Source organism: Perognathus longimembris, chromosome 6 (genome assembly GCF_023159225.1).
Source record: "Perognathus longimembris pacificus isolate PPM17 chromosome 6, ASM2315922v1, whole genome shotgun sequence".
Lineage (NCBI taxonomy): Eukaryota > Metazoa > Chordata > Mammalia > Rodentia > Heteromyidae > Perognathus > Perognathus longimembris.
This window is the reverse complement of record NC_063166.1, coordinates 77,916,648-77,988,355: the sequence shown is the minus strand read 5'-3', so window position 1 is coordinate 77,988,355 and position 71,708 is coordinate 77,916,648. Positions and strand designations below refer to the sequence as shown.

The window sequence follows — 71,708 nt, the reverse complement described above, 5'->3', positions numbered from 1 at the left end:
CTGTCCCTTGCTTCTTTTTTTTTTTTTTTTTGGCCAGTCGTGGGCCTTGGACTCAGGGCCTGAGCACTGTCCCTGGCTTCTTCCCGCTCAAGGCTAGCACTCTGCCACTTGAGCCACAGCGCCGCTTCTGGCCGTTTTCTGTATATGTGGTGCTGGGGAATCGTACCTAGGGCCTCGTGTATCCGAGGCAGGCACTCTTGCCACTAGGCTATATCCCCAGCCCCCCTGGCTTCTTTTTGCTCAAGGCTAGCACTCTGCCACTTGAGCCACGGCGCCATTTCTGGCCATTTTCTATATATTTGGTGCTGTGGAATCGAACCCAGGGCTTCACGTATATCAGGCAAGCGCTCTTGCCACTAGGCCATCTTCCCAGCCCTGAGATTTTTATTTCCTTTGATTTTTCATTAATCCTAAGCTTAAACACTGTCCCTGAGGTGTTTCCACGCGAGGCTAGGACTCTACCACTTACCCAACTGCTTCACTTCTGGCTTTTTTAGGATGGGTAGAAGGTTTTGATTAACTGAAAATAGGAGTCTCACCAACATTCTTGCCCCAGCAGGCTTTAAACTGTGATCCTCAGATCTCCACTTTCTGGTGGAGCTACGATTACTGACTGAGTCCCACATTAATTGTGAATTTTTAGTTCTCCATTTGAAACTCTTCCACAGGCTGTAGGATCTCTGTAACCCAAGTGAGGACCAGCAGCGTGGCAGGCTCCAGGCCACGAGAGGTCACAGACAAGCTGTCCCTGCAGCTGAGGCTTCCACCCATGGCCAGAGGACACAGACAGAACAAGGACCCTGCAGGAACCCAGACTCCAGCCCGGTGCTGCCGGCTCCACTGACAGCAAGGCTGCTTCCTCCTCTAGAGGACAGGGCGGGTGGTAGGAGACCAGGACTCACCATTTTCTGGTTCTTTTTTGGATCTGTGTGGGGTAGGGAAGCTGAGATCAGGGGAGTCCTTTTCTTTAGGCATTCCTCATACTAAGTGTCACTATTTTTTTTTTTTTTGCCACTCCTGGGGCTTGAAATCTGGGCCTGAGCACTGTCACTGAGCTGCTTTTGCTCAAGGCTAGCACTCTACCTCTAGGGCCACAGCACCACTTCCGGCTTTTTCTGTTTATATGGTACTGAGGAATTGAACCCATGGCTTCATGCATGTTAGGCGAGCACTCCACCGCTCAGCCACATTCCCTGGTGTGGGGTCTGTTCTTGAATGCAGAGGTGAGAAGGGACACACACTATCATACGTGCCCAGGGCTCATGCCCATGTCAGAGTGTTAGCTACGGGCAGACCTCCGAGTCTCAGGCCAGTAACCCTAGCTACTGAAAGGACTGAGAGATAAAGGATGGAGTTGAAAATCCAGCCTGAAAAAGAAAGTCTGAAGAAAGTCTCCTTCTCCAATTAACCATGAATCACCAGCCTGGAGGCATGGCTCAAGTGTAGAGCACAAACTTTCAGAAAGCAAGACAGTGAGTATCTATGGACCTGAATTCTAGCACACCTACCCGATTTCCTAAGAACAAAAGTCGCTTATAGGCCGGTTACCACAGACTCATGGCTATCATTCTAGCTACTCAGGAGACTGAGATCTAGGTATTGGGGTCTGAAGCCAGCCTGAGCAGGAAAGTTAAGAGGATTCTTTTCTCTAATTACCTACCAGAAAAGTTCACGTCTGGGGGCTTGAAATCTAGGCCTGGGCGCTCTTTCTGAGCTCTTCAGCTGGAGGCTAGTGCTCTACCTCTTGAGCCATAGCACCACTTTTTTTAATTTTTTTTTATTTTTTATTTATTTATTTATTTTTTTGGCCAGTCCTGGGCCTTGGACCCAGGGCCCGAGCACTGTCCCTGGCTTCTTCCCGCTCAAGGCTAGTACTCCGCCACTTGAGCCACAGCGCCGCTTCTGGCCGTTTTCTGTATATGTGGTGCTGGGGAATCGAACCTAGGGCCTCGTGTATCCGAGGCAGGCACTCTTGCCACTAGGCTATATCCCCAGCCCGCTTTTTTTTTTTTTTTTTTTTTTAAATTTATTAATTGAACACAAATTTTTTGACAAGGTGTTGTGCAAGAAGGGTACAGTTACATAGTAGGGCAGTGTTGGGGTCCATCTTTCTCGCCTTGATGGAAGGGGCTTGATGCCCCTCCCCCAGCCCTGGGGAATGCGGCCCTGCTACCTTCTCTGGATTGGAATGCAGAGAAATGGGTTGGACCAACCCCATGCCAGCCAGCCCGGCTCCTACCAACCCCGCCCTGGTTCGGCACGCTCAGAGTGACGGTAGCCCTTGGGGGTCAGGTGACAGCTCTTAGCCTATTGGAATCCTGGCCAACCCCCTTCCTTCGGAGTCATCTCCCCTTGTCCTTCTCTCAATAAAGTCAGTTCGCTCTAAGAAGCTGGCCCCGTTGCATGTGTTCGTTGCAGGCGATCACACATCTACGGCAGATCCCGTGCGCATCAGGTCGGAGCGACCCCCACATTCCACTTTAACTTACCTGCAGGCTGGGGGTTAGGGGAGAGGACGAAAGGAGGGTGGAAAGAAAGAAGGAAGAGTCCGAGCCGGGAGGGGCAAAAAACCTCAACAGGGCAATGTGTACATTTCTTGTGATATCTTACGCCCTGTTTTTCTATCTGTTCTCTAGGTCAGGTAGACATATATACAATATACAATGTATCAAGAACATATACAGTAGCCACGTGGCCACACCCAAGAAAGTTCGCCTAGGGCTTTAAATGTAATGTCGATATTAGACCATATGTCGACAGTAGTCTTATATGAACGTACATACCTAGCTTTTGAGCTATTGTATTCCCCTGAGAGGTCAATTTTTAAATTTAAAAAAAAATTTTTTTAATTTTATTTTTGGCCAGTCCTGGGGCTTGGACTCAGGGCCTGAGCACTGTCCCTGGCTTCTTTTTGCTCAAGGCTAGCACTCTGCCACTTGAGCCACAGCGCCCCTTCTGGCCATTTTCTGTATATGTGGTGCTGGGGAATGGAACCCAGGGCCTCATGTATATGAGGCAAGCACTCTTGCCACTAGGCCATATCCCCAGCCCCGAAAGGTCAATTTTTGACCTTTATATGTTGAGTAATTGTTTGGTTTTAGTTACTTACTGTTGGGTCGCTGCCCCAATCCTGTGGGGAATACTATTTGACAAGCAGTTTTTGGTTTCACAGACTTGGTCTCTACTGTCTCTCCGTCACCCCATCTTAACAGTCATATATCAGGGAGATCATGCCCCTTTGTTTTCGGTGTTCTAGGTTTGTCTCACTCAACATTATTTGTTCGAGTTCTGACCATTTCCCTGCGAATAACAATATTTCACCATTCCTAATCGCTATGTAGTATTCCATTGTGTATAAGTACCATATTTTTTGGATCCATTCGTCTGTGGAGGGGCATCTGGGTTGTTTCCATATTTTGGCTATTGTGAATTGTGCCGTGATAAACATGGAAGTACAAATGTCTTTTTGATATCTTCGGGTTTGCTGTTTAGGATAGATGCCTAGGAGTGGTATGGCTGGGTCATAGGGTAGGTCTATATTGAGCTTTTTGAGAAACCTCCATATTGTTCTCCAAAGTAGTTGTACTAATTTGCACTCCCACCAACAATGGAGAAGGGTTCCTCTTTCCCCGCACCCCCTCCGGCATTTGTTGTTGCCTGAGTTCAGAGTATAGGTCATTCTAACTGGAGGTTGTTTTTATTTGCATTTCCTTTACTACCAAGGATGTTGAGCATTTCCTCATGTGTTTAATTGCCATTTTTATTTCTTCTCTTGTGAAGTCTCTCTATAGCTCCTTTTCCCATTTCCTAATAGGTTTATTGGGCTTGGAGGGGCTTAGTTTTTTGAGTTCTCTGTAGATGACAGATATCAGGCCTTTGTCTGTTGCTGTGCTGGTAAATATCCTTTTCCATATTGTTGGCTGTCTTTCTGTTTTGGTGGCTATGACCTTAGCTGTGCAGAAACTTTTTAATTTGTAGTAGTCCCATTTGTCAAGTCTTTCCCCTATTTGTTGTGCCCCTGGGACTCTATTCAGGAAGTTCCTTCCTGTGCCTATAAGTTCTAGCATCTTTCCTACTCTGTCCTTCAGTAGTTTCAAGGATTCAGGTCTGATATTGAGGTCCTTGATCCATTTTGAGTTGATCTTGGTCATAGCACGACTTTTGGGAATTTGGTGTGTGGTTCATGGGAGATGAGAGTCTCTAGGACTTTCCTGTCCTGGATGGTTTAGAATTGGGATCCTCATATGTCAGCCTCCTGAGTAGCTAGGATTCCACGTGTGAGCCCTCGGTGCCAGGCTCTAAGTACTCAAGTATTGTTTTCATTCTAACCAAAGCAGGTCAGTCTGTGGATTTAGAAACCACACCTGGCAATGCTGGCCTGCACAGAAGGGTTGAGAAGGAGGAAGAGGAGTTGAGAGCTGGCAAGCACAGCAGCAGTGGCTCTGCCTCCAGACTCAGCGCTAAGCACCCATGCTGACGGCGAGAACTCACTGCATCTGCCCACAGTGGAAGTGCTCTGCTCCCCGAATCCCAGGCCCACAGCGCTGAGGTGCTTACCTGAGCAGCTGATGGCAGCGTCGGGATGGGAGTGTGGCAGTCCTGCTGCAGAGCCTTCCCCGCTGGCTGGGGCTGAGGCTGGAGAAGGGAATTCCGCAGCTCCTGTATTCCACTAAGAATGGGAGACTGGGCCTGAGCCCGGGGGACACTTTTAAAGGGGTTTGGAGATGGGGACGTGACTGTGACTGGGGAGGACGTGTGGAACAAACAAATTTCCACAAATCTCTGTCTGCATGTGGTGAAGAAGGAGGCCTGGGGCTGTTCACTAGCAGAGCGATAGCTGGAGAATCGTGCTGTGGGCAGACTGCAGTCCTGACCCGGGCAGAGAAACTGTGCTGAAACCACAGGGAAAGGCAGGCAGGGGGCAGGAATCCATGGGGCTAGGGTGGGGTGTGGAGGGAGGGCAGGAAGGAGACAGGCCACATGTCCTCAGGGTGGTGACTTGATCTCCCCTCTGGGGTCCAGAGCAGCTGTGGGTGGCAGGAACGCACTGAGAAGAAGATGGGACTTCACCGCGATTCCTCGCATTCCGATGACGACTTTACAGGCCTCGAGCTAGAGCTGAGGCAGAAGCTCAAGAACTCGTAGTAGCTGTAGATGGCACTGGAGAATCTTCCTGATGTTGGTGAATGAGGAAGGGGGTCTAGATGGCAAGCTCGCTACTCAGGACTCTGATGTCAGGAAGGTTCCCATTCTTTGTTCATTCTTTTCTGACAATGGGACTTGAACTCTGTACCTGTTGATTTAGCTCTCTGGCTAGTGCTCTACCAGCTGAGCCACCCCTCCCATGAGAGGAGGATTCCAATTCAGTGAGAGCCCCAGTGGAAAAGCTCCTTAAACTTCATCTCTGAAACAACCAGCTGAACCTGGCAGATGCATAACTCACAGGGAAGAGCACCAGATAAGGAAGAATCTAGACATGCCCATGACCCTGAGTTCAAACCCCATTCTTGTTTGAGACAGAGATAGAGACAAAATTAAAAATTAAGTTGTGGGGCTGGGAATATGGTCTAGGGGTAGAGCACTTCCCTTGTATACATGAAGTCCTAGGTTTGATTCCCCAGCACTACATATATAGAAAATGGCCAGAAGTGGAGCTGTGACTCAAGTGGTAGAGTGGTAGCCTTGAGCAAAAAAAAAGCCAGGGACAGTTCTCAGGCCCTGAATTCAAGGCCCTGGACTGGCAAAAAAATGATGATTGGCTACAAATAAAGTGGAAAGGAGAAATATTGACTGCACACCTGATATGGCTGTGGTCTGTGTATCACCTGGGGACAGGTGACAGGACACACAATCCCTGCCTCTGTGCATAGAGGAAGGAAGTAGAGAGGCAGGCCGGGATGCAGCTGGGTGCTGAGAAGGAAGCCCATGCGCTGCTCACACCCTGGGACCTGAGCCACACCCGGGCTCTGGGGATGGAGACCCTGCGGGTGGATGGACCACAGCCCACAGCACCTGAGCTGGGGCCCGGGCTGGGGAGGCTGAGAGCAGAGGAAGAGGCCGGCTTTGAGATCAGAGAAGGAAGCGAGAGAGGAGACTTCATCGAAATGAGGGGCAGTCTGTGACCCACAGACTCCTGGACTGACTGTGTTCAGAGTGGCAGCATTTTCTCCTGAAATGAGAGTGGTGTGAATTCCTGTGTGCAGTGTGTGTACACTCACCCGACCAGCACACAGAGCCTGTGGCAGGGAATGAGCACACGTGGTTGTGCTCTGATGAAATGATGCTTCTGCTCACCCACCTTGCATGGCCTTGCTCAACCTGACTGCCTCAGAGTGGCTTGATCCTTCTCAATACTTTAAGATGGTAGAAAACAGCCAGGTGCTGGTGGCTCAGCACTGTGATGTCTCTGAGGACTACTATCCGGGGGCAAGAAAGACCCTGAGGCTCTTATCTCCAATTAAACACACTATGAGAAGTGGAGCTATGGCTCAAGTGGTAAAGTAGAGCCTTGAGCACAGAGCTAAAGTACAGAAACCGGGTCCTGAGTTGAAGCAGGACTGGGAAAAGAAAGAAATAAGAAAAAATATAAAAGAAAAAAAGGACAAAACATCTTCGCCTGAAGGATCAGATGCAAGTATAGCCTGTGGATAGGGCTGTAGCTCAGTGGTTGAGCACTGGGTTTGAATCTCAGGACCAGGAGAAAGAAAATCAGTAATTAAGTACTGAGCTGGATTTGGGCCTTGGCTCTTGGGAAGCCTGGAAGGTTCTGGGTGGAGGAGGAGAGCATGGGATTTAGACATGGCATGGTGCCAAGTGACTGAGCTCGCACAGGCTGGCTGTGTTTAGATCGTCAGTCCACAAACTCAGCCTGAGCTCCTGTAGAAGCCACTGATTCTGGAAGGTTCCAGGGTTTATCCATTCCCCAGTTGTGTGTGGGCTCCAAACATGGCAGCAAGACAGACCTGAGAGACAAAAGAGGAACCACCTTCAGTATTCAGAGGGATTGCAATAAGACCAAGCTAGTTGCACCAGCTGCAGAGCGGAGAGTCATATGAGAGAGAGGTCTGGGGAACGGGCTGGTGGGTGCTGCTTTGAGCTGTCAGCTTCCCATTATTTTAATGGGATTTGTACTGTGTGCCGGTGGCAGAATGGCTTGTGCTGCTTGGATTTTCTGTTTTGAAAAATCTAATGAAATACAGGTAATGTCCACTTGCATTTGCTTCAGTATGGCTTCTAGGCCTGTCTCAGGCTCGTGGGTCAGAGCGAGGCTGGGTACCGGGCGCTCAAGCAGCTCAATGAGCCTTGGCTTGGTTCCTCTGAACTCACCGGCTCTCACTTGCTAGGCAGAAGCTCTAACACTGAGCGTCACTTCCAGGACAGCTTTTTGGTAGTTAATTTCTGCTCTAGGCTGCATTTGAACCTCCTATCTCCAGATCTCAACCTCAGACAGTCATAAGCCCCAAAGACAGCCCTGCACACCTCCACAATGTCTGCTGATCACTGACGTACTTCCTGTCCAGGGTATTCTCTCTTCCTAATCTGTCATATTATGGAAGTCTACAGTGGGGTCCTGTGTCTGGCTCTCCTCACGCTTGGACACATCATAAATCAGTGCTTCCTTCAGGTCTGAGCATGGCTCCTGAGTGGACAGGCCCATTGTGTCCATGTGTCCTTGTTTTGACCTCAGTGAACTTTGTGCTTCATGATTCCTGCAAGTAACCAGCAAGAGGCTTGGGAGAGAGGAGGCAGGAGCGAGGCAGCTGGGAGCAAGCTGGATGAGCAGCGAACAGGCCCTGAGTTCAAGCTCTGCTAATGGCACACAAAAAATGAATGAATAAATACATGGATGTTTGGATGGATAGATCAGTAGGTAGATAAGCAGACAGATAGACAGACAGATGGACAAAGAGAGAGAGAGTGAGAGAGGTGATTAGATGGTTGGTTGGATGAATCAATGAATGTGTTGCAAGAAAAATCTTGGTGAGTGAATCAATTGATAGAGTGTCTCCATACCACAGGAGTCTGTGGTCTTCATTTCAAACCCAAATACAATCAGATAGATAGATAGATAGATAGATCAATCGATCGATCGATCGATAGCACCTACAGCATGAGGGTCCACTAGCTGGGAGCCACACTAGAAGGAAAGAACAAGTTCCAGATGCAGACCCAGGACAGGCAGAGGCCTGGTGCGGTGCCCTTGAGTCCTCGGGACGCCGCTGGGCGCTGCTCACTCTCCCTGCTCAGAATTGCTGTCCTACCCACAGACAAGAACAACCACAACTCTGATTGCAAGGCCAAGGGACCAATTTATTCTGCACCAGGGACCAGGGAACACGGACCAAGGCCTGGGAGCCTCAGTCAGCAAGCGAACGCCCCCTTCAAGGAAGCTCCAGGTTACAATCACTTTCACAGATCAGGAACAAGGAATGATCAATGACTACATGGCCCAGATAGACTGGTGTGGGCCCTGGGAAGGCAGGCTGCAGGAGAGGGGAAGTGGTTTGTGGAGATGGCACATAATAATCTCTCTTCTTCCTGCTGCGGTTTCAGTGGTTTTGAAGTTCAAACTCAGGACTTTCTTCTTCCTGGACAGATACCATACCATTAAGCTACCTTCTGATCGCCGACTCCCTAGGCTTCTTGGTAAGATTTGACTACTTGTCATCCTGGCCCCACCACTCCAGTCCAACAAATGGGCGGTATTTCAGCTTACGGTCCTGGGTAGGATTGAAGTCGATAGGAAACCAGCCGCACTTGCAGGGCCCCGTCATCAAAAGACAACTGAAGCTGTGGCAGTCCATGCAAGAGCCCACAATGTGTCTAGGATCATAGCCAGGAACGTTCTTTAACATAGTCTGGTCAATGTTGATAGCAACACAGTAATCTAATTTACTCTTTACGATAAATACATTATATGGATCTCGGAGAAAATGAGGGAAGAATTTAATGGCTAAGTCTGCAGGGTTTTTACCTCTGAAATACAGATACCCTGAGAAGGGCTCTCCTTTTGGTAGTTGTAAAATAGAGTGTGGCCAGTCGAGAGCCTGTAATTTCTGTCCAGTCTCATTGAACCAAAGAATGAGAGATTTGTTCACTGGGGGGAGAGAGAAGTTTGAGTCTTTCCAAACAAAACGAGATGGATCAAAGAGAGAACCATGTGTGTCAGGACTGACAGGATCAGAACCACCGGTGTCCAGACAGGACAGCAGCAGCAGCAGGTGGACCGTCCCCACGGCCACCAGGCTCCCCGGTAGCACCATCATCAGGACAACACAGCAAGGCCAACTCCAACCACGTGAGCAGATTCTGGAAGCTGTGCACCCAGGTCTTCTTCAGGACCTGAGGAGAGAGCAGAACAAGGGGAGACCCAGGTCAGTGCCCTGGGGGCTCAGGGGGTGGATGCAGGCAACAGGGCTGTCCTCGGGGTTTCCTCAAGTCCACGTGGATGCGTCTCCAGGTATGGAGGTTGGGGTGAGTGTAGGAACGTGGGTCCCAGCACACCCCAGCAGCTGTGAGTCCTGTGGACTGAGAAGCAGGTGACGAGGTCCTGGTCCTCGAGGTGGAGGGGTTTGAGGTGGCGTCTCCTCCTGTCCACGCGGTCACTCCTCCTGCTGCCAGAAGAACCTGCAATGTGAGATTTTTATTTCCTTTTTTTTTTTTTTTTTTGCCAGTCGTGGGGCTTGAACTCAGGGCCTGAGCACTGTCCCTGGCTTCTTTTTTTTTTTTTTTTGGCCAGTCGTGGGCCTTGGACTCAGGGCCTGAGCACTGTCCCTGGCTTCTTCCCGCTCAAGGCTAGCACTCTGCCACTTGAGCCACAGCGCCGCTTCTGGCCGTTTTCTGTATATGTGGTGCTGGGGAATCGAACCTAGGGCCTCGTGTATCCGAGGCAGGCACTCTTGCCACTAGGCTATATCCCCAGCCCCCCTGGCTTCTTTTTGCTCAAGGCTAGTACTCTGCCACTTGAGCCACGGCGCCATTTCTGGCCATTTTCTATATATTTGGTGCTGTGGAATCGAACCCAGGGCTTCACGTATATCAGGCAAGCGCTCTTGCCACTAGCCCATCTTCCCAGCCCTGAGATTTTTATTTCCTTTGATTTTTTGTTTATCCTAAGCTTAAACACTGTCCCTGAGGTGTTTCCACGCGAGGCCAGGACTCTACCACTTACCCAACTGCTTCACTTCTGGCTTTTTTAGGATGGGTAGAAGGTTTTGATTAACTGAAAATAGGAGTCTCACCAACGTTCTTGCCCCAGCAGGCTTTAAACTGTGATCCTCAGATCTCCACTTTCTGGTGGAGCTACGATTACTGACTGAGTCCCACATTAATTGTGAATTTTTAGTTCTTCATTTGAAACTCTTCCACAGGCTGTAGGATCTCTGTAACCGAAGTGAGGACCAGCAGCGTGGCAGGCTCCAGGCCACGAGAGGTCACAGACAAGCTGTCCCTGCAGCTGAGGCTTCCACCCATGGCCAGAGGACACAGACAGAACAAGGACCCTGCAGGAACCCAGACTCCAGCCCGGTGCTGCTGGCTCCACTGACAGCAAGGCTGCTTCCTCCTCTCGAGGACGGGGCGGGTGGTAGGAGACCAGGACTCACCATTTTCTGGTTCTTTTTTGGATCTGTGTGGGGTAGGGAAGCTGAGATCAGGGGAGTCCTTTTCTTTAGGCATTCGTCATACTAAGTGTCACTATTTTTTTTTTTTTTTTTGCCACTCCTGGGGCTTGAAATCTGGGCCAGAGCACTGTTACTACGCTGCTTTTGCTCAAGGCTAGCACTCTACCTCTAGGGCCACAGCACCACTTCCGGCTTTTTCTGTTTATATGGTACTGAGGAATTGAACCCACGACTTCATGCATGTTAGGCGAATACTCCACCGCTCAGCCACGTTCCCTGGTGTGGGGTCCGTTCTTGAATGCAGAGGTGAAAAGGGACACACACTATCATACGTGCCCAGGGCTCATGCCCATGGCAGAGTGTTAGCTACGGGCAGACCTCCGAGTCTCAGGCCAGTAACCCTAGCTACTGAAAGGACTGAGAGATAAAGGATGGAGTTGAAAATCCAGCCTGAAAAAGAAAGTCTGAAGAAAGTCTCCTTCTCCAATTAACCATGAATCACCAGCCTGGAGGCATGGCTCAAGTGTAGAGCACAAACTTTCAGAAAGCAAGACAGTGAGTATCTATGGACCTGAATTCTAGCACACCTACCCGATTTCCTAAGAACAAAAGTTACTTACAGGCCGGTTACCGCAGACTCATGGCTATCATTCTAGCTACTCAGGAGACTGAGATCTAGGTCTTGGGGTCTGAAGCCAGCCTGAGCAGGAAAGTTAAGGGGATTCTTTTCTCTAATTACCTACCAGAAAAGTTCAAGTCTGGGGGCTTGAAATCTAGGCCTGGGCGCTCTTTCTGAGCTCTTCAACTGGAGGCTAGTGCTCTACCTCTTGAGCCATAGCACCACTTTTTTTTTTTTATTTATTAATTGAACACAAATTTTTTGACAAGGTGTTGTGCAAGAAGGGTACAGTTACATAGTAGGGCAGGGTGTAAATTTCTTGTGCTATCTTACGCCCTGTTTTTCTATCTGTTCTCTAGGTCAGGTAGACATATATACAATATACAATGTATCAAGATCATATACAGTAGCCACGTGGCCACACCCAAGAAAGTTCGCCTAGAGCTTTAAATGTAATGTCGATATTAGACCATATGTGGACAGTAGTCTTATATGAACGTACATACCTAGCTTTTGAGCTATTGTATTCCCCTGAGAGGTCAATTTAAAAAAAATTTTTTTTTTAAATTTTTTTTTTTGGCCAGTCCTGGGCCTTGGACTCAGGGCCTGAGCACTGTCCCTGGCTTCTTCCCGCTCAAGGCTAGCACTCTGCCACTTGAGCCACAGCGCCACTTCTGGCCATTTTCTGTATATGTGGTGCTGGGGAATGGAACCCAGGGCCTCATGTATATGAGGCAAGCACTCTTGCCACTAGGCCATATCCCCAGCCCCACGAGGTCAATTTTTGACCTTTATATGTTGAGTAATTGTTTGGTTTTAGTTACTTACTGTTGGGTCGCTGCCCCAATCCTGTGGGGAACACTATTTGACAAGCAGTTTTTGGTTTCACAGACCTGGTCTCTACTGTCTCTCCGTCACCCCATCTTAACAGTCATATATCAGGGAGATCATGCCCCTTTGTTTTCGGTGTTCTAGGCTTGTCTCGCTCAACATTATTTGTTCGAGTTCTGACCATTTCCCTGCGAATAACAATATTTCACCATTCCTAATCGCTATGTAGTATTCCATTGTGTATAAGTACCATATTTTTTGGATCCATTCGTCTGTGGACGGGCATCTGGGTTGTTTCCATATTTTGGCTATTGTGAATTGTGCCGTGATAAACATGGAAGTACAAATGTCTTTTTGATATCTTCGGGTTTGCTGTTCCGGATAGATGCCTAGGAGTGGAATGGCTGGGTCATAGGGTAGGTCTATATTGAGCTTTTTGAGAAACCTCCATACTGTTCTCCAAAGTAGTTGTACTAATTTGCACTCCCACCAACAATGGAGAAGGGTTCCTCTTTCCCCGCACCCCCTCCAGCATTTGTTGTTGCCTGAGTTCAGAGTATAGGCCATTCTAACTGGAGGTTGTTTTTATTTGCATTTCCTTTACTACCAAGGATGTTGAGCATTTCCTCATGTGTTTAATTGCCATTTTTATTTCTTCTCTTGTGAAGTCTCTCTATAGCTCCTTTTCCCATTTCCTAATAGGTTTATTGGGCTTGGAGGGGCTTAGTTTTTTGAGTTCTCTGTAGATGACAGATATCAGGCCTTTGTCTGTTGCTGTGCTGGTAAATATCCTTTTCCATATTGTTGGCTGTCTTTCTATTTTGGTGGCTATGACCTTAGCTGTGCAGAACTTTTTAATTTGTAGTAGTCCCATTTGTCAAGTCTTTCCCCTATTTGTTGTGCCCCTGGGACTTTATTCAGGAAGTTCCTTCCTGTGCCTATAAGTTCTAGCATCTTTCCTACTCTGTCCTTCAGTAGTTTCAAGGATTCAGGTCTGATATTGAGGTCCTTGATCCATTTTGAGTTGATCTTGGTCATAGCACCACTTTTGGGATTTTGGTGTGTGGTTCATGGGAGATGAGAGTCTCTAGGACTTTCCTGTCCTGGATGGTTTAGAATTGGGATCCTCATATGTCAGCCTCCTGAGTAGATAGGATTCCACGTGTGAGCCCTCGGTGCCTGGCTCTAAGTACTCAAGTATTGTTTTCATTCTAACCAAAGCCGGTAAGTCTGTGGATTTAGAAACCACACCTGGCAATGTTGGCCTGTAAAGAAGGTTGAGAAGGAGGAAGAGGAGTCGAGAGCTGGCAAGCACAGCAGCAGTGGCTCTGCCTCCAGACTCAGCGCTAAGCACCCACGCTGACGGCGAGAGCTCACTGCATCTGCCCACAGTGGAAGTGCTCTGCTCCACAATTCCCAGGCCCACAGCGCTGAGGTGCTTACCTGAGCAGCTGATGGCAGAGTCGGGATGGGAGTGTGGCAGTCCTGCTGTAGAGCCTTCCCCGCTGGCTGGGGCTGAGGCTGGAGAAGGGAATTCCGCAGCTCCTGTATTCCACTAAGAATGGGAGACTGGGCCTGAGCCCGGGGGACACTTTTAAAGGGGTTTGGAGATGGGGACGTGACTGTGACTGGGAAGAACGTGTGGAACAAACAAATTTCCACAAATCTCTGTCTGCATGTGGTGAAGAAGGTGGCCTAGGGCTGTTCACTAGCAGAGCGATAGCTGGAGAATTGTGCTGTGGGCAGACTGCAGTCCTGACCCGGGCAGAGAAACTGTGCTGAAACCACAGGGAAAGGCAGGCAGGGGGCAGGAATCCATGGGGCTAGGGTGGGGTGAGGAGGGAGGGCAGGAAGGAGACAGGCCACATGTCCTCAGGGTGGTGACTTGATCTCCCCTCTGGGGTCCACAGCAGCTGTGGGTGGCAGGAACGCACTGAGACGAAGATGGGACTTCACCGTGATTCCTCGCATTCCGATGACGACTTTACAGGCCTCGAGCTAGAGCTGAGGCAGAAGCTCAAGAACTCGTAGTAGCTGTAGATGGCACTGGAGAATCTTCCTGATGTTGGTGAATGAGGAAGGGGGTCTAGATGGCAAGCTTGCTACTCAGGACTCTGATGTCAGGAAGGTTCCCATTCTTTGTTCATTCTTGTCTGACAATGGGACTTGAACTCTGTACCTGTTGATTTAGCTCTCTGGCTAGTGCTCTACCAGCTGAGCCACCCCTCCCATGAGAGGAGGATTCCAATTCAGTGAGAGCCCCAGTGGAAAAACTCCTTAAACTTCATCTCTGAAACAACCAGCTGAACCTGGCAGATGCATAACTCACAGGGAAGAGCACCAGATAAGGAAGAATCTAGACATGCCCATGACCCTGAGTTCAAACCCCATTCTTGTTTGAGACAGAGATAGAGACAGAATTAAAAATTAAGTTGTGGGCCTGGGAATATGGCCTAGTTGTAGAGTGCTTCCCTTGTATACATGAAGTCCTAGGTTTGATTCCCCAGCACTACATATATAGAAAATGGCCAGAAGTGGAGCTGTGACTCAAGTGGTAGAGTGCTAGCCTTGAGCAAAAAGAAGCCAGGGACAGTGCTCAGGCCCTGAATTCAAGGCCCTGGATTGGCAAAAAAATGATGATTGGCTAAAAATAAAGTGGAAAGGAGAAATATTGACTGCACACCTGATATGGCTGTGGTCCGTGTATCACCTGGGGACAGGTGACAGGACACACAGTCCCCGCCTTTGTGCACAGAGGGAAGGAAGTAGAGAGGCAGGCCGGGATGCAGCTGGGTGCTGAGAAGGAAGCCCATGCGCTGCTCACACCCTGGGGCCTGAGCCACACCCGGGCTCTGGGGATGGAGACCCTGCGGGTGGATGGACCACAGCCCACAGCACCTGAGCTGGGCCCGGGCTGGGGAGGCTGAGAGCAGAGGAAGAGGCTGGCTTTGAGATCAGAGAAGGAAGCGAGAGAGGAGACTTCATCGAAATGAGGGGCAGTCTGTGACCCACAGACTCCTGGATTGACTGTGTTCAGAGTGGCAGCATTTTCTCCTGAAATGAGAGTGGTGTGAATTCCTGTGTGCAGTGTGTGTACACTCACCCGACCAGCACACAGAGCCTGTGGCAGGGAATGAGCACATGTGGTTGTGCTCTGATGAAATGCTGCTTCTGCTCACCCACCGCGCAGGGCCTTGCTCAACCTGACTGCCTCAGAGTGGCTTGATCTTTCTCAACACCTTTAAGACGGCAGAAAACAGCCAGGTGCTGGTGGCTCAGCACTGTGATGTCTCTGAGGACTACTATCCGGGGCAAGAAAGACCCTGAGGCTCTTATCTCCAATTACACACACTATCAGAAGTGGAGCTATGGCTCAAGTGGTAAAGTGGAGCCTTGAGCACAGAGCTAACGTATATAACCCAGTCCTGAGTTGAAGCAGGACTGGGAACAGAAAGAAATAGGAAAAAATATAAAAGAAAAAAAGGACAAAACATCTTCGCCTGAAGGATCAGATGCAAGCATGGCCTGTGGATAGGGATGTAGCTCAGTGGTTGAGCACTGGGTTTGAATCTCAGGACCAGGAGAAAGAAAATCAGTAATTAAGTACTGAGCTGGATTTGGGCCTTGGCTCTTGGGAAGCCTGGAAGGTTCTGGGTGGAGGAGGAGAGCATGGGATTTAGACATGGCATGGTACCAAGTGACTGAGCTCGCACAGGCTGGCTGTGTTTAGATCGTCAGTCCACAAACTTAGCCTGAGCTCCTGTAGAAGCCACTGATTCTGGAAGGTTCCAGGGTTTATCCATTCCCCAGGTGTGTGTGGGCTCCAAACATGGCAGCAAGACAGACCTGAGAGACAAAAGAGGGACCACCTTCAGTATTCAGTGGGATTGCAATAAGACCAAGCTAGTTGCACCAGCTGCAGAGCGGAGAGTCATATGAGAGAGAGGTCTGGGGAACGGGCTGGTGGGTGCTGCTTTGAGCTGTCAGCTTCCCATTATTTTAATGGGATTTGTACTGGGTGCCGGTGGCAGAATGGCTTGTGCTGCTTGGATTTTCTGTTTTGAAAAATCTAGTGAAATGCAGGTAATGTCCACTTGCATTTGCTTCAGTATGGCTACTAGGCCTGTCTCAGGCTCGTGGGTCAGATCGAGGCTGGGTACCGGGCGCTCAAGCAGCTCAATGAGCCTTGGCTTGGTTCCTCTGAACTCACCGGCTCTCACTTGCTAGGCAGAAGCTCTAACATTGAGCCTCACTTCCAGGACAGCTTTTTGGTAGTTAATTTCTGCTCTAGGCTGCATTTGAACCTCCTATCTCCAGATCTCAACCTCAGACAGTCATAAGCCCTAAAGACAGCCCTGCACACCTCCACAATGTCTGCTGATCACTGACGTACTTTCTGTCCAGGGTATTCTCTCTTCCTAATCTGTCACATTATGGAAGTCTACAGTGGGGTCCTGTGCCTGGCTCTCCTCATGCTTGGACACATCATAAATCAGTGCTTCCTTCAGGGCTGAGCATGGCTCCTGAGTGGACAGGCCCATTGTGTTCATGTGTCCTTGTTTTGACCTCAGTGAACTTTGTGCTTCATGATTCCTGCAAGTAACCAGCAAGAGGCTTGGGAGAGAGGAGGCAGGAGCGAGGCAGCTGGGAGCAAGCTGGATGAGCAGCGAACAGGCCCTGAGTTCAAGCTCTGCTAATGGCACACAAAAAATGAATGAATAAATACATGGATGTTTGGATGGATAGATCAGTAGGTAGATAAGCAGACAGATAGACAGACAGATGGACAAAGAGAGAGAGAGTGAGAGAGGTGATTAGATGGTTGGTTGGATGAATCAATGAATGTGTTGCAAGAAAAATCTTGGTGAGTGAATCAATTGATAGAGTTGTCTCCATACCACGGGAGTCTGTGGTCTTCATTTCAAACCCAAATACAATCAGATAGATAGATAGATAGATAGATAGATAGATAGATAGATAGATAGATAGATAGATAGATCAATCGATCGATCGATCGATAGCACCTACAGCATGAGGGTCCACTAGCTGGGAGCCACACTAGAAGGAAAGAACAAGTTCCAGATGCAGACCCAGGACAGGCAGAGGCCTGGTGCGGTGCCCTTGAGTCCTCGGGACGCCGCTGGGCGCTGCTCACTTTCCCTGCTCAGAATTGCTGTCCTACCCACAGACAAGAACAACCACAACTCTGATTGCAAGGCCAAGGGACCAATTTATTCTGCACCAGGGACCAGGGAACACGGACCAAGGCCTGGGAGCCTCAGTCAGCAAGCGAACGCCCCCTTCAAGGAAGCTCCAGGTTACAATCACTTTCACAGATCAAGAACAAGGAATGATCAATGACTACATGGCCCAGATAGACTGGTGTGGGCCCTGGGAAGGCAGGCTGCAGGAGAGGGGAAGTGGTTTGTGGAGATGGCACATAATAATCTCTCTTCTTCCTGCTGCGGTTTCAGTGGTTTTGAAGTTCAAACTCAGGACTTTCTTCTTCCTGGACAGATACCATACCATTAAGCTACCTTCTGATCGCCGACTCCCTAGGCTTCTTGATAAAAGTGGACTACTTGTCATCCTGGCCCCACCACTCCACTCCAACCAATGGGCGGGATTTCAGCATATAGTCCTGGGTAGGATCGAAGTCGATAGGGACCCAGCCACACTTGCAGGGCCCCGTCATCAAAAGACAACTGAAGCTGTGGCAGTCCATGCAGGAGCCCACAAGGCGTCTAGGATCATAGCCAGGAACGTTCTTTAACATAGTCTGGTCAATGTTGATAGAAACACAGTAATCTAATTTACTCCTTACGATAAATACATCATATGGATCTCGCCGAAAACGAGCGATGAATTTAATGGCTAAATCTGCAGGGATTTTACCTCTGAAATACAGATACCCTGAGAAGGGCTCTCCTTTTGGTAGCTGTAAAATAGAGTGTGGCCAGTCGAGAGCCTGTAATTTCTGTCCAGTCTCATTGAACCAAAGAATGAGAGATTTGTTCACTGGGGGGAGAGAGAAGTTTGAGTCTTTCCAAACAAAACGAGATGGATCAAAGAGAGAACCATGTGTGTCAGGACTGACAGGATCAGAACCACCGGTGTCCAGACAGGACAGCAGCAGCAGCAGGTGGACCGTCCCCACGGCCACCAGGCTCCCCGGTAGCACCATCATCAGGACAACACAGCAAGGCCAACTCCAACCACGTGAGCAGATTCTGGAAGCTGTGCACCCAGGTCTTCTTCAGGACCTGAGGAGAGAGCAGAACAAGGGGAGACCCAGGTCAGTGCCCTGGGGGTTCAGGGGGTGGATGCAGGCAACAGGGCTTTCTCCCGTGTTTCCTCAAGTCCACGTGGATGAGTCTCCAGGTATGGAGGTTGGGGTGAAGGGAGGAGCATGGGCCCAGCGCACCCCAGCAGCTGTGTGTCCTGTGGACTGTGAAGCAGGTGACGAGGTGTTGGTCCCCGAGGTGGAAGGGTTTGAGGTGGCGTCTCCACCTGTCCACGCGGTCACCTCCACCTGCTGCCAGAGGAACCTGCAATGTGAGATTTTTCGTTAGTCCTAAGCTTAAACACATGACTCGAGCGCTGTCCCTGAGGTGTTTCCACGCGAGGCTAGGACTCTACCACTTACCCAACTGCTTCGCTTCTGGCTTTTTTAGGATGGGTAGACGGTTTTGATTAACTGAAAATAGGAGTCTCACCAACGTTCTCACCCCAGAAGGCTTTAAACTGTGATCCTCAGATCTCCACTTTCTGGTGGAGCTACGATTACTGACTGAGTCCCACATTAATTGTGAATTTTTAGTTCTTCATTTGAAACTCTTCCACAGGCTGTAGGATCTCTGTAACCTAAGTGAGGACCAGCAGCGTGGCAGGTTGCGAGGCCATGAGAGGTCACAGACAAGCTGTCCCTGCAGCTGAGGCTTCCACCCATGGCCAGAGGACACAGACAGAACAAGGACCCTGCAGGAGCCCAGACTCCAGCCCTGTGCTGCCGGCTCCACTCACAGCAAGGCTGCTTCCTCCTCTCAAGGACGGAGCGGGTGGCAGGAAACCAGGACACAGGGACTCCTAGTTCTTGTTGGAGTCTGTGTGGAGGCTGAGGTCAGTGAGGCCTTTTCATTGAGGCCTTCCTCATGGTCCATGGCTGGGGCCACTTCTTGAATGCAGAGGTGATGGGCTGGTCACTTCTCTGCACATTTATGGCTCTGCAGCTGAGCCCGAGCTGTGTACAGGCCCCAGAGACTCAGGCCTGTACACCAAGCATGGAAATGGCTATGAGCTCAAGTATGGAGTGGAAAAGGCAGAGCCAGCCTGAATAGAAAGTCTGGGAGACTCCATCTCCAATTAACTAAGAACACACCAGATCAGAAGTGTGGAGCATCACATTTGAAAAAGGAAGACTCTGAGAATGTAAGTCCCTGAATTCTAGCACACCTATGACTGTCACCAAATAAAAATGGCTAAGTATTGTGTTATTGTTGTTATCAGAGCCTAGGCAGGACAATCTGTGGTTTTGTAAACCCAAGCTGGCTACACTGGCCTGCCAAGAAGGGTTCTGAGAGACGAATAAGAGTAGAAGCTGGCAAGCACAGGAGCAGTGGCTCTGCCTCCAGACTCAGCGCTGAGCACCCACGCTGACTGCGAGAGCTTACTGCATCTGCCCACAGTGGAAGTGCTCTGCTCCCCGAATCCCAGGCCCACAGCGCTGAGGTGCTTACCTGAGCAGCTGATGGCAGCGTCGGGATGGGAGTGTGGCAGTCCTGCTGCAGAGCCTTCCCCGCTGGCTGGGGCTGAGGCTGGAGAAGGGAATTCCGCAGCTCCTTTGGTCCACTGAGAATGGGACACTGGGCCTGAGACCAGGGGACATTTTTAAAGGGCTTTGGAGATGGGAACCTGACTGTGACCTGGGCAAGAGGTGTGGAACAAACAGAAATTTCCACAGATCCATGTCTGCAGGTGGGGAAGAAGGCAGCCTGGGGCTGTTCCCCAGCAGAGAGATCGTGCTGTGGGCAGACTACATTCCTGACCCGGGCAGGGACACTGTGCTGAAACCACGGAGAAAGGCAGGCCAGGGGAAGAGTCCATGGGGGATGGGGTGGGGTGAGGGGGGGAGGAGGGAGAGGAGGAAGGAGACAGGCCACGTTTCCTCAGGTGGGGACTTGAAGGCTGTCCAGGGCAGCTGAGTGTGGCGGAAACGCAGGGAGACGAGGCTGGGGCTTCAACGCATTATCTCTCATTCACACGATGACTTTACAGCCTTCCAGTTAGTACTGAAAGAAGCTCCAGAACTGAGCACAGGCCCCGGGCTTTGCTGGAGAATCTTCTTGATGTAAGATGGCAGCAGACTGATCAGGAAGGGGGTCCAGCTTCTAAGCTCACTCCTCGTGAGGCTCATGTGAGGAAAATTACAATTCCTTTTTTTTTCATTGTGGACAGGAACTAGTACTCAGACTCAGTACCTAATGCTTTAGCTCACTGGCTAGCACTCTACTACGTGAGCCATGCCTCTTACCCCAGGATTACAATTCAATGAGAGCCCTCCTGGAAAAGTTTGTTCAACCTGAGCTGGATTTATACCTCTGTGTAGTTGTCCGCTAAGTAAAGAAGCTGAGCTTGCTCAGGGGCCTGAGTTCAAGATAGAGGACAAATAAAAAAATAAAATAAAATGGGAGGTACCCATTACAGAACTATTTACTATGGAACTAGTATGGCTGTGGTCCATGTGGCACCTGGGGACAGGTGAGGAGGGTCCACAGTCCCCGCCTTTGTGCCCAGATAGAAGGAAGTAAAGAGAGGCAGGCTGGGATGCTGCTGGGTCCCTGGGACCTGAGCCTCATCAAGGCTCTGGGGATGGAGACCCTGCGGGTGGATGGACCACAGGCCATGGGACTTGAGCTGGGGCCCGGGCTGGGGAGGCTGAGAGCAGAGGAGGGAAGCCAGGTTTGGGAATTAGAGGGAGGGAGGGAGAAAGGGGCACCATCAGAAATGATGGGCAGCATGTTCAACATCCCTGGTAGTAAAGGAAATGCAAATAAAAACAACCCTGAGATACCACCTCACTCCAGTTAGAATGGCCTATACTCTGAACTCAGGCAACAACAAATGCCGGAGGGGGTGCGGGGAAAGAGGAACCCTTCTCCATTGTTGGTGGGAGTGCAAATTAGTACAACCACTTTGGAGATCAGTATGGAGGTTTCTCAAAAAGCTCAATATAGACCTACCCTATGACCCAGCCATTCCACTCCTAGGCATCTATCCTAAACAGCAAACCCGAAGATATCAAAAAGACATTTGTACTTCCATGTTTATCACGGCACAATTCACAATAGCCAAAATATGGAAACAACCCAGATGCCCCTCCACAGATGAGTGGATTAAAAAAATATCTTACCTATACACAATGGAATACTATATAGCGATTAGGAATGGTGAAATATTGTTATTCGCAGGGAAATGGTCAGAACTCGAACAAATAATGTTGAGTGAGACAAACCTAGAACACAGAAAACAAAGGGGCATGATCTCCCTGATATATGACTGTTAAGATGGGGTGACGGAGAGACAGTAGAGGCCAGGTCTGTGAAACCAAAAACTGCTTGTCAAATAGTATTCCCCACAGGATTGGGGCACTGACCCAACAGTATGTAACTAAAACCAAACAACTACTCAACATATAAAGGTAAAAAATTGACCTCTCAGTGGAATACAATGGCTCAAAAGCTATGTATGTACGTTCATATAAGACTACTGTCGACATATTGTCTATTGTAGACATTACATTTAAAGCCCTAGGCAAATTTTCTTGGGCCTGGCCACGTGGCTACTGTATATGTTCTTGATACATTGTATATTGTATATATGTCTAACTGACCTAGAGAAGGGAAAGAAAAACAGGGTGTAAGATATCACAAGAAATGTACACACTGCTCTACTATGTAACTGTACCCTTTTTGCACAACACCTTATCAAAAAATTTCTGTTTAATTAATAAATAAATTAAAAAAAAAAGAAATGAGGGGCAGCACCAGTGACCCACAGACAGCTACGCAGGCTGTGTACAGAGTGGCAGCTCTTCTAATGAATTCAGCATGGCAGCATCTATTTCTGTGACATGCCAGGTGACTGAGCACCCACAACCTGGCCATGTTTAGGTCGTCATTCCTCAAACGCACCCAGAGCTCCTGCAGAAGCCACAGGTTCTGGAGGGTTCCAGGTTCATCCACTCCCCGGCTGCGTGTGGGCTCCGAACATGGCAGCAAGACAGAACCAATACACAAGAGTGATCAACTTCAAGGCTGAAAGGGATTGCAGCAGGACAAAGCTACCTAGACAAGCTTCAGGGGGGAGGGGTGGAGAAGGAGCAGCTGGGCGGTGGGGGGGGGCTGCTTTAGGCAGATAGCTGACCACGGTTTGGCTGGGATTTTTTTGTATTGGGAGCAGGTGGCAAAATGGGTTGTGCTGTTATGTTTTCTAATTTTGAAGTTCTAATGAAATGCAAGTGATGGAAGTCAGTATTTTTTGCTCCAGTATGGCTTCCAGGCCCATCTCAGGCTCCTGAGCCGGAGTGAAGCTGGGGTCACCATGCACTCATGCAGCTTAATGACCCTTGTTTCAGTTCCTCTTTGCAGGACTGGAATTCAATCCCAGGGCCTCTCACTTGCTAGGCAGCTGCTCTACCACAGAGCCGTACTTCCAGGACAGCTTTTTGGTAGTTAATTTCTGCTTTAGGCTGCCTTTGCACCTTGGTTCTCCAGATCTCAACTGTCCCACAGGTATAAGCCCTAAAGACAGCCCTGCGCAACATTCCCCCTTCCCAGTATCTGCTGATCACTGGTGAACTTCCTGTCCTGTGAATTTTCTCCCTCTAATCTGTTGCATCATGGGAGCCCATGGTGGGGTCCTGCGCCTGGCTCTCCTCATGCTTCGACACGTCATAAATCAGTGCTTCCTCCAGGACTGAGCATGGCTCCTGAGTGGACAGCCGCATTGTGTTCATGTGCCCTTGTTTTGACCTCAGTGCCCTTTGTGCTTCTTGATTCTTGCAAGTAACCAGCAAGAGGCTTGGGAGAGAGGAGGCAGGAGCAAGGCAGCTGGGCGCAAGCTGGAGGAGCAGTGGACAGGCTCTGAGTTCAAGCTCTGTTAATGGCACAAACAATGAATGGATAAGTAAAACAATACATGGATAGGTAGGTAGGTAGGTAGGGGGATAGGTGAGTATATAGATGGTTGGATGAATCAATGAATGTGTTGCAAAAAAAAAAAAAAGGCAGGACTCAATTGATAGAGGGTCTGCATTCCAAGTAACTCTGTGGTCTTCATTTCAAACCCAAATGTAACCAGAGAGACAGACAGAGAGAGAAAGAGAGACAGAGACAGAGACAGAGACAGAGAGAAAGAGAGACAGAGAGAGACAGAGAGGCAGAGAGAGAGACAGAGAGACAGAGACAGAGAGACAGAAAACCAGGAGTGAGCACTTACAGCTTTCTAGGAGCCATGTTAGGATTGAACACATTCTAGATTAATACCCGGGACAGGAGGGTGGAGGCCTGGAGCTGTGCCCTCCCAGCTTCGGGTCACTGCCTGCCTGTGCTCATTCTCTGTGCTCAGAATTGCTGTGCTACCCACGGACAAGAACAGCCACAACTCTGCCGGCAAGGCCAAAGGACCACTTTATTCTGCACCAGGGCCCAGGGCCTGGAAGCCTCAGTCAGCGAGCGAGCATCCCCTTCAAGGAAGGTACAGGTTACAATCACTTTCACAGACAAAGAACAAGGAATGATCAATGACTACATGGCCGAGATAGGCTGGTGTGGGTCCTGGGAAGGCAGGCTGTAGGAGAGGGGAAGTGATTTGTGGAGAGGTCACATGTTAATCTCTCTTCTTCCTGTTGGGGTTTGGAGTGGTTCAGAGTTCGAACTCAGGATTATATTCTTCCTTGACAGACACCCTACCAATAAGCTACCTTCTGATCGCCGACTCCCTGGGCTTCTTGATAAGATTTGACTACCTTTCATCCTAACCCCACCACTCCACTCCAACAAATGGGCAGTTGCGCAGCTTATGGTCCTGGGTGGGATCAAAGTCGATAGGGACCCAGCCGCATTTGCAGGGCTTCCTCAACCCAGAACACCTGGAGCTGCGACAGTCCATGCAGGAGGCCACAAGCCGCGTAGGATCATAGCCAGGAACGTTCTCTAACATAGTCTGGTCAATGTTGATAGCAACACAGTAATCTAACTTATTCTTTACATAAAATATGCCATATGGATTTGGCTGAAAATGAGAGACAATTTTAGCAGCTAAGATTGCGGGGTGTTTATGTCTCACATACAGAAACCCTGAGAAGGGCTCTCCTTTTGGCAGACGTATGAAAGAGTGTGGCCAGTCGAGAGCCTGTAATTTCTGTTCAGTCTTATTGAACCAAAGAATGAGAGATTTGTTCACTGTGGAGAGGGTGACGTGTGAGTCTTTCCAAGTAAAACTGGTTGGATGAAAGAGAGGGTGATGTATGGCAGGCCTGACAGGAACACAGCTGCTGGTGTCCAGACAGAACAGCAGCAGCAGCACGTGGACCGTCCCCATGGTCACCAGGCTTCCCGTTAGTGCCATCATCAGGATGATACAGCAAGGCCAACTCCAACCACGTGGCAGATTCCAGAAGGTGTGCAGCCAGGTCTTCTGCAGGTCCTGAGGAGGGAACCAGAGGCTAAGGGATCAGGGTCGGTGCCCTGGGACTCAGGGTGTCCATGGATGCTGACAGGGAGGTACCCCAATTTCCTCAAGGCCACATGGTTGGACCCCTACACATGGAGGTTGGGATGAGGGGAGGAATGTGGGATCAGCGCACCCGAGCAGCTGTGTGTCCTGTGGAATGAGAAGATGACAAGGTCCTGGTCCCCGAGGTGGAAGGGTTTGAGGCGTCTCCTCCTGTCCACGCAATCACCTCCACGTGCTGTTAGAGGAACAAGCAGACAATTTGAGATTTTTATTTTCTTTTTCTTTTTACTTAACCCTAGGCTTAGACACATGACTTGAGCTCTGTCCCTGAGGTTTTTCAGTCGAGGCTAGCGATCCACCACTTGACACATAGTTCTACTTCTGGATTTTTTGGGGGGTAGGGGGAGTAAAAAGGGTTGTGATTAACTGCCTGGGCAAGCTTTGAACTGTGATCCTTAGATAAGCGCCTACTGAGTAGCCAGAATTACTGACCTGAGCAACTGGCCCCCACATCAGCTTTGATTATTCAGTTCTCCATTCCAAGCACTTCCACAGGGTAAAGAGTCCCAGAAATCCAGGTGAGGAACAGCACTGTGGCAAACTCTGAGACCACGGGGAGGTCACAGACAAGCTATCCCTGCAGCTGAGGCTTCCACTCATGGCTAGAGGACACAGACAGAACAAGGACCCTGCAGGAGCCCAGACTCCAGCCCTGCGGTGCCGGCTCGACTGACAGCAAGGCTGCTTCCTCCTCTAGAGGACTGAGCGGGTGGCAGGAAACCAGGACAGAGGGGCTCCTGGCTCTTGATGGAGTCTGTGTAGGGGCTGAGGTCAGGGGAGTCCTTTTCTGTAGATGTTCCACACACTATGTGCTGGGTTACCCCTTGGATGCAGAGGTGACAGGGTCCAGATACTGTCCCTGTGGGCACGGGTTGCATGGCAGTGGTCATCTATGAGCAGGTCTGGGAAGCACCAGCCTATAAGGTAGCTATGACATGGCTGACATCTCAGTAATGGAGTTGAATAGCCAACCTGCATAGCAATCCTGGGGGGACTTTATCTCCAATCAAGCATGAATATAATATCCTGGAGGTGTGGCTCAAGTAGTAGAGCACCAAGTGTGAGGAAGCAAGAGAACAATAAATCGAGTATCAGATTTCTACACACCAGAATTTCACAAAAGATGCCTGTAAGTATTAAATTATTATTGTTATTGGAGCCAAGGCAGAATTATCTGTGAATTTAGAGAATAGATCTGGTACCATATAAGGAAGGGCTGAGAAGGAAGAAGAAGAATTGAGAGCTGGCAAGCACAGCAGCAGTAGCTCTGCCTCCAGACTCAGTGCTGAGCACCCATGCTGACTGCGAGAGCTCACTGCATCTGCCCACAGTGGAAGTGCTCTGCTCCCCAAATCCAGGCCCACAGAGCTGAGGTGCTTACCTGAGCAGGTGATGGCAGAATCAGGATGGGAGTGTGGCAGTCCTGCTGCAGAGCCTTCCCCGCTGGCTGGGGCTGAGGCTGGAGGAGGGAATTCCACAGCTCCTGTGGTCCACTGAGAATGGGACACTGGATGTGAGACCAGGGGACCCTTATAAAGTGTGTTGGAGATGAGGACGTGACTGTGACTGGGGACAATGTGTGGAACAAACAAATTTCCACAGATTCTGTGTCTTCAGGTGGGGAGAAGGTGGCCTGGGGCTGTTCCCCAGCAGAGAGATAGCTGGAGAATTGTGCTGTGGGCAGACTACAGTCCTGAGCAGGGCAGGGAATTGATGCTGAAACCACAGAGAAAGGCAGGCAAGAGGAACCAGTCCATGGAGCTGTGGTGGGGTGAGGAGGGAGGGCAGGAAGGAGACAGGCCACACGTCCTCAGGGTGGTGACTTGATGTCCCCTCTGGGGTCCACAGCAGCTGTGGGTGGCAGGATCACAGTGAGGGGAAGACGGTGCTTCATTGAGATTCCTCACATTCCAATGACGACTTTACAGACTTGAAGCTAGAGCTGAGGCAGATGATGAAGAATTCACCGTAAGCATTGGCTAGTGCTACAGAATCTTCTAGATGTAAGAAGGAAGCAGATGGATGAGGAAGGAGTCCAGCCTCCAAGATTCCTACTCAGGAGGTTCCTGTCAGGAAGGTTGCAATTCTTTTTTGGGGGTGTGGGGGGCTGAGATTGGGGCTTGACTCAATACCTGATGTTTTAGCTTATTGGCTAGCTCTCTACCACCTGAGCCTCGCCTCACACCCCAGGATTATGGTTCAGTGTGAGCCCCAGTGAATAAGTTTGTTAAACTTCATCAACTAAACCTGAGAGTGATTTATACCTCGGGGGTAGCCAGTCAAGTAAGGAATCCAATCATGCACAGGGGCCTGAGTTCCAAAGGGAGTATTGTCACAACAAACAAAAGAAACCTTAAAGGAACAGAAAAATAAAAGGCAGAAGCAGCCATAGAAAAATTTTTATTGTGCAACTACTATGGCTGTGGTCTCTGTACCACCTGGGGACAGGTGATAGGACACACGTCCCGCCTTTGTGCACAGATGGAAGGAAGTAGAGAGGCAAGCCGGGATGCTTCAGGGTGCTGAGAAGGAAGCCCATGGCACTGCTATGACCTTATGACTTGAGTCACATCCCGGCTCTGGGGATTGAGACCCTGCGGGTGGATGGACCACAGCCCACAGCACCTGAGCTGGGGCTCAGGCTGGGGAGGCTGAGAGCAGAGGAGGGAGACCAGCTGTGGGGTCAGAGGCAGGGAGAGAGGGAGGAGGCTTCATCAGAAATGAGGGGCAGAGTCAGTGATGCACAGACACCTGGTAGGCTGGGTACAGAGTGGCAGGATTTCCTAATGAGATGAGCAAGGCACCCACTAGTTCTATGACAAGTCCCATGGCAGATACCTGGGTGGTGGTCACCATGTGTGGTGTCTGCCCAGGAATGTGACAGGCCATGCTGACTGTGGCAGATGAAGGAGCATGGTGGCCACGCTCTGGCAAGAGGCTGTTTCTGCTCACACACCTCTCAATGCCGTGCTCAACACCACTGCCTTACATAGCCTTGTCGTGTCTTTCAACCCCTTTAAGATGGGTGAAAATAGCCCCATCTGGTGTCTCATGCCTGTCATCTGTCTAGGGATCATTATCCTGGGGAAAGTAAGTACATGAGAGCCTAGCACCAATTAACCACAACATGCCCGAGGCCAGGCTATGGCTCAAATGGTAGAGTGCAAAATCTCAGCAACAGCTCGCAGGCCCAGAGCCCAAGCCTCCAGTGTGGAAAAACACAAAGAATAAGTGAACAGAAAAGATGGGACAAAATACTTTTGGCTCGGGGCTGGGGATATGGCCTAGTGGCAAGAGTGCCTGCCTCATATACATGAGGCCCTGGGTTCGATTCCCCAGCACCACATATACAGAAAATGGCCAGAAGTGGCGCTGTGGCTCAAGTGGCAGAGTGCTAGCCTTGAGCAAAAAGAAGCCAGGGACAGTGCTCAGGCCCTGAGTCCAAGCCCCAGGACTGGCAAAAAAAAAAAAAAAAAAATACTTTTGGCTTAAGGTCCTGATCCAAGTCTGGGTTGTTGGTAGGAATGTAGCTCAGTGGCAGAACACTGGGCTCCAAATGAGTGTCAACACACACACACACACACACACAACAACAACAACAACAACAACAACAACAAGAAAACAATTAAGTGGCAAGCATTGAGCTGGATTTGGGCCTCAGCATCAGGAAATCCTGGAAGGTTCTGGGTGGAGGAGGAGAGCATGGGATTTGGGCAGACATGGCTTGGTGTCAGATGACTAAGCACACACATCCCGGCCATGTGTAGATTGTCATTCCACAAACTCAGCCTGAGCTCCTCCAGAAGCCACTGGTTCTGGTGGGTTCCAGTGTTCATCCATCTCCACTGTGTGTGGGCCCCAACATGGCAGCAAGAGAGACCGGAGCGAGACACAATAGTGATCAACTTAAAGGTGCAACAAAGGCTGGGGGTGGGGGGTGGGGGAGGGGACCCTGGTCCGCCTGTGAGCGCTGCTTCAGGTATCACCTGACAACACTTTCACTGGAATCTGTACTAGCTGCATGTAGCATAATGTACCATGCAGTTTCCTTTTCGGTTTTGGAGTTCTAATGATATACTGACAGCAAGGCTGCTTCGTTCTCTAGAGTACGGAGCAGGTGGCAGGAAACCAGGACACACGGTCTCCTGGCTCTTGTTGGAGTCTGTGGGGTGGGGGCTGAGAGCAGAGAGTTCTTTTCTTTGAAGCCTTCCCTATGGTTAGTGGCTGTGAACACATCAGGAAAGCAGAGATGATAGAGGCCAGTCACTGCCCTGAAGATTCAGGGCTCCCTGGCAGAGCTTTACATATGCCCAGGCTCCAGAGACTCAGGCCTGTAAACCAAGCTACTCAAATAGCTGAGAGCTCAAGCCTGAATACAGTCCATCTCCAATTAACCAAGAACAAATTAGATGGGAGATGTGCAATACCACATTAGAAAAAACAAGAGTCTGAGAATTTAAGTCCATGAATTCTAGCACAGCTATGAAAGGCCATAAATAAAAATTACTATGTATTGTATTATTGTTCATGAAGCGAGCATTTTAACACTAGGCCATATTCCCAGCCCCAGCATTGTATTACTGTTGTCATTAGAGCCTAGGCAGGACAATCTGTGGTTTTGTAAACCCAATCTGGCAACGCTGGCCTGCAAAGAAGGGTTCAGAGAGATGAATAAGAGCAGAATCTGGAAAGCACAGCAGCAGTAGCTGTGCTTCCAGACTCAGTGTTAAGCACTCATGCTGTCTGTGAGAGCTCACTGCATCTGCCCCCAGTGGAAGTGCTCTGCTCCCCAAATCCCAAGCCCACAGAGCTGAGGTGCTTACCTGAGCAGCTGATGGCAGAGTCAGGATGGGAGTGTGGCAGTCCTGCTTCAGAACCTTCTGGACTGGCTGGGGCTGATACTGGAGAAGGGCATTCTCCAGCTCCTGTGGTCCACTAGGAATGGGACCCTAGGCCTCTTTTAAAGAAAGTTGGAGATGGGGACGTGACTGGGGATGACGTGTGGAACAAACAGAAGTTTCCACAGATCTGTGGATTTCTGCAGGTGGGGAGATGGAGGCCTGGGGCTTTTCCCTAGCTCAGAGATAGCTGGAGAATCATGCTGTGGGCAGACTGCAGTCCTGACCCAGGCAGGGAAACTGTGCTGAAACCACAGAGAAAGGCAGGCAAGGGGAAGAGAATCCATGGGGCTGGGGTGGGGTGAGGAGGGAAGGAAAGAAAGAAGGAGACACGTGTCCTCAGGTGGGGACTGGATGGCCCATTTGGGGTCCACAGCAACTGTGTGTGGCAGGAACGCTTGAGGAGAGTATGGTGCTTCACCAAGTTTCCTCAAGTTCACAAGATGACTCTACAGGATTTGTGCTAGTGCTAAGAAAGAAGCCTAAGAGTTCATAGAAGTCACTGGGCACTGGTGGCCCACACCTGTAATCCCAGCTACTTAGAAGGCTGAGTATTGAGGATCACCATTCCAAGACTGCCTGGGCAGAAAATCCCATCGAGACTCTTATCTGCAATTAACCACTCAAGATCTGGAACTGGAGCTGGAGCTCAAAGTGGCAGCACATTTGCTTGAGAATATTACTCAATGTCAGGGAGAGAGCTTGCGTTCAAGTACCACAACTGACTAAACAAAAAAAGAAATCAGAGTTTTATTCTGGGTGAGTGGTGCTGTAGAACCTTCTTGTTTGTTTGTTTTGTGTTTTTTCCAGTCCTGGGGCTTGAACTCAGAGCCTGAGCACTGTCCCTGGCTTCTTTTTGCTTAAGGCTAGCACTCTACCACTTGAGCCACAGCTCCAGTTCTGGCTTTTTCTATATATGTGGTGCAGAGGAATTGAAGCCAGGGATTCATGTACATGAGGCAAGCACTCTGCCACAAGGCCATAGTCCCAACCCCTGTAGAAACTTCTTGATGTAAGAAGACAAGAAGAGACTGATGAGAAGGGGTTTTAGGTCTTTAAACTTTCTACTCAGTAGGCTGATGTCAGGCTGATGTCAATTTTCTTTATTTTGGACAGAGCGGGACTGGAATTCAGTACCAGATGCTTTAGCTTATTGGCTAGTCCTCTACCAATTGAGCGATGCCTCCCACTCCAGGAAGATTAGCATTCATTAGGAGCCTTAGTGGAAAAGCTTGTTAAATTTCATTTGCAAATTAACCTGCTTAACCTGACATGTATACATAAATCAGAGGGTAGAGTTCCAGCTAAGTAAGGAATTTGGCTGCTGGAGCTAGTGGCTCATGCCTGTAATCTTTCCTACACAGGAGGCTGAGATCTCAGTATGAATATTCAAAGCCACTCCCGGCTAGAAAGTCCATGAGATTCTTATATTCAATTAATAATCAGAAAATAGGACTGCTTTGGGCAGTGAATTAGAGAAGGAGAAGGCATCCCCTCTACTTTTCTGTCTTAGGCTACCTTTGAACCTCCATTCTCCACATCTCAACCTGAGTATTGAGATTGATAGACATTATCCCTAAAGTCAGCCCTGCCCACCCTTCCCCCTCCCCAGTGTCTGCTGCTCACTGGTGAACTTCCTGTCCTGTGAGTTTTCTCTGCCTAATCTGTTACATGCTGGGAGCCCATGGTGGGGTTCTGTGCCTGGCTTTCCTAATGCTTAGACACATCACAATTCAGTGCTTCCTCCAAGGCGGAGCAGCACACCTGAGTCAACAGCCACATTGTGTTCATACATTATTCTGTGCATGACCTTAGTGCCCGTCAAAACTCTTCCAACTTGAGTTAATCATCAGAAAAACAAATAATCAAATAGCAAAGCTGGCCAAGATATATCTTGTGTGGCAGAGCACCTGCCTAATAATTGAGTAGCCCTTACTTGAAGCCCCAGAATCACCAAAGACAGAGACAGAGACAGAGAGAGCGAGCGAGGGAGAGAGAGCGAGAGAGAGACACAGAGAGAGAGAGAACACACATTTTTCCAGAGCACTTGGCTGTCTGGTAGAGAGCTTGCCTTGCTTGCCTATAAGACTCTGTTCATAGCACTACAAAAACCTAGAGGGTTTGGGGGCCCTTGAAGGTACACTGCTGTAACCCTAGCTACTCTGGAGGCTGAGATCTAAGTATTGTGGTTCAAAGCCAGCCTGGGCATATACATTTGTGAAACTCTTAGTTCCAAATAATACCAAAACCAGTTTGAAGTAGAGCTGTGATTCAAGTAATAGACAGCTTGTCTTCAGCATAAACCCTCAGGGACAACCCAGGACCAGCACTAATAATAATCATGATAATGACATGATGATGGTGGTGGTGATGATGACGACGATAATGACAATGACGACGATGATGATGACGATGACGACAACGATGATGATGATGATGATGATGATGATGATGATGATGGCCCCAGAAAAAGAGAGAGGAAACAAGGAAGAAGGTCAAGGAATAAAAACAAAAAAACCAAACCTGGAAAGACAGAACGTGGCTTCTTTGCAAACTGAGGAATCTTAGGTGGGGCCACAGGAAACCTTCAGATGAGGGTATCAGTGAAGGGACTCTGAGAAAATGACCTTAACTGAGGCCCACAGAGAAGAATGCTGGGATAGGGGAGACAGAGCCCCACCTGGGACCTGGTGAGCATGCGCCTCACTTGCTGTGACTCACAAAGTCTTGGGGTCTGCCTGCCCTGCCCTTCCACACCCCCACACCACCCTTCTGGCAGCCATGAAGCCAGCAGCAGGGAGAGCTGGGCAGAGCTGCCAAGGCCAGCCAGCAGGGGGCGCCCTCACCTTGGATGCAGGCAGAGGCCATGGTGGCCCAGGGAGGCCTGGGAGCCTCTGGGTTCTCTCTCCATTTCTCTCTCTCTCCTCTGGCCACACTGGGGATGGAGCAGGGGTCTCCCGTCCTCTGGGCCTCCCCCAGCACTTGTGGAGAGACGAGAGCTCATCAGTAAGGCTACCAAGTGACCCCAAATCCTCTGATGACCTCTGAAGTGGAGACCACCTCCATTTAGACACCCTAGCAGATGCTTTTTGGAGAGAAGCTCATTCCCAATCATGGTTTGTGGGTTCAACACCAGTAAGGTACAGGAAAAGTAAGGTTGTGTGTGTGTGAGGAGCAAGCAGGGACTGAGCCGAGTCAAGTACCAAGTTCAATCCCCTTACCTGGCGGGAGATGAAGACGCCACTTCTCTGACATTCCCCTAATAGTTCTCTCCTTGGGAAGCCTGCCTTCCTGTCCCCACTCCAGTCTCCTTTCTTCCTTGGGAGAGACAAGTCAGACATCAGGCTGCAGCTCACCCTCCCCATTTCACAGTGGCAATGGAAAAGCATAGGAAGCCAGACCTGGCTTTAGCTTCCAGTCGCAGAGCACAGCCAGGAGAGCAGAGGCCGGCAGAGTGTGCCAGGCCTGAGACGCCGTGGGCTGTGCTCGCCCACTCCACTCCATGCAATATTTTCTCTCTCTCTCTCTCTCTCTCTCTCTCTCTCTCTTTGTCTACCTACCTACTTGTGTATGTGTGTATGTATGTATGTATGTGTATGTATGTATGCATCGATCTATCTATCTACCTATGTATCTATCTATATTTGTGTGTATGTGTATATGGTATATGTATGTATGTACCTACTTTTTATTCGTGTATTGAAGTGTTTTAGGGCCTGGATTCTATCCCTGAGCTTTCATACTCAAGGTGGCCCTCCACCACTTTAGCCACAGCTCCAGTTCTGGCTTTTTGGAGAAAAAAATCATCTCATGAGCATTCCTGCCTGGGCTTGCTTTGAACCAGAATCCTCAGATCTCAGCTTCTTCAGTAGCTAGGATTGCAGGCATAGCTCCCAAGCCCCAGTATTTGCAAAGAATGTCTGTGCTACCTCCTGAGCAGAAGAACAAATCTGTTTGCAAGAGAAAAGGACCAGTTTATTCTGCACCTGGGACCAAGCTCCAAGGCTTTGGAGACAAAGTCAGCAAATGAGCACCCACTTCAGGAAAGGGAGAAGGTTACAATAACGTTCAGAGACAAAGAGAAGGAACCATGAGTGGATGGATACATTGCATAGGCAGTGGATAGGGGAAAGAAAAGTGGAGAGGTAAGGCAGGGGCCAGGCCACCCAACTGCACCTGATTCTCCATGGCAGGGTCTATTTGGGGTCATTTCGTTTCCTGTCATCAACATCTGACCACCTGACTCCAACAAACCGGCGTAGTATTTTATCACGGTTCTTGGTGAGGTTTTTGCTAAGAACAAGCCAGCCACATCTGCAGGCCCGTGTCAGCTCATGACAGCTCGAGCTGTTGCACTGAAGGCAGGATGGAATATGGCCTTTACCAGGAAATTTCTCTAACATAGTATCAGGAACGTCAATAGCAATACAGAGATCTCTCTTATTGTAGTTTAACACTATATTAGGTGTAGTCAACTGAATATGAGGGAGGAGTTTAAGAGCTAAGTTATTAACGTTTTTATCAGTAGAATACAGAAACCCTGAGAAGGGCTCTCCTTTTGGCAGACGTATAAAAGAGTGTGGCCAGTCAAGAGCCTGTAATTTCTGTTCAGCTGCATTGAACCTGAGAATGAGAGATCTGTTCACTGGGGGATACGTGAAGCTTGCATCTTTCCAAGTGAAATGAGATGGATAAAAGAGAGAATGGTGCGTGGCAGGCCGGACATGATTAGAGCCACCGGTGTCCAGACAGGACAGAAGCAGCAGCAGGTGGACCATCCCCACAGTCACCAGGCTCCCCATTGGTGCCATCATCAGGACAGCACAGCAAGGCCAACTCCAACCACGTGGCTGATTCTAGAGCTTCACAACCAGGTTTTCTGCAAGTGCTTGAGGAGAGGGCAAGGGGGAGGTGGGGTTGGTGCCCTCAGGCCTCAGGGGTGGATGTAGCTAACAGGGATGTTGCCTGATTTTATCAGGTCCATGTGGAGGTTGGGGTGAGAGGAGGAATGTGGGTCCCAGCCCACTCCAGCAGCTGTGTGTCCTATGGATCGAGAAGCAGGTGACAAGGTCCTGGTCCCCAAGGTGGAAGGGTTTGAGGTCGCGTCTCCTCCGGTCCACGCGGCCACCCCCACTTGCCGTGAGAGGAATCTGCAGACAATTTGGGACATTTAGTTCTCATTTCCAGATTTTTGCACATGAAACAAGGTCCCTGTAACACCAGTGAGGGAAAATCCCATGGCAGGTACCAGGCCATGGAGCGATAACAGACAAGCTGTCCCTGCAGCTGAGGCTTCCACCCATGGCCAGAGGACACAGACAGAACAAGGACCCTGTAGGAGCCCAGACTCCAGCCCTGTGCCGCCTGCTCCACTGACAGCAAGGCTGCTTCCTCCTCTAGAGGAGGGAGCGGGTAGCACAAAACCAGGACACAGGGGTTCTTGGCACTTGGTGGAGTCTGTGTAGGGGCTGAAATCAGAGAAGTCCTTTATCTAGATGTTCCACACACTATGAACTACATCACCCATTGGATGCAGAGATGACAGGGTCCAGACACTGTCCCCATGGACATGGGTTGCATGGCAGTGGTCAACTATGAGCAGGCCCGGGGGGGCACTAGCCTATAAAGCTAGCTATGACATGGCTGACAGCTCAGTAATGGAGTTGAGTAGCCAACCTGCATAGAAATTCTGGGGGACTTTACCGCCAATCAAGCATGAATATAACATCCTGCAGGTGTGGCTCAAGCAGTAGAGCACCAAGTGTGAGAAAGCAAGAGAACAATAAATCAAGTATCGGATTTCTACCACACATACAAGAATTTCACAAAAAGATGACTGTATTAATTTGTTATTGTTACAGTAGCCAAGGCAAAACGATCTGTGAATTTAGATAAGTGCTCTTCTCCCCGAAGCCCAGGCCCACAGCGCTGAGGTGCTTACCTGAGCAGTTGATGGCAGAGTCAGGATGGGAGTGTGGCAGTCCTGCTGCAGAGCCTTCCCCGCTGGCTGGGGCTGAGGCTGGAGAAGGGAATTCCACAGCTCCTGTGGTCCACTGAGAATGGGACACTGGGCCTGAGACCAGGGGACACTTTTAAAGGGCTTCGGTGTTACGGACATGACTGTGACGACATGTGGAACAAACAAATTTCCACAGATTCTGTGTCTTCAGGTGGGGAGAAGGTGGCCTGAGGCTGTTCCCCAGCAGAGAGATAGCTGGAGAATTGTGCTGTGGGCAGACTACAGTCCAGAGTAGGTTAGGGAAAGGATGCTGAAACCACAGAGAAAGGCAGGCAAGAGGAACCAGTCCATGGAGCTGTGGTGGGGTGAGGAGGGAGGGCAGGAAGGAGACAGGCCACACATCCTCAGGGTGGTGACTTGATGTCCCCTCTGGGGTCCACAGCAGCTGTGGGTGGCAGAATCACAGTGAGGGGAAGACGGTGCTTCATCGAGATTCCTCACATTCCAATGACGACTTTACAGACTTTAAGCTAGAGCTGAGGCAGAAGATGAATTCACAGTAGGCCTTAGGTGGTGTTGCAGAATCTTCCAGGTGTAAGAAGACAGCAGATGGATGAGGAAGGGGGTCCAGCCTCCAAGCTTCCTACTCTGGAGGTTCTTGTCAGGAAGGTTGCAATTCTTTTTAGGGGATGTAGGGGACTGAGGTTGGGGCTTGAACTCAATATCTGATGTTTTAGCTTATTGGCTAGCTCTCTACCACCTGAGCCTCATCTCACACCCCAGGATTATGGTTCAGTGTGAGCCCCAGTGGATAAGTTTGTTAAACTTCATCAACTAAACATGAGAGTGATTTATATCTCGGGGGTAGAAAGCCAGTCAAGTAAGGAAGCTCATCCTGCACAGGGGCTTGAGTTCCAAAGGGAGTATTGTCACAACAAACAAAAGAAACCATTAAAGGAACAGAAAAATAAAATAAAAGCCAGAAGCAGCCATACAAGAAATATTTATTGTGCAACTACTATGGCTGTGGTCCATGTACCACCTGGGGACAGGTAATAGGACACACGGTCCCCGCCACTGTGCATAGATGGAAGGAAGTAGAGAGGCAGGCTGGGATGCAGCTGGGTGCTGAGATGGAAACCCATGTGCTGCTCATACCCTATGACTTGAATCAATCCAGGCTCTGGGAATGGAGACACAGCGGGTGGATGGACCACAGCCCACAGTACCTGAGATGGGGCTCGGGCTGGGGAGGCTGAGAGCAGAGGAGAGAGGCTAGCTGTGGGGTCAGAGGCAGGGAGAGAGGGAGGAGGCTTTATGAGAAATGAGGGGCAGAGTCAGTGATGCACAGACACCTGGCAGGCTGGGTGCAGAGTGGCTGGATTTCCTAATGAGATGAACAAGGCAGCCTCTAATTCTATGACAAGTCCCATGGCAGATACCTGGGTGGTGGTCACCATGTGTGGTGTCTGCCCAGGAATGTGACAGGCCATGCTGACTGTGGCAGATGAAGGAGCACGGTGGCCATGCTCTGGCAAGAGGCTGTTTCTGCTCACACACCTCTCAATGCCTTGCTCAACGCCACTGTATTACATAGCCTTGTTGTGTCAACTCCTTTAAGATGGGTGAAAACAGCCCCATGCTGGTGGCTCATGCCTGTCATCTGTCTGGGGATCATTATCCTGGGGAAAGTAAGTACATGAGACTCCTAGCACCAATTAACCACAACATTCCCTAAGCAGGGCTATGGCTCAAATGGTAGAGTGGAAAAGCTCAGCAACAGCTCCCAGGCCCAGAGTCCAAGCCTCCAGAGTGGAAAAACACAAAGAATAAACGAACAGAAAAGATGGGACAAAATACTTTTGGCTTAAGGTCCTGATCCAAGTCTGGACTGGTGGTAGGGATGTAGCTCAGTGGCTGAGCACTGGGCTCCAAATGAATCTCAACCCTCCCTCTTCTCCCCCACAAAACTAGAAACCAATTCAAGTGGCAAGCACTGATCTGGATTTGGGCCTCAGCACCAGGAAATCCTGGAAGGTTCGGGGTGGAGGAGGAGAGCATGGGATTTATACATGGCATGGTGCCAGGTGACTGAGCACACACAACCTGGCCATGTGTAGATTATCATTCTACAAACTCAACCAGAGCTCCTCCAGAAGCCACTGGTTCTGGTGGGTTCCAGTGTTCATCCATCTCCACTGTGTGTGGGCCCCAACAAGGCAGCAAGAGAGACCGGAGAGAGATACAATAGTGATCAACTTCAAGGTTCAGTAAAGGCTGGGGGAGGGGGCCCTGGTCCGCCTGTGAGCGCTGCTTCAGGTATCACCTGACAACACTTTCACTGGAATCTGTACTAGCCGCATGTAGCATAATGTACCATGCTGTTTCCTTTTTTGTTTTGGTGTTCTAATGAAATACTGACAGCAAGGCTGCTTCATCCTCTAGAGGATGGAGTGGGTGGCAGGAAACCAGGACACACAGTGTCCTGGCTCTTGTTGGAGTTTGTGGGGTGGGGGCTGAGAGCAGAGAGTTCTTTCCTTTGAGGCCTTCCCCATGCTTAGTGGTTGTGAACACATCAGGACAGCAGAGATGATAGAGGCCAGTCACTGCCCTGAAGATTCAGGGCTCCCTGGCAGAGCTTTACATAAGCCCAGGAACCAGGGACTCAGGCCTGTAAACCAAACTACTAAAATAGCTGAGAGCTCAAGCAAGGTGGTGGAAATCCAAAAGAAAGCTTGAATAGACTCCATCTCCAAATAACCAAGAACAAACTAGATGGGAGATTTGCAATACTACATTAGAAAAAGAAAGACTGACAATTTAAGTCCATGAATTCTAGCACACGTATGAGAGGCTGTAAATAAAAATCACTAAGTATTGTATTATTGTTCATGAAAGGAGCATTTTACCACTAGGCTGTATTCCCAGCCCCAGCATTATATTATTGTTGTCATTAGAGTCTAGGCAGGGAAATCTGTGGTTTTGTAAACCCAATCTGGCAACGCTGGTCTGCAATGAAGGTTTCAGAGAGACAAATAAGATTAGAATCTGGAAAGCACAAATTTAAGCACCCATGCTGACTGTGAGAGCTCACTGCATATGCCCACAGTGGAAGTGCTCTGCTCCCCGAATCCCAAGCCCACAGAGCTGAGGTGCTTACCTGAGCAGCTGATGGCAGAGTCAGGATGGGAATGTGGCAGTCCTGCTTCAGAACCTTCTGGACTGGCTGGGACTGATACTGGAGAAGGGTATTTTCCAGCTCCTGTGGTCCACTAGGAATGGGACCCTAGGCCTCTTTTAAAGGGAATTGGAGATCGGGACGTGTCGGGGGATGATGTGTGGAACAAACAGAAGTTTCCACAGATCTGTGGATATCTGCAGGTGGGGAGATGGTGGCCTGGGGCTTTTCCCTAGCTCAGAGATAGCTGGAGAATCATGCTGTGGGCAGACTGCAGTCCTGACCCAGGCAGGGAAACTGTGCTGAAACCACAGAGAAAGGCAGGCAAGGGGAAGAGAATCCATGGGGCTGGGGTGGGGTGAGGAGGGAAGGAAAGAAGTAAGGAGACACGTGTCCTCAGGTGGGGACTGGATGGCCCATTTGGGGTCCACCAGCAGCTGTGGGTGGCCGGAACACTTGAGGAGAGTATGGTGCTTCACCAAGTTTCCTCAAGTTCACAAGATGACTCTACAGGATTTGTGCTAGTGCTAAGAAAGAAGCCTAAGAGTTCATAGAAGTCACTGGGCACTGGTGGCCCACACCTGTAATCCCAGCTACTTAGAAGGCTGAGTATTGAGGATCACCATTTCAAGACTGCCTGGGCAGAAAATCCCATCGAGACTCTTATCTGCAATTAACCACTCAAGATCTGGAACTGGAGCTGGAGCTCAAAGTGGCAGCACATTTGCTTGAGAATATTACTCAATGTCAGGGAGAGAGCTTGCGTTCAAGTACCACAACTGACTAAACAAAAAAAGAAATCAGAGTTTTATTCTGGGTGAGTGGTGCTGTAGAACCTTCTTGTTTGTTTGTTTTGTGTTTTTTCCAGTCCTGGGGCTTGAACTCAGAGCCTGAGCACTGTCCCTGGCTTCTTTTTGCTTAAGGCTAGCACTCTACCACTTGAGCCACAGCTCCAGTTCTGGCTTTTTCTATATATGTGGTGCAGAGGAATTGAAGCCAGGGATTCATGTACATGAGGCAAGCACTCTGCCACAAGGCCATAGTCCCAACCCCTGTAGAAACTTCTTGATGTAAGAAGACAGGAAGAGACTGATGAGGAGGGGTTTTAGGCCTTTAAAGTTTCTACTCAGTAGGCTGATGTCAGGCTGATGTCAATTCTCTTTATTTTGGACAGAGTGGGACTGGAATTCAGTACCAGATGCTTTAGCTTATTGGCTAGTCCTCTACCAATTGAGCGATGCCTCCCACTCCAGGAAGATTACCATTCATTTGGAGACTTAGTGGAAAAGCTTGTTAAATTTCATTTGCAAATTAACCCGGTCAACATGACCTGTATATGTAAGTCAGAGGGTAGAGCTCCAGCTAAGTAAGGAATTTGGCTGTTGGAGCTGGTGGCTCATGCCTGTAATCTTTCCTACACAGGAGGCTGAGATATCAGTATGGAAATTCAAAGCTACTCCTGGCAGGAAATTCCAAGAGACTCTTATATCCAATTAATCATCAGAAATTAGGACGGCTTTGGGCAGTGAATTAGAGAAGGAGAAGGCATCCCCTCTACTTTTCTGTCTTAGGCTACCTTTGAACCTCCGTTCTCCACATCTCAACCTGAGTATTGAGATTGATAGACATTAGCCCTAAAGACAGCCCTGTACACCCTTCCTCCTCCCCAGTGTTTGCTGCTCACTGGTGAACTTCCTGTCCTGTGAATTTTCTCTCCGTAATGTGTCACATTGTGGGAGCCTATGATGGAGTCCCGTGCCTGGCTCTCCTAATGCTTAGACACATCACAAGTCAGTGCTTCCTCCAGGGCAGAGCAGCACACCTGAGTCGACAGCCCCATTGTGTTCATACATTCTTCTGTGCATGACCTTAGTGCCCTTCAAAACTCTTCCAACTTGAATTAATCATCAGAAAAACAAAAAATCAAATAGCAAAACTGGCCAAGATATATCTTGTGTGGCAGAGCACCTACCTAATAATTGAGTAGCCCTTACCTGAAGCCCCAGAAACACCAAAGACGAGAGAGAGAGAGAGAGAGAGAGAGAGAGAGAGAGAGAGAGAGAGAGAGAGAGAGAGAGAGAGCACATTTTCCCAGAGCACTTGGCTGTCTGGTAGAGAGCTTGCCTTGCCTGCCTATAAGACTCTGTTCATAGCACTACAAAAACCTAGAGAGTTTGGGGCCCTTGAAGGTGCACTGCTGTAACCCTAGCTACTCTGGAGGCTGATATCTAAGTATTGTGGTTGAAAGCCAGCCTGGGCCTATACATTTGTGAATCTCTTAGTTCCAAATAATACCAAAACCAGCTTGAAGTAGAGCTTTGATTCAAGTAGTAGACAGCTTGTCTTCAGCATAAACCCTCAGGGACAACCCAGGACCAGCACTAATAATAATCATGATAATGGCATGATGATGGTGGTGGTGATGATGATGATGATGATGATGATGGCGACGACGACAACCATGATGATGATTATGACGATAGACCCAGAAATATAGAGTGAAAACCAGGAAGAAGGACAAAACAAACAACAAAAACAACCCCCCCCAAACAAACAAACAAAAAACAAACCTAGAAAGAGAGAGAACATGGCTTCTTTGCAAACTGAAGAATCTTAGGTGGAGCCACAAGAACCCTTCAGATGAGGGTATCAGTGAAGGGACTCTGAGAAAATGACCTTAACTTAGAAATGGGCTCAGCTGCGCCCATGGAAGGCCCACAGAGAAGGATGCTGGGATAGGGGAGACAGAGCCCCACCTGGGACCTGGTGAGCATGTGCCTCACTTGCTGTGACTCACAAAGTCTTGGTGTCTTCCTGCCCTGCCCCTCTCCACCCCCACACCACCCTTCTGGCAGCCATGAAGCCAGCAGCAGGGAGAACTGGGAAGAGATGCCAGGACCAGCCTGCAGGGGGCGCCCTCACGTTGGATACAGGCAGAGGCCATGGTGGCCCAGGGAGGCCTGGGAGCCTCTGGATTATCTCTCTATCTCTCTCCTGGCCCACTGTGGATGGAGCAGGTGCCTCCCGTCCTCTGGGCCTCTCCCAGCACTTGTGGGGAGACGAGAGCTCATCAGCAAGGCTACCAAGTGACCCCAAATCCTCTGATGACCTCTGAAGTGGAGACCACCTTGCTTCATACACCCTAGCAGATGCTTTTTGGGGAGAGGTTCATTCCCAATCAGGGTTTGTGGGTTCAACACCAGTAAGATACAGGAAAAGTAGGGGTGTGTGTGTGTGTGTGAGGAGCAAGCAGGGGCTAAACCGAGTCAAGTACCAAGTTCAATCCCCTTACATGGCGGGAGATGAAGACGCCACTTCTCTGACATTCCCCTAATAGTTCTCTCCTTGGGAAGCCTGCCTTCCTGTCCCCACTCCAGTCTCCTTTCTTCCTTGGGAGAGAAACGTCAGACATCAGGCTTCAGCTCACCCTCCCCATTTCACAGTGGCAATGGAAAAGCATAGGAACCCAGACCTGGCTTTAGCTTCCAGTCGCAGAGCACAGCCAGGAGAGCAGAGGCCGGCAGAGTGTGCCAGGCCTGAGACGCCATGTGCTGTGCTCACCCACTCCACGCAATATTTGTTCTCTCTCTCTCTCTCTGTCTACCTACCTACTTGTGTATGTGTGTATGTATGTATGTATGTATGTATGTGTATGTATGTATGCATCTCTCTATCTACCAATGTATATATTTGTGTGTATGTGTATATGGTATATGTACGTACGTACCTACTTTTTATTCGTGTATTGAAGTGTTTTAGGGCCTGGATTCTATGCCTGAGCTTTCATACTCAAGGTGGCCCTCCACCACTTTAGCCACAGGTCTACTTCTGGCTTTTTGGAGAAAAAAACCTCTCATGAGCATTCCTGCCTGGGCTTGCTTTGAACCAGAATCCTCAGATCTCAGCCTCTTCTGTAGCTAGGATTGCAGGCATAAGTTCCCAAGCCCCAGTGTTTGTGAGGAATGTCTGTGCTACCTCCTGACCAGAAGAACAACTCTGTTTGCAAGAGAAAAGGACCAGTTTATTCTGCACCTGGGACCAAGCTCCAAGGCTTTGGAGACAAAGTTAGCAAACGAGTGCCCCCTTTAGGAAAGGGAGCAGGTTACAATAACATTCAGAGACAAAGAGAAGGAACCATGAGTGGATGGATACATTGCATAGGCACTGGTATAGGGGCCAGGAGACAGGAGTGGTAAGGTAGGGGCCAGGCCACTAGGCTGCACCTGATCCTCCATGGCAGGGTCTATTTGGGGTCATTTCGTTTCCTGTCATCAACATCTGACCACCTGACTCCAACAAACCGGTGTAGTATTTTATCATGGTTCTTGGTGAGAAGAAGCCAGCCACATCTGCAGGCCCGTGTCAGTTCATGACAACTCGAGCTGTTGCACTGAAGGCAGGATGGAATACGGCCTTTACCAGGAAAGTCCTCTAACATAGTATCAGGAACATCAATAGCAATACAGATATCTGTCTTATTGGAGTTTGACACTATATTAGGTGTAGTCAACTGAGTATGAGGGAGGAGTTTAAGAGCTAAGTTATCAAAGTTTTTATCAGTAGAATACAGAAACCCTGAGAAGGGCTCTCCTTTTGGCAGACGTATAAAAGAGTGTGGCCAGTCAAGAGCCTGTAATTTCTGTTCAGCTGCATTGAACCTGAGAATGAGAGATCTGTTCACTGGGGGATACGTGAAGCTTGCATCTTTCCAAGTGAAATGAGATGGATAAAAGAGAGAATGGTGCGTGGCAGGCCGGACACGATTAGAGCCACCGGTGTCCAGACAGGACAGAAGCAGCAGCAGGTGGACCATCCCCATGGTCACCAGGCTCCCCATTGGCGCCATCATCAGGACAGCACAGCAAGGCCAACTCCAACCACGTGGCAGATTCTAGAGCTGCACAGCTAAGTCTTCTGCATGTACTGAGGAGAGAGGAGAACAAGGGGAAAGTGTGGTTGATGCCCGAGGGACTCAGGGGTCAATGCAGTTAACAGGGCTGTCCCCTGGTTTTCTCCAGTCCATGTGGATTTGTCTCTAGGTGTGGACGTCAGGAGGAGGGGAGGAACGTGGGTCCCAGCGCACCCCAGCAGCTGTGTGTCCTGTGGACTGAGTAGCAGGTGACATGGTCCTGGTCCCCAAGGTGGAAGGGTTTGGGGCGTCTCTTCCTGTCTAGGCGGTCACCTCCACTTACCGTAAGAGGAATTTGCAGACAATTTGCGACATTTAGTTCTCATTTCCCGATTCTTGCATATGTAACAAGGTCCCTTTAACCCCGGTGAGGGCCAGCAGAGTGGCAGGCTCTGAGACCACAGGGAGGTCACAGACAAGCTGTCGCTGCAGCTGAGGATTCCATCCATGGCCAGAGGACACAGACAGAACAAGGACCCTGCAGGAGCCCAGAATCCAGCCCTGTGCTTTGAGCTCCACTGACAGCAAGGCTGCTTCCTCCTCTAGAGGACGGATCTGGTGGCAGGAATCCAGTACACAGGGGTTCCTGGCTCTTGGTGGAGTCTGTGTAGGGGCTGAGGTCAGGGGTGTCCTTTTCTTTAGATGTTCCACACACTGTGTTCTGGGTCACCACTTGGATGCAGAGGTGACAGGGTCCAGACACTGTCCCTATGGGCATGGGTTGCATGGCAGTGGTCAACTATGAGCAGGCCCGAGAGGCACCAGCCTATATAGCTAGCTATGAAATGGCTGACAGCTCAGTAATGGAGTTGAATAGCCAACCTGCATAGAAATTCTTGGGAATTTATCTCTAATCAAGCATGAATATAACATCCTGGAGGTGTGGCTCAAGCAGTAGAGCACCAAGTGTGAGAAAGCAAGAGAACAATCAATCAAGTATCGGATTTCTACACACCAGAATTCACAAAAAGATGTCTGTAAGTATTAAATTATTATTGTTATTAAAGCCAAGGCAGAACTATCTGTGAATTTAGAGAATAGATCTGATACCATATAAGGAAATGTTGAGAAGGAGGAAGAGGAGTTGAGAGCTGACAAGCACAGCAGCAGTACTCTGCTTTCAGACTCAGTGCTAAGCACCCACGCTGAGTGCAAGAGCTCACTGCGTCTCCACACAGTGGAAGTGCTCTGCTTCCCGAATCCAGGCCTGTTGGCGATTTAGTTTGGCCTTAAGGGGGGAAGGGCGACAGAGCTCCCAAGACGCTGCCCTTCCCCTAGCCCTGGGGCAGTGTGGGATGGAGCCCCTCCTACTTTCCGGCCTCAACCGGAAGAGAAGCAAGCGGTTCTCGCCTCTCGGCTCGGCCATGCGTCTAATGGCGGAGGCTTGGCCCTTGGGGGATTGTGGTCCCTGCCTATAGAGGAAGTTTCATGACATCCCCTGATAAGCATCCCCGTTTAGCCATCAGCTAGTCACCCCAAGTCCCTCTCCTTCCCACCTTTGTCACCATAAGAAATTTTTCTGCCCTCCCTCTGGACGGGTGAGACTGATGGACCATCGAATCGTCAACCCGATGTCTCTTTCTGCCGCCGTTCCTGACACGTGAGGGGACCGGGGCGGGGGTCTCGGCATTTCTCCTCAGCTTAGCGAAGTCCGCAAAGATACGCTTTACTCCTTCCACGGGTGGGAGGGGTAGAGCCGAGTTTCTTTCACAATTTGGGAGATAGGGGGAAGGAGGTCCCCAGCCCCCAACATCTAGTGCCCGAATGCGGGGTGGGCAAAGGAACGCATGGCCGGGAATTTCAGGGTTCAGTGACCCCACAGATTGTGGTGAGTAAGTGGGTTTTCAGAGGAGAAAGTGCCCACCCTGAGGGGGGGCAAACACATAGAGAGGGAACAGGGATGGGCTCGCGGGGCCTCGCGAGTCCCGGGACACAGTGCCGGAAAGAGTTGTCCCGCCATGGCGGCTTCACACCAGGCGGGGTTGAGCGGAGGCGAGCGTCCCGCAGAGACGCAGCAGGGGAGCGCTGGGGATGGCGGTGGCACTGGCGGCTGGGGAGCCCGGAGCGGATGCCACCATCTTGCCTGGGAGCCCCCACCCTCCTGGCTTTTCCAGGTCCCGATCTGTGAACGGGTGGCGGGCACACGAGTGTTTGGGCTCCGCGTGGCCACAGGCCGGGGGCTTCACTCGGGTTCACGAGCGGCGGCGAGCGCCTGCGAGCGCCTGACTCTGGGGACATGGAGGCAGCGGCAGTTGCATTCTTGGGGTGCCCGGGGCGGTTTGCCCTGCGCTGGCCCCCTCCTCTTTTCCAATTCTGAGACCTGCTGCAGCCTGGCGGCTGTGAGCGGTGCAGTTTTGACTGGAAAGTGCTTTATGTTGGCTCCCTCCCCCCGCCTCTGAGGCCTGGGAAGGCTGGATAATCTGCTTTAAAGGAGACAAAAGGGTTGTTGGTTTTTTGTCAATGTTCGCTAGTCGGAGATTTGTTAACTCTGAGTTTGCGGGATAAATCCTAAACTTGGTTAACAGATGAACTAGATTCCAAATTTTTCCACCGCAGCTGGGCGGGGACTCAAGAGACTGGCTGACCTCCAGAGATTTTGCCACAGCTGGGCGGGGCTGGCGCCTACCTGTGAAGGAACCCCCCCCCCCCCCCCCCCCCCCCCGCTTCCCTGCACGTTTTCTCTCTGTGTCAAGCTTACAGCTGCAGGCGGGGTTAAAACAAGGAATAGCCTCAAATTATAAACTAAAACGGAGTATTACAAAGGGAAACAAAGAGTTTAATACAGCAATAAGTAATTTGGTTGGATTTCCTATAATTACCAGTTCAATGATACAAAAATTGGAGGAGTTTTTCTGGATGGATGGAAAGTTTGCTTATCTGGTGTGATTTGAAAAAATTGTCATGTTGGGAGTCACAGATTTGTCTTGGGATTCGGTGACTAGGAGAGGTTTCTTTTGTTTTTTATCAACCACGTGGTTCTATTATGGGCAAAATAATACCATTTGCCACTGGAATTCCAGAAAACTTAAATGACCAATCAAAAAAGCAATTTTAAGGGGCTGGGGATATGGCCTAGTGGCAAGAGAGCTTGCCTCCTATACATGAGGCCCTGGGTTCGATTCCCCAGCACCACATATACAGAAAACGGCCAGAAGTGGCGCTGTGGCTCAAGTGGCAGAGTGCTAGCCTTGAGCAAAAAGGAAGCCAGGGACAGTGCTCAGGCCTTGAGTCCAAGGCCCAGGACTGGCCAAAAAAAAAAAAAAAAAAAAAGCAATTTTAAGAGCGCTCAGGGTTCATATGTGTGTCTGTGTGTCTGTATGTCTGTCTGGTAAAACTTAAAAGCAGAACAAAAATAGGTTTTCAACCCAAACGGGTCGTGTTCGGGTGCAAGCAAATATGTCTATGAAAAACTCCAAAAAGGTTCAAATATACAGCAGGTGGTGTAAGTACAATGATATAAAACCAGTGTTTTTTTTTTTATATTCAGTGTGTTAAAAGTCAAGTGTACATCTAGTCCTGACAATTCTTTGGCATAAATTAAGATTTTACCTTCCCATTTTTCTCTCCTGTGTTCTCATAAACTCTCAAGATCAAGAAATAGGAATCATTTCATACAAATGTGACTATTAACCTAAATTTTCCTAACCCCAAATTAAACATTTTGATTCCTAGGATGCAGGTCCAACGCGTGTGCTAGCTGTCTGTTCCCAAGCTGCCTGGTTTCACTACTAACGAAACCTTGGTCTCTCTCTCTCTCTCTTGCCTTGGAAACTGCTCAAACAATTTATGAGCCTTGTGAGGATTTGAATAGTCCTATCGTAACAGTTACTCCAGGTTAAAAACGTCCTAGTTATGGTGGTGGCCACAGAGATAGCCATGTGGATTTTGTGATTAAGAAAATCCTTTTACCCTGCTTAAACCAGAAGGGCATCAGCCTACAAAAGCCAGAAATGTTGGGGGATTTTAAATACCAACCAGTCTGTGTAGAAATTTTGCAGGCAACCCAAAACGAGATGTGACAGTCTATCCAGAGATGCCACTGCAGCCTTGCCCAGATCTCTCCATCGCATGGCATGGAACCTGCCAATTTGGGATGAAAGACGCAGCCACTGCTAAAACTGAAAATTCCACACTGCTTTAACCCTTTGCCCCCAGTAATCATTTATCTGTGTTCTCTCTCACCTGCCAGTAAGATGAAATGGCGTGATTCAGATTGGTGGTACATAGATCTCATGTTCTCTAAGTGTTACAGCAAAACCTTAACAAGCAGTTTTTGGTCAGCTCTCAAGAAGTTACAAATGGATTATCTCTGTTGTTTTCCTTGCTGCTCAGTTGGAGATAAAAAGGGCTTGTATGACGAAGACTTCCTGGGTACAGTTCAAAGCCAGCCCGGGCAAAAGAAAAAATCTCTTTAAATCTCCACCTCCCAGTTAACCAGCAAAGAGCCAGATTGAGAGCTTGGCTCAAGAGAACCAGGTAAATGTTGAAAGCGGCACCGTGGCTCAAGTGGTAGAGCACTAGTCTTGAACAGAAGTGCTCAGGGACAGTGCTCAGGCCCTGAGTTCAAAACCCGTAAATGTGGATAGGAGCATGCCATCCCAGCAACAAGCGCTGGAATTCCTGGGACTTAGCCAGTCCAGGAGATGGGAATGTGGAGTGGAGTGAGAGGAGAATGGTGTTGTATCCTAAACGGAGCTGTCTTGTCTCGCCCTTTTAAAACGGATCAGAGCTGGGAAATCGAAAGAAATAATACCTGTCCATTTTCCTTTTTTCTGCCAGTTGTGTGTATATATATATATATGTATATATGTATATATGTATATATGTACATGTACACGTATATATATGTATATGTGTATATATACATATATATGTATATGCATACATATATATGTATATGTAAACATGTATATATTGCCTCTGACTGGCTATGCCAAATCGGTTTTCTATCACTAAACACTTCTTTCAGTCATTTCTCCTTACCTGTTCATTTTACAATGGGATTTATGCTCCAAATGGAACTTTCCTGGCTTATGCCCAGGCTATATTCTACGCCATTCATGTTAACTAGCCCTATAAACTTATCAATCTTTTGCCTGACCTTTTCAAAAGTCTCTTTTAACAGAATAACATCTCTTGCTGAGATCACCACCTGGGAACTTGCCATTCATAGCCGTCACCCTAACACAGACCTGAACCCTGGAGGCCCCAGCCCTGGAAACTTCTGGGTATGCCCATGATGCAGGAGTTGTCCAGAGGAGACCATGGAACCCTCTGGCCCTAGGGACCATTCTCATGGTAATGATGGGAACTTTTGCCAGCCACACTGGACGGTGCCAGGCTGATCAGGGGCCCTTGATTACATCCACCCCTTTCAGCAGGAAGTAGCTACAGAAGAAAAGACCTTCACCCATACCCCCTGCCTGGTGCCCGCCGGTGTAATAATTTAAAAAAAACAAAAGGAGGGGGTAGCCCCCAGGATTAATTAAGGATAGTTATGCTTATATTAAATATCTTAAACAATTTTAAATAATCCCAAATCAGTGTGGGATGGAACATTGTATGTGCCTTTCAAGATTGGAAAACTAAACCTAGAGCACTTGCTCTGGAGAAATGTCTTGTTGCTTTCTCTAGGAAAACAAGGACAATACTGGATTTCTTCTGCTCTTCCAAGAGAATATAGAAAGCTTTCCTGCACACAACGTTGATAGCGACGTTTTCTTTCCCTGTCTGCCTTCTAGACTCTTCTTGAGCGTCTCTCATGGCGCGATTTTTTGCCATGGCAATATTGCGCACGGCTTTGCACAGGGACTGAAATAGGAAATTTCACTGTTTCTCCCTTGCCTTTCACCCTGCTGTTAGGGAGTCCCATTAGAGGGAAATAGGAGCTGAGGGTTTTGACACTCAACCTCAATGTTTCATGATAAAAATGTTTTTTATTTATTTATTTATTTTTTGGCCAGTCCTGGGGCTTGGACTCAGGGCCTGAGCACTGTCCCTGGCTTCTTTTTTTGCTCAAGGCTAGCACTCTGCCACTTGAGCCACAGCGCCACTTCTGGCCATTTTCTGTATATGTGGTGCTGGGGAATCGAACCCAGGGCCTCATGTATATGAGGCAGGCGCTCTTGCCACTAGGCCATATCCCCAGCCCCATGATAAAAATGTTTTAAAAGTAAGCGCAAAGGTTTAGCACCTTCGCTTCAATGTTTATAAAGAAAAAGGAATGTTTTACTAACCACTTGTGTTTAAGTTATCAGCTACTGTGAACTACCAGAGATGCCAAAGCTTCAACCTCACTGCCAAAAGAGAGATGATGCCTGCATTATCTTGAGTGGCATGGAAACAGACTAAAGACTCCAACTTTTCTGGACTTGTTCTGCCTTATGCCTACATATGTGCTGTCCGTTTACAGCATCCCCTGCTCATTTAAAAAACAAAAAGAGGCAGATGTTGGGAATTTAGTTTGGCCTTAAGGGGGGAAGGGCGACAGAGCTCCCAAGATGCTGCCCTTCCCCTAGCCCTGGGGCAGTGTGGGAGGGAGCCCCTCCCACCTTCCCGGCCTCAACCAGAAGAGAAGAAAGCGGTCCCCGCCTCTCAGCTCGACCATGTGTATAATGGTGGAGGCCTGGCCCTTGGGGGATAGTGGTCCCCGCCCATAGAGGAAGTTTCATAACATCACCTGATGGGCAGCCCAGCTCAGCCAATCAGCTAGTCACCCCAAGTCCCTCTCCTTTCCGCCTTTGTCACCGTAATAACTTCTTCTGCCCTCCCTCTGGACGGGTGAGACTGATGGACCATTGAATCGTCTCCCCGAAGTCTCTTTCTGCCACCGTTCCTGACAAGTGAGGGGACCGGGGAGGGGGGTCTCAGCTTTTCTCCCCAGCTCAGCGAAGTCCGCAAAGATACGCTTTACTCCTTCCACGGGCGGGAGGGGTAGAGCCGACTTTCTTTCACAATTTGGGATCAGGCATCCCCCTGGGAGATAGGGGGAAGAGGGTCCCGAGCCCCCAACACAGGCCCACAGAGCTGAGGTGCATACCTGAGCAGCTGATGGCAGAGTCAGGATGAGAGTGTGGCAGTCCTGCTTCAGAGCCTTCCCCGCTGGCTGGGGCTGAGGCTGGAGACGGGAATTCCGCAGCTTCTGTGGTCCACTGAGAATGGGACACTGGGCCTGAGACCAGGGGACACTTTTAAAGGGATTTGGAGTTGTGGACGTGACTGTGACTGGGGACAAAGTGTGGAACAAACAAATTTCTACAGATCCATGTCTGCAATTGGGGGAGAAACAGCCTGGAGCTGTTCCCTAGAAGAGAGATTGCTGGAGAATTGTGCTGTGGGCAGACTACAGTCCTGAGTGGGGCAAGGAAATGATGCTGAAACCACAGAGAAAGGCAGGTAAGGGGAAGAGGGAGAAAGAAGGAGGAAGGGGAAGGAGGGAGGGCTGGAAGGAGACACACCACACATCCTCAGGGTGGTGACTTGCTGTCCCCTCTGGGGTTCACAGCAGCTGTAGGTGGCAGGATTACAGTGAAGGGAAGACGGTGCTTCATCGAGATTCTGCCAATCAATTCCAATGATGACTTTACAGACTTCGAGCTAGAGCTGAGGCAGCAGATGAAGAATTCACTGTAGGCCTTGGGTGGTGCTGCAGAATCTTCTAGATGTAAGAAAGCAGAAAATGGATGAGGAAGGGGGTTCAGCCTCCAAGCTTCCTACTCCAGAGCTTCCTGTCTGGAAGGTTGCAATTCTTTTTTGGAGAAGTGTGGGGCTGAGATTGGGACTTGAACTCAGTACCTGATTCTTTAGCTTATAGGCTAGCATCTACCACCTGAGACTCGCCTCACATCCCAGGTTTATGGTTCACTGTGCTCCCTAGTGGATAAGTTTGTTAAACTTCATCAGCTAAACCTGAGAGTGATTTATACCTCAGGGGTAGAAAGCCAATATAGTAAGGAAGCTAATCCTGCACAGGGGCCTGTGTTCCAAAGAGAGTACTCTCACAACAAACAAACAAACAAACAAAACCATTAAAGGAACAGAAAAAATAAAATAAAAGGCAGAATCAGCCATACAAGAAATATTTATTGTGCAACTACAATGGCTGTGCTCTGAGTGCCACCTGGGGACAGGTGACAGGACACATAGACACATAGTCCCTGCCTCTGTGCACAGAAGTAAGGAAGTAGAGCGGCAGGCCGGGATGTAGCTAGGTGTTGAGAAGGAAGCTCATGGTGTTGCCCAGACTCTATGACTTGAGTCACATCTGGACCCTTGGGATGGAGACCCTGCAGGTGGATGGACCACAACCCACAGCACCTGAGCTGGGCTCGGGCTGGGGAGGCTGAGAGCAGAGGAGGGAGGCCGGCTGTTGGGTCAGACGCAGGGAGAGAGGGAGGAGGCTTCATCAGAAATGAGGGGCAGAGTCAGTGACGCACAGACACCTGGCAGGCTGTGTGCAGAGTGGCAGGATTTCCTTATGAGATGAGCAAGGCAGCCACTAGTTCTATGACAAGTCCCATGGCAGATAACTGAGTGGTGATCACCGTGTGTGGTGTCTGCCCAGGAATGTGACAGGCCATGCTGACTGTGGCACATGAATGCGCACCTGTGGCCATGCTCTGGTGAGAGGCTGTTTCTGCTCACCCACCTCTCAATGCCTTACTCAATGCCACTGCCTTACATAGTCTTGTCGTGTCTTTCAACCCCTTTAAGATGGGTGAAAACAACCCCATGCTGGTGGCTCATGCCTATCATCTGTCTGGGGATCATTATCCTGGGGCAAGTAAGTACGTGAGACTCCTAGCACCAATTAACCACAACATGCCTGAAGCCGGGCTATGGCTCAATTGGTAGAGTGCAAACGCTCAGCAACAGCTCGCAAGCCCAGAGCCCAAGCCCCAGGAATGGAAAAACACAAAGAATAAACAAAAAAAGATGGGACAAAGTACTTTTGGCTTAAGGTCCTGATGAAGGTCAGGCCTGGTGGTAGGGATGTAGCTCAGTGGCAGAGCACTGGGCTCCAAATGAAATTCAACCCTCCCCTCTCTCCCCCACAAAACTAGAAACCAATTCAAGGGGCAAGCATTGATCTGGATTTGGGCCTCAGCACCAGGAAATCCTGGAAGGTTCTGGGTGGAGGAGTAGAGCATGGGATTTAGACATGGCCTGGTGCCAGGTGACTGAGCACACACAACCTGGCCATGTGTAGATTGTCATTCCACAAACTCATCCAGAGCTCCTCCAGAAGCCACTGGTTCTGGTGGGTTCCAGTGTTCATCCATCTCCACTGTGTGTGGGCCCCAACAAGGCAGCAAGAGAGACCGGAGAGGGATACAATAGTGATCAACTTAAAGGTGCAACAAAGGCTGGGGGGGGGGGACCCTGGGCCGCCTGTGAGCGCTGCTTCAGGTATCACCTGACAACACTTTCACTGGAATCTGTACTAGCCGCATGTAGCATAATGTACCATGCTGTTTCCTTTTCTGTTTTGGTGTTCTAATGATATACTGACAGCAAGGCTGCTTCGTCCTCTAGAGGATGGAGCTGGTGGAAGGAAACCAGGACACACGGTCTCCTGGCTCTTGTTGGAGTCTGTGGGGTGGGGGCTGAGAGCAGAGAGTTCTTTCCTTTGAGGCCTTCCCCATGCTTAGTGGCTGTGATCACATCTAGAAAGCAGAGATGATAGAGGCCAGTCACTGCCCTGAAGATTCAGGGCTCCCTGGCAGAGCTTTACATATGCCCAGGCTCCAGAGACTCAGGCCTGTAAACCAAGCTACCCTAATGGCTGGGAGCTCAAGCAAGGTGATGGAAAGCCAAAAGACAGCCTGAATAGACTCCATCTCCAATTAACCAAGAACAAACTAGATGGGAGATGTGCAATACTACATTAGAAAAAGGAAGACTGAGAATTTAAGTCCATAAATTTTAGCACACATAGGAGAGGCTGTAAATAAAAATCACTAAGTATTGTATTATTGTTCATGAATTGAGCACTTTACCACTAGGCCATGTTCTCAGCCCCAGCATTATATTATTGTTGTCATTAGAGCCTAGGCAGGACAATCTGTGGTTTTGTAAACCCAATGTGGGTTTGTAAACCCAATAGGGCCCAATATGCTGGCCTGCAGAGCTTCGTTCAGAAGGAGGAAGGGAGTTGAGAGCTGGCAAGCACAGCAGCAGTAGCTCGCTTCCAGACTCAGTGCTAAGCACCCACACTGACTGTGAGAGCTCACTGCATCTGCCCACAGTGGAAGTGCTCTGCTCCCCGAATCCTAGGCCCACAGAGCTGAGGTGCTTACCTGAGCAGCTGATGGCAGAATCAGGTAGGTTGTGTTGGCAGTCCTGCTTCAGAGCCTTCCCAGCTGGCTGGGTCTGAGGCTGGAGAAGGGAATTCCCCAGCTCCCGTGGTCCACTAGGAATGGGACACTGGGCCTGAGACCCTGGAACTCTTTTAAAGGGCGTTAGAGATTGGGACGTGACTGAGACTGTGACTGGGGATGACGTGTGGAACAAACAGAAGTTTCCTCAGATCTGTGGATTTCTGCAGGTGGGGAGATCGTGGCCTGGGGCTGTTCCCTAGCACAGAGATAGCTGGAGAATCAGGAAGTGGGCATGGCTGCCCTACCCAGGCAGGGAAACTGTACTGAAACCACAGAGAAAGGCAGGCAAGGGGAAGAGAATCCATGGGGCCGGGTGGGGTAAGGAGAGAAGACAGGAAGGAAACATGCCACATGTCCTCAGGTGGGGACTTGATGGCCAATATGGGGTTCACAGCATCCGTGGGTGGCGGGAACACTTGAAGGGAGGATGGTGTTTCGCCAAGTTTCCTCAAGTTCACAGGATGACTCTACAGGATTGGAGTTAGTGCTAAGAAAGAAGCTCCAGAATTCATAGAGGTCACTGGGCACTGGTGGCCCACACCTGTAATCCCAGCTACTTAGAAGGATGAGAACTGAGGATCACCATTCCAAGACTGCCTGGGCAGAAAATCCCATTGAGACTCTTTTTTTTTTGGCCAGTCCTAGGCCGTGAACTCAGAGCCTGAGCACTGTCCCTGGCTTCTTTTTTTGCTCAAGGCTAGCACTCTGCCACTTGAGCCACAGCGCCACTTCTGGCCATTTTCTGTATATGTGGTGCTGAGGAATCAAACCCAGGGCCTCATGTATAGGAGGCAAGCACTCTTGCCACTAGGCCATATTCCCAGCCCCCAGCCCATCGAGACTCTTATCTGCAATTAACCACTCATGATCTGGAACTGAAGCTGGAGCTCAAAGTGGTAGCACATTTGCCTTGAGAATATTTCTCAATGACAGGGAGAGATCCTGCGTTCAAGTCCCACAACTGACTAAACAACAACGACAATAAAATCAGTTTTATTCTTGGTGAGTTGTGCTGTAGAACCTTCTTTTTTTTTTTTTTTTTTTTTTTTTTTTTTGCTTTTTGCCAGTCCTGGGGCTGGAACTCAGGGCCTAGCACTGTCCCCTGGCTTCTTTTTGCTGAAGGCTAGCACTCTATCACTTGAGCCACAGGACCACTTCTGGCTTTTTCTTTATATGTGGTGCTGAGGAATTGAAGCCAGGGCTTCATGTATATGAGGTAAACACTCGGCCATAAGGCCATAGTCCCAGCCCCTGTAGAAAGTTCTTGATGTCAGAAGACGGCAATAGATTGATGAGGAAGGGGTTCTAGGCCTTTAGACTTGCTACTTAGGAGGCTGATGTTAGGCAGACTTCAATTCTCTTTATTTTGGATAGATTGGGACTGGAATTCAGTATCAGATCCTTTAGCTTATTGGCTAGTCCTTGACCAATTGAACAATGCCTCCCACTCCAGGAAGATTACCATTCATTAGGATCCTTTGTGGAAAAGCTTGTTAAGTTTCATTTGAAAATTAACCTGCTTAACCTGACCTGTATATGTAAGTCAGAGGGTAGAGCTCCAGCTAACTATGGAATTTGGCTGCCTGAGCTAGTGGCTCATTCCTGTAGTCTTTCCTACAAGGAGGCTGAGATCTCAGTATGGAAATTCAAAGCTACTCGCGGCAGGAAAGTCCATGAGACTTTTTTTTTTTTTACGGTTCAATTTATTTTATTATTTATATATATGTTTTTTATTAATTAAAAATTTTTGACACAGTTTTGTGCAAAAGGGGTACAGTTACATAATAGGGCACTGTGTACCTTTCTTGTGATATCTTACACCCTGTTTTTCTTTCCCTTCCCTAGATCAGGTAGACATATATACAATACCCAGTGTACAAGAAACATATACAGGGGCTGGGGATATAGCCTAGTGGCAAGAGTGCCTGCCTCGGATACACGAGGCCCTAGGTTCGATTCCCCAGCACCACATATACAGAAAAAAACGGCCAGAAGCGGCGCTGTGGCTCACGTGGCAGAGTGCTAGACTTGAGCGGGAAGAAGCCAGGGACAGTGCTCAGGCCCTGAGTCCAAGGCCCAGGACTGGCCAAAAAAAAAAAAAAAAAAAAAAAAAGAAACATATACAGTAGCCACATGGCCTACGCCAAAGGAAATTCACCTTGGACTTTAAATGTAACGTCAACAATAGAGTTTGCTTATCTTTGTCTTATATGAACATATATACATAGCTTTTGAGCTATTGTGATCCACAGAGAGGTCTATTTTGACCTTTATATGTTGAGTAGTTGTTTGGTTTTAGTTACATAATGTAGGGCCTCTGACCCAAACCTGTGGGAAATACCATTTGACAAGCAGTTTTTGGTTTCCCAGGCCTGGTCTCTACTGTCTCTCCATCCCCCCACCTTGACAGTTATATATCAAGGAGATCATGCCCCTTTGTTTTCTGTGTTCTAGGCTTGTCTCGCACAACGTTATTTGTTCAAGTTCTGACCATTTCCCTGTGAATACCAATATTTCACCATTCCTAATCGCTATGTAGTATTCCATTGTGTATAGGTACCATATTTTTTGGATCCATTCATCGGTGGAGGGGCATCTGGGTTGTTTCCATATTTTGGCTATTGTGAATTGTGCAGCGATAAACATGGATGTACAGATGTCTTTTTGATATCTTGAGGCCTGTTGTTCAGGATAGATGCCTAGGAGTGGTATGGCTGGGTCACAGGGTAGGTCTATGTTGAGCTTTTTGAGGAACCTCCATACTATTCTCAAAAGTGGTTGTACTAATTTGCACTCCCACCAACAATGGAGAAGGGTTCCTCTTTCTCCGCACCCCCTCCAGCATTTGTTGTTGCCTGAGTTCAGAGTATAGGCCATTCTAACTGGAGTGAGGTGGTATCTCAGGGTTGTTTTTATTTGCATTTCCTTTGCATTGCCAGGGATGTTGAACATTTCCTCATATGTTTCTTTGCCATATTTATCTCTTCTCCTGTGAAGTCTTTCTTTAGCTCCTTTGCCCATTTCCTAATTGGTTTACTGGGCTTGGAGGGAGTTAGTTTTTTGAGTTCTATGTAGGTGACAGATATTAGGCCTTTGTCTGTTGCTGTGCTGGTGAAGCTCCTTTCCCATATGGTTGGCTGTCTTTCTAGTTTGGTGGCTATGTCTTTAGCTGTGCAGGAACTCTTTATTTTGTAGTAGTCCCATTTGTCGAGACTCTTCCCTATCTGTTGTACCCCTGGGACTCCATTCAGGAAGTTTCTTCCTGTGCATATAAGTTCTAGTGTCTCTCCTACTCTGTCCTTCAGTAGTTTCAAAGATTCAGGTTTGATATTGAGGTCTTTGACCCATTTTGAGTTGATCTTGGTGCATGGTGATAGGCTTGGGTCTATTTTGAGTTTTCTGCATATGGCTGCCCAGTTCTCCCAGCACCAGTAGTTGAAGAGGCTATGTTTATTCCATTGTATGTCTTTAGCTCCTTTGTCAAATATCAGCTGACTGTAAGAGTGCGGTTTTATTTCTGGATCTTCAATTGTGATCCATTGGTCTTCCGGTCTGTTTTCATATCAATACCAGGCTGTTTTTGTTATGATGGCCCTATAGTAGAGCTTGAAGTCTGGTATTGTGATACCTTCTGCACTGCTTTTTTTTGCCTAGAATTGCTTTGGCTATTCTATGTCTTTTGCTGTTCTATATGAATTTATGGATTGCTTTCTCTATTTCAGTGAAGAATGTAACTGGGATTTTGATAGGGATTGCATTGAATTTGTATAACAATTGGGGCAATATGGCCATTTTCACTATATTGATTTTGCCTACCCATGAGCATGGGAGGTCTTTCCATCTCCTTGTGTCCTCTTTGATTTCCCTTTTTAGATTTTTATAGTTCTCATTAAATAGGTCCTTCACATCTTTAGTTAGGTTGATCCCTAGGTAATTTATTCTTTTTTAGCTACTGTAAATGGTATTATTTTCATAATTTCCTTTTCTGCTTGTACATTGCTGGTGTACAGAAAAGTTGCTAACTTTTGAGGGTTGATTTTGTATCCTGTTATTTTGCCAAAATGGTATATTAGGTGTAGGAGTTTGGGGACTGAGTTTTTTGGGTCCTTCAGATATAAGATCATGTCGTCTGTGAATAGGGATAGTTTGATTTCCTCTTTGCCGATGTGGATCCCTTTGATGTCTTCTCTTGCCTTATTGCTATGGCTAGGGATTCCAGCACTATGCTGAAAAGAAGTGGGGAGAGTGGGCCTCCTTGTCTTGTTCCTGAGTTTAGGAGGAATGATTTTAGTTTCTCTCCATTTAATACTATATTAGCAGTAGGTCTGTTGTATATGGCTTTTATTATTTTAAAGAATGTTCCATCTATTCCTGTTTCTCCAGAGCTTTTAATAAGTATGGATGTTGTATTTTGTCAAAGGCTTTTTGGGCATCGACTGAGATAACAATGTGATTCTTGACTTCAGTTCTGTTTATGTGATGAATTACCTTAATAGATTTATGGATGTTGAAACACCCTTGTGTCTGTGGGATGAAGCCTACTTGGTCATGATGTATAATTTTCTTGATCAGTTTCTGGATCCTGTTAGCTAATATTTTATTGAGGAGCTTTGCGTCTGTGTTCATTAGTGATATTGGTCTGTTGGGTCTTTATCTGGTTTGGGGATGAGTATAATATTAGCTTCATAGAATGAGTTTGGGATTTCTCCCTCTGTTTCTATTTTGCAGAAGAGTTTGAGGAGTGCTGATATTAGCTCCTCACTAAAGGTTTTATAGAATTCATTGGTGATTCCATCTGGGCCTGGGTTTTTGTTTATTGGGAGGCTCTTGATTACCCCCGGTATCTCGCTGTAAGTTATTGGTTTATGTAGTTGATTTATTTCTTCTTGATTCAGTTTGGGCAGTTTATACTTCTCTAAGAATTGATCCATTTCTTTAAAATTACTGTTTTTTAGTGAGTAGAGGTACTGGAAATAGTTCCTTATGGTTGTTTGAATATCGTGTGTACTTGGTGTAATTTTTCCGGTGGAGTTCCTGATTTTACGTATATGAGACTCTTCTCTTCTTTTTTTTTTGTAAGTCTTGCAAGGGGTCTGTAATTTTATTTATTTTCTCAAAGAACCAGCTTTTAGTTTTATTTATTTGTTGAATGGTCTTTCTATTTTCAATCAGATTTATCTCTTCTTTAATCTTTGTTATCTCTCTTCCTTGTCATTTTAGATTTGATTATTTCTTGTTTCTCCAGATGTTTTAGTTTCCTTGTGCGGTTTTGCACCTGCTCTGCTTTCATTCTTTCAATGTGAGTGCTGAGGGCAATGATCTTGCCCCTCAGTTCTTCCTTAGCTGTCTGTATCCCTTAGGTTTCTTTGCGACGTATTTTCTTTGTTGTGGCTTATTAATTCATTAATTTCATCCTTAATTTGTTCTGTGATGCACGTGTTAGATAACAGTGAGGGGTTTAGCTTCCAAGTATTTGTATAGCCTCTGTGGTATCCTTTGTTATTGAGGGTTACCTTGATTCCGCTATCAGATATAATACATGGGATCACATCAATACTCTTGTATTTGCTGAGGTTCTTTGTGTGGACTATAACATGATCTATTTTGAAGCATGTTCCGGGGGCTGCTGAGAAGAATGTGTATTTGGTCTCTGTAGGGTGAAAGACTCTGTACAGATCTGTTAGATCTATTTGGGATATGATGTTACTTAGGTCTTCGGCTCCCTTGCTAATCCTCTGTGTGTTGGATCTGTCTCTTGGAGAGAGTGGAGTGTTAAAGTCTCCCACTATGATTGTGTTTGGGTCTATCTTGTTCTGTAGTTCTGTGAGAATTTGTTTGACATATGTAGGGCCTCTTTTGTTAGGTGAGTATAAATTTATCACCATGATGTCTTGATTCTGGATTTTTCCTTGTATTAAAATGTAGTGCCCTTCTTTTCCTTTTTCAGTTGATTTTAATGAGAAGTCCAGCTTGTCTGAAATCAGGATGGCTACTCCTGCCATTTTGGTAGGTGCATTTGCTTGGAAGATCTTGCTCCATCCTTTCATTCAGAGCCTGTTTTTGTCCCTTGCTGTAAGATGGGTCTCTTGAAGACAACAGACAGCAACTTTTTGTTTATGGATCCACTCTGTCAGTCTGCTCCTCTTTATCTGAGAGTTTATACCGTTTATATTCAAAGAGATCATGGATAAGTGTGGGGTTTTTTTTCCCTTCCATTTTCCTTTTAGGCTGTTTTACCTCTCCCTTCATTCTTGTCTTTATTGTGCTGCTCTTTCTGTTGGGATCTGGCTATTGTAGTTTCTTTCTGTTTCTGTCTGGGGGTCCTGTACATTTCCTGTTGGGTGGGGTTCCCCTCTTAGAATTCGCTGTAAGGCTGGTTTTTTATTCACATAATCCTTTAGATCCTCTTTGCTATGGAAAGATCTGGTTTTTTCCTCAAAGGTGAATTCTAGTTTTGCTGGATATCTAATTCTGAGTTGGCAATTGGCCTGTAGGACTTGGATTGTATTCTTCCACGCTCTTTGTGCGTTGTAGGTTTGTGTGTAGAGGTCTGCTGTGATTTTGATCCCTTTTCCATTGTAATATAGCTCTTTCTTAGTTTTTTTTTTTTTTTTTGCCAGTCCTAGGCCGTGAATTCAGAGCCTGAACACTGTCCCTGGCTTCTTTTTTGCTCAAGGCTAGCACTCTTCCACTTGAGCCACAGCGCCACTTCTGGCCATTTTCTGTATATGTGGTGCTGCAGAATCGAACCCAGGGCCTCATGTATAGGAGGCAAGCACTCTTGCCACTAGGCTATATTCCCAGCCCCCTCTTTCTTCGTTTTGACTGCATTCAAAATTTGGTCTTTATTCTTGAGATCTGAATTCTTGATTATTATGTGCCTGGGTGAGGATTTTCTAGGGTCTGGTCTGCCAGGTGTCCTATAGGCTTCGGTTACTTGAGTGAGATCCCTTTTGAGATTGGGGGTGTTTTCTGCAATAACTCTTTTTAAAATATGTTGCAGCCCTCTGCTCTTGCATTTTGCTCCTTCATCTATTCCAATTATGCACAGATTATATCTCTTGTCTTTGTCCACTAGCTCCTGGATTAGTCTACCCTGGAGTTTAACTGTTTCTTGGAGTGTGGTAATTTTCTGGTCCTTATCAGCTGCATTGTCGTCCAAAAGAGAGATTCGAGATTCGATATGATCAATTCTTTGTGATGTGGCTTCGAGTGTGGAGTTTATGGATGTCAGTGAGGTATTTATGGTTGCCAGATCAGCTCTCATCATGGAAATTTCTTCTTTTAAAGAGTTGTATTTTAAATCTATTTTTCCATGCATTTCGCTTCTCAGGATGTTAAGGTCTTCTTTAACGGAGGAGTGCACTCTATCCATTTTTGCTTCCATTTCTTTCTTGACTTCCTGAAGGTCCTTTGAGACTTCCATTCTAAACTCTTGGAATTGTTTTCTGAATTTGTTCCTGAAGCTTTCCATCATTTCTGCTCTCATAGCCTCAGTTGTTTTTTTATACCCCATCTCCTCTTCAGTTGTACTACTTTTTGAAGTTGACGAGTTGGCTTGACCTTTCATGAAATTTGTAATATTTCTTTGTGATTTGAGCATCTGGAGATCTGTAGTTGGCGAACTTGGCTTGGCTTTGTGTGGTTCTGGTTGGTCCGTCAGTGGAGACTTGTTTGTGTCCTGGCTCTGGGTTTGAGTTTGGCTGTTGAACCTTACTGCCTAATGGGTGAGCTGCACTTGGGGGTGAGTAAGTTCTGTGTTTTTCTCTGCAGTACTGTGCCCTGCCGCTGTGTTGTGCTGACCCTAGTGTGTCCCTGATGGGGGTTTGTGGGTCGCTGGTTTTCAGCTGAGCCCCTGGGAGGCACACAGAGAGGGACACTGGGACAGGGGAGACAGAGCCCCACCTAGGACCTGGTGAGCATGCGCCTCACTTGCTGTGACTCACCAAATCTTGGTGTCTGACTGCTCTGCCCTTCCCCACCCCCACACCACCCTTCTGGCAGCCATGAAGCCAGCAGCCAGCAGCAGGGAGAGCTGGGCAGAGCTGCCACAGCGCAGCTGCCCCAGGCTGCAGGGGGCGCCCTCACCTTGTATACAGGCAGAGGCCATGGTGGCCCAGGGAGGCCTGGGAGCCTCTGGGTTATCTCTCCATCTCTCTCTCTCTCTCCTGGCCACACTGTGGATGGAGCATGGAGATTCTCATCCTCTGGGCCTCCCCCAGTACTTGTGGAGAGCAAGGCCACCATCAGCAAGGCCATCACCATCACCATCATTAGCAAGGCCACCAAGTGACACGAAATCCTCTGATGACCTCTAAAGTGGAGACCACCTTGCTTCATACACCATAGCAGATGCTTTTTGGGGAGAGGCTCATTCCCAATCATGGTTTGTTGGTCCAACATCAGTAAGGTACAAGAAAAGTGGGGATAGGTATGTGAAGAGCAAGTAGGGACTGAGCTGAGTCAAGTACCAAGTTAAATCCCCTTCCATGGTGGGATATGAAGATGCCACTGCTCTGACACTTCCCTATTAGCTCTCTCCTTGGGCAGCCTGCCTTCCTGTCCCCACACCAGTCTCCTTTCTTCCTTGGGAGAGAAAAGTCAGACATCAGCCTGCAGTTCATTCTCCCCATATCACAGGGGCAATGGAAAAGCACAGGAACCCAGACCTAGCACAGCCAGGAGAGCAGAGGCTGGCAAAGTGTGCCAGGCTTGAGTAACCATGGTCTGTGCTCACCCACTCCACCCAGAATTTTCTCTTCTCTCTCTCTCTCTTTCTCTCTATCTACCTACCTACCTGTGTATGTGTGTGTATGTATGTATGTATGTATGTACCTATGTATTTATCTATATGTGTGTGTTTATGTGTATATACCTACCTACCTACCTACCTACCTACCTACCTACCTACCTGTTGGGGATTATTATGGCCTGGGAAAGGCTGCCCTTCCACCAGCCTTGGGACAATAGAAGTCCCTCCCACCTTCTGGCCTCCACCCCTTGGGAGGTGAACACGTGCGTGCCACCATGATGGGGTTGTCCCGCCCACAAAGGGAAGTTTTGTGATGTCACTTGATGAACGTGGTCCCTAGCCTATGACTGACCCTTTGGCCAGCCCCCTTTCTTTCCCGCCATTACCTCTATATAAGTGCCCTTCCATATTAAAGTCTTTGAGATGCTTTCCACCACCGCAGCGTGTCCCTGATGCCTTCCTTTTCACCTCCGCCCTCGGTAACATGTGGGGGGACTGGGGGGAGGGGAAGCTTCAGCAAGCGGTCCTCAACTTAGCGCTTGCCCATGTGAGCACGCCTTTGGCCTTCCGCTGGCGGAGGGCCAGGCTGAGTGCTCTTTCATAGAGTTTGTGGTTACCATTCTCCCCGTGGGGGGGAGAAAGGGATCGTCCAGATCCCAACATAAATGGCGCCCAGACGGGGACCGAATCGTACGGCCGAGAAGTTCGGGGTACAGTATCCCCCACAGAATCGTGCTAAGTAGGGTTTTAGAGGAGGGTCCTGCCCATCCAGACGGGGCAGAAGCATGGAGACAAGACAGGCTCGCGGGACGCGGCCAGAGAGTTGCCCCGCCGTGGCGATTTGGCGCCAGGCGGCGGAGGGAGCGGGGCGCGCCTCCCGCGGAAACATGTCAGTGGAGCAGTGGGGCCAGAGCAAGAGGAATGCGACCCCGGGCTGGGGTCGGTTAGTTCTGCTCTGTGCGCCCCGGGCCAGACGGCAGGCACCCGCAGTGGCGCTTGAGAAGCAGTGGGTGGCCGAGCGCCGGAGCGGTTTGGCTTGCGCGGGCTGAGCGTGAGTACACTGGGCTCTGTGCGGCCCCGGGTTCGCGAGCTGCGTGCACTGGGGCCCACGTGGCCCCGGGCGGCACCAGGCATCTTTTGCGGTAGCATTTGGGCAGCCGAGTGTGGCGGGCCGAGCACGGCGTGGCGGAAGCGCGGTTCCGCCATGTGGGAAGCTGTGGCATGGCGGCGGCAGAGCTTTGGGGATCGCTGCTACTTTGGCCAGTCTTGTATTTACAGTGGCTGGGCTGGAGCCAGCAGCTTGCCTGCAGCCCAGCCTGCGGATAGAGGAAAAAAAAAAAAAAAAGGCGTGGCGTGCAGTTTAGACCATGGGCCGGCGTCCCAGTTGGGGTGTGTGGGCGGCAGCAGTGGCGGCAGCAGCCCCGGAGTGGCTGGACCTGCTGCAGCCCGGCAAACTGCTTTATGCCCGCCGATGGTCGTTAAGCTCAGAAATTCGGGTGAGTTGGTTGAATCCTGATTTCTCTGACTTAACACACACGTGGAGCACAATGGGGCACGCCATATTGGAGGCGGGGCCCCACCCATTCCCCCCAGGTGAGGGGCGTGCCAGACTCCCCTGGGCTGGGCGGGGACTCAGCGATTGCGCTGCAGCTGGGAGGGGCTAGCACCCCGCTGTGCTTGCCTGCACGTTTTCTCTCTGTGTCAGACTTACAGCTGCAGACGGGGTTGGAGCCAGGAAAGTCTCAAATTATAAACTAAAATGGAATATTGAAAGGAAAACAAAGAGTTTTGATACAGCAATAGGTAATATGATTGAACTTCCATGTTTACCAGTTCAAAGATATGAAATCAACTGGAGTTTTTCTGAATGGATAAAAGGGTTTGCTTGTCCACTGTGATTTAAAAATGGTCATGTTGGGAGTGTGTAATTAACAGGTTTCCCTTTTGTTTTTTATTCAACCACGTGGTTCTATTATGGGCAATAATATCATTTGCCGCTGGAATTCCAAAAAATTTAAATGGCCAATCAAAGCAATTTTAAAGAGCGCTCAGGTATTTTTGTGTGTGTGTGTGTGTGTGCGCGCGTGCGTGTGGTTGTTGGTAAGATTTAAAAGCATAACAATAGGTTTTCATCCCAATGTTCGATGCAGATAAAGGTGCCTATAAAAATTTCCATAAGGTTCAAATATGCAACATGTGGTAAAAGTACACCAGTATGTTATTTTATATTCAGTGTGTTTCCATAAGGTTCAAATATACAGAATGTGATAAAAGTACAATGGTATAAAATCAGCATGTTATTTTATACTCAGTGTGTTAAAAGTTAAGTGTGCATGTAGCCTTAACAACTCTTGGCATAAATTAAGATTTTACCTTCCCATTTTCTCTCCTGTGTTCTCATAAACTCTCAAGATCAAGAAATTGAGATTGCTTCATACAAATGTGACTATTAACCTCAACTTTCCTGACCCAGGATTAATATATTGCTTTATAGGATACAGGTGGACAGATGTGCTAGCCGCATGGACGGTGGCTGCCACCACAGTCTGTTCCCAAACTGCCTGGTTTCACTACTAATGATTCTTTGCTCTCTCTCCCATTGGAAGCTGCTCGAATGATTTATGAGCCTTGTGAGGATGTGAATAGTTCCATCCTAACAGTTACTCCAGGTTAAATCACCATAGTTATGTTAGTGGTCACAGCTAGCCAGGTAAAATTTGGTGATTAAAAAAGTCTTTAAATTTTGTGATTAAGAAAGTCTTTTCACCCTGCTTAAACCAAAAGGGCATCGATATACCAGAGCCAGAAATGCTGAAAAAATTTTAAACACCCTAACCAATCTATATAGAAATTTTGCAGGCAACCCAGAGCAAGATGTGAGCAAGAGAAGCCACTACAGCCTTGCCTAGAGTTCTCCATCGCATGGCATGGAACTTGCCAAATGGGGATGAGGGACGCAGCCACTTCCGAGACTGAGGATTCCACAATGCTTTAACCCTTTGCCCTTGGTTGTCATTTATCTGTGTTCTCTTTCACTTGCCAGTGGGATTCAATGGCGTGATTCAAGTTGATGGCATGTAAATCTCATGTTCTCTAAGTGTTATAGCCAAACCTTCACAAGCAGTTTTTGGTCAGTTCTCAACGAGTTACAAATGGATTATCTCTGTTGTGTTTTTTCCTTGTTGCTCAATTGGGAATAAAAAGGGCTTGTAGGACTATGACTCCCTGGATAGTTCAAAGCCAGCCCGGGCAAAAGGAAAAAATCTCTCCAAAATCCCACCTCCCAGTTAGAACAGCAAAGAGCCAGATTGAGAGCTCAACCACAGAGAGCGAGCAAAAGGCTGAAGCAGCACCGTGACTCAAGTGGTAGAGCACTAGCCTTGAACAAAAGTGCTCATGGACAGTGCTCAGGCCCCGAGTTCAAACGCGGATGGAAAAATGCAATTCCAGCCACAAACGTTAAAATTCCTGGGACTTAGCCAGTCCAGGAGACGGAAAGGTGGAGTGGAGTGAGAGGAGAATGGTGCCATATTATCCTAAAGGGAGCTGCCTTGTTTCACCCTTTCAAAATGGATCAGAGCCGGGAAATCGAGAGAGATAATTCCTGTCCATTTTCTTCTTTTCTGCCAGTTGTATATAGGTATATATATATATATATATATATATATATTTATTTATTTATTTTTGCCTCTGACTGGCTATGCCAAACCAGTTTTCTATCATTAAACACTTCTTTCAGTCGTTTCTCCTTACTCGTTCACTTTACAATTGGGTTTATGCTCCAAAAGGGAACTGTTCCTGGCTTATGCCCAGGGTGTGTTCTATGCCATTCATGCCAACCAGCTCTGAGAACTTGTCAATACTTTGCCTGACCTTTTCAAAAGTGTCTTTTGACAGAATAACATCTCTTGCTGAGATCACCAATGGGGAATTTGCCGTTCACAGTCGTCACCCTAACACAGGCCTGAACCCTGGAGGCACCAGCCTTGGAAACTTCTGGGTATGCCCAAAGACTCAGGGGGGGCTGGAGAAAACCATAGCGCTCTCTGGCCCTAGTGACCATACTCATGGTAATGATGGGGACTTTTTGCCAGCTACACCAGACTGCCAGGCTGACCAGGGGCCCTTGATTTACGTCGCCCCCTTGACAGCAGGAAGTAGCTACAGAAGACGAGACCTCCATCCATACTCCCTGCCTGGTGGCCGCCGGTGTCATAATTTTAAAAAACAAAAGGGGGGGGGTATTCCCCAGGATTAGTTATGCTTATGTTAATTATCCAGAAATTTTAAATCATCCCGAATCAGTGTGGGATGGAGTACAGTATATGTGTTTTTCCAGATTGGAAAATTAAACCCAGAGCACCCGCTCTGGAGAAATGTTTTCTTGTTCTCTCCAGGAAAAGGAGGACCATGTTGGACTTCTGCTCTCCCATGAAAATATGGAAAGTAGGACCGCCTACGGTAGGAGGCAACCAAGCTTCCTTTCCTTGTTTGCTTTCTAGATTCCTTCTTGAGCGTCTCATGGCTCAATGTTTTGCTGGGGCAATACTGCCTACAGCGTCACACAAAGAAACCAAAGGAATTTTGCACCATGCTTCTTCCTTTCCTCTCCCCCTGCTGCTAGACTTGGGGAGTCCCGTTGGAAAGAAAATAGGAGCTGAGGGTATTGACACTCAACCCCAATGTTTTATGATAGAAATGTTTAAAAAAGTAAATGCAAAGGTTTAACACCTTGGCTTCAATGTTTATATAAAAGAATGTTTCACTAATCACTTATGTTTGAGTTATCAGCTACTGTGAACTGCCGGGAATGCCAGAGTTTCAGCTTCTACCTCACCAGCAAAAGAGGGCACCTTCCTGCACTTGGCAGAAACCAGCTGAGGATTCCGACTTCTGGACCTAGCCAGACGGATGGACTCTTACCTACCCCTCACCCCAGTTTTGTGGAAGGGGCCCCACAGATCTTATGTCAGCATTTGCCTTATGCCCACACATGCCATGTGTTTACAGCATCCCCTGCTCATTAAAAAAACAAAAAGGGGGAGATGTTGGGGATTATTATGGCCTGGGAAAGGCTGCCCTTCCACCAGCCTTGGGACAATAGAAGTCCCTCCCACCTTCTGGCCTCCACCCCTTGGGAGGTGAACACGTGCGTGCCACCATGATGGGGTTGTCCCGCCCACAAAGGGAAGTTTTGTGATGTCACTTGATGAACGTGGTCCCTAGCCTATGACTGACCCTTTGGCCAGCCCCCTTTCTTTCCCGCCATTACCTCTATATAAGTGCCCTTCCATATTAAAGTCTTTGAGATGCTTTCCACCACCGCAGCGTGTCCCTGATGCCTTCCTTTTCACCTCTGCCCTCGGTAACATGTGGGGGGACTGGGGGGAGGGGAAGCTTCAGCAAGCGGTCCTCAACTTAGCGCTTGCCCATTTGAGCACGCCTTTGGCCTTCCGCTGGCGGAGGGCCAGGCTGAGTGCTCTTTCATAGAGTTTGTGGTTACCATTCTCCCCGTGGGGGGGAGAAAGGGATCGTCCAGATCCGAACACTACCTACCTATTTATTCTTATATTGAAGGGTTTTAGGGCCTGGATTTTATCCCTGAACTTTCATACTCAAAGTAGCCCTCTACCACTTCAGCAATAGCTCCACTTCTGGCTTTTTGGTAATTTACTGGAAAAAAAACCTCTCATGAACATTCCTGCCTGGGCTTGCTTTGAACCAGAATACTCAGATCTCAGCCTCTTCAGTAGCTAGAATTGCGGGCATAAGCTCCCAAGTCCCAATGTCTGCTAGGAATTTCTGTACTACCTACTGACCAGAAGAACAACTCTGTTTGCAGGAGAAAAGGACCAGTTTATTCTGCACCTGGGATCAAGCTCCAAGGCTTTGGAGACAAAGTTAGCAAACAAGCACCCCCTTCAGGAAGCAGAGCAGGTTTCAATAACTTTCAGAGACAAAGAGAAGGAACCATGAATGAATACATTGCATAAGCACTGGTATAGGGGTCAGGAGAGGGGAATGGCAAGGCAGGAGCCAGGCCACCCTGCTGCACCTAATCCCTCACGGTAGGTTCTATTTGGGGTCATTTCATTTCCTGTCACCAACATCTGACCACCTGACTCCAACAAACCGGTGTAGTATTTTATCACGGTTCTTGGTGAGGTCTTTGCTAAGAACAAGCCAGCCACATCTGCAGGCCTGCGACAGCTCATGACAGATTGAGCTGTTGCACTGAAGGCAGGATGGTATACGGCCTTTACCAGGGAAGTCCTCTAACATAGTATCAGGAACGTCAATAGCAATACAGATATCTGTCTTATTGTAGTTTAACACTATATTAGGTGTAGTCAACTGAATATGAGGGAGGAGTTTAAGAGCTAAGTTATCAAAGTTTTTATCAGTAGAATACAGAAACCCTGAGAAGGGCTCTCCTTTAGGCAGACGTATACAAGAGTGTGGCCAGTCAAGAGCCTGTAATTTCTGTTCAGCTGCATTGAACCTGAGAATGAGAGATCTGTTCACTGGGGGATAGGTGAAGCTTGCATCTTTCCAAGTGAAATGAGATGGATAAAAGAGAGAATGGTGCGTGGCAGGCCGGACATGATTAGAGCCACCGGTGTCCAGACAGGACAGAAGCAGCAGTAGGTGGACCATCCCCATGGTCACCAGGCTCCCCATTGGCCCCTTCATCAGGACAACACAGCAAGGTCAACTCCAACCACCTGGAAGATTCTGGAGCTGCACAGCCAGGTCTTCTGCAGGTGCTGAGGAAAGAGCAGAACAAGGGGAAAGTAGGGTTGGTGCCTGAGGGGTTCAGGGGGTCGATGCAGTTAACAGGGCTGTCCCCTGGTTTTCTCCAGTCCATGTGGATTCATATCTAGGTGTGGACGTCGGGAGGAGGGTAGGAACGTGGGTCCCGGCACACCCCAGCAGCTGTGTGTACTGTGGATTGAGAAGCAGGTGACAAAGTCTTGGTCCCTGAGGCAGAGAGGCTTGAGGTGGCGTCTTCTCCTGCCCACGCGGTCATCTCCACTTGCCGTGAGAGGAAGCTGCAGGCAATTTGGGACATTTAGTTCTCCTTTCCAGATTTTTGCACATGTAACAAGGTCCGTGTAACCCCTGTGAGGGAAAATCCCATGGCAGGTTCCAGGCCATGGAGCGATCACAGACAAGCTGTTCTTTCAGCTGAGGCTTCCACCCATGGCCAGAAGACACAGACAGAACAAGGACCCTGCAGGAGCCCAGACTCCAGCCCTGTGCTGCTGGCTCCACTCACTGCATGCTGCTTCCTCCTCTAGAGGATGGAGCAGGTGGCAGGAAACCAGGACACAGGGGCTCCTGGCTCTTGTTGGAGTGTGTGTAGGGGCTGAGGTCAGGGGAGTCATTTTCTTTAGATATTCCACACGCTGTGTGCTGGGTCACCCCTTGGATGCAGAGGTGACAGGGTCCAGACACTGTCCCTGTGGGCATGGGTTGTGTGGCAGTGGTCAACTATGAGCAGGCCCGGGAGGCACCAGCCTATAAAGCTAGCTATGACATGGCTGACAGCTCAGTAATGGAGTTGAATAGCCAACCTGCATAGAAATTCTGGGGGACTTTATCTCCAATCAAGCATGAATTTAACATCCTGGAGGTGTGGCTCAAGCAGTGGAACACCAAGTGTGAAAAAGCAAGAGAACAATAAATCAAGTATCAGATTTCTACATACCAGAATTTCACAAAAAGATGTCTGTAAGTATTAATTTATTATTGTTATGGGAACCAAGGCAGAACTGTGAATTTAGAGAATCCGTCTGGTAATGGTGCCCTACAAGGAAGGGTTCAGAAAGAGGAAGGGTGTTGAGAGCTGGCAAGCACAGAAACAGTATCTCTGCCTCCAGACTCAGTGCTAAGCACCCACACTTACTGCATCTGCACACAGTGTAAGTGCTCTGCTCCCGAATCCCAGGCCCATAGAGCTGAGGTGCTTACCTGAGCAGCTGATGGGAGAATTGGGATGGGAGTGTGGCAGTCCTGCTTCTGAGCTCTTCTTGGTGGGCTGAGACTGGAGAAGGGAATTCCGCAGCTCCTGTGGTCCCCTAAGAATGGTACACTGGGCCTGAGACCAGGGGACACTTTTAAAGGGCTTTGGAGTTGTGGACGTGACTGTGACTAGGAACGACATGTGGAACTAAGAAATTTCCACAGATCCTGCCTGTGTCTGCAGGTGGTGAAGAAGGCGACCTGGGGCTGTTCCCTAGCAGAGAGATAGCTGAAGAATTATGCTGTGGGCAGACTACAGTCCTGAGTGGGGCAAGGAAGTGATGCTGATACCACAGAGAAAGGAAGGCAAGAGGAAGCAGTCCATGGGGCTGGGTTGGGGTGAGGAGGGAGGGCAGGAAGGGGACATGCCACATGTCTTCAGGGTGGTGACTTGATGTTCCCTCTGGGTCCACAGCAGCTGTGGGTGGCAGGATCACAGTGAGGGGAAGATGATGCTTCATCGAGATTCCTCACATTCCAATGATGACTTTACAGATTTCCAGCTAGAGCTGAGGCAGAAGATGAGGAATTCACCGTAGGTCTTGGGTGGTGCTATAGAGTCTTCTAGATGTATGAAGGCAGCAGATGGATGAGGAAGGGGTTACAGCCTTTAAGCTTCCTACTTCAGACTTTCCTGTCAGGAAGGTTGCAATTCTTTTTTGGGGATGGGGGGAGCTGAGATTGGGACTTGAACTTAATACCTGATGCTTTAGCTTATTGGCTAGCTCTCTCCCATCTGAG

At 48.7% G+C, this 71,708-nt stretch overlaps 1 long non-coding RNA gene across 1 annotated transcript; it reads left to right on the top strand.

The window, feature by feature from the left end:
* The first annotated feature begins 39,812 nt into the window (after positions 1-39,812).
* Positions 39,813-58,074, top strand: LOC125352403. Its single transcript, XR_007211167.1, has 3 exons — positions 39,813-39,956; positions 55,663-55,670; positions 58,064-58,074. It is a non-coding gene; the product is annotated as an uncharacterized LOC125352403 (long non-coding RNA).
* The last annotated feature ends 13,634 nt before the right edge of the window (positions 58,075-71,708 follow it).